Consider the following 72,089-nt stretch of genomic DNA (forward strand, 5'->3'; position numbering starts at 1 on the left):
TCAAAAATGTATCATCCCGATTCCAGTCCCTTGTAGGGAATTTCTTTTGGAGGCACAGATCGGACAATTGTCTTTCAAATGAACAGCATTATCATTCTTCTCTGCCTTTGTCAGTTCCCATGGAAACAAAACAAATGTTTAGAGCTTTCAGGAAAGCATCCACTGACGCAGCGGTCTGCCATCAGATTAAACACTTACTCACTGCAGACGCTTTCATCTCTCAGTTACTCTCCTTCTCTACGCTATATGTAACCAGCTTGTTCTATTTGTCTGACAGGCTTGTCTTTGTAAGTCTTGATGAGCTGAATCTATAAAACATTAACGCATTACAGATTTGTTCTACATATTGCAAAGCTTTAGTAAATTGATTGTGCGGTAGGGAGCATGCTGGTATGCTTTATGGAGTGGAATGCTAAATGAGGCATTGTTGTATTACACTGTGTAACAAATTTTTTTTTTTTTTGGTTCCTGGGTAGTAAGTGTCATTTCCTAATTGCTTATGCCTCAAAAGTATAGAAAACATATCTGCATTTTTCTGAGATGGCATCAAGAGGCTGCAATGGTCGCATTCCTGATGGGTCTCCAAGGCGGTTTTACCAAGTTTCCCTGCTATCTTTGCCTTTGGGACAGCAGGGACACCAAGGCGCACTACCACAGGCGGGACGGGCCACAGCGGACCAAGTTCTCTGTGGGGAGGAACAACGTCAAGTGGGAGCCACTGGTGGACCCCCGGAAGGTGCTGATGCCACCAATGTACATCAAATTGGGCCTTATGAAACAATTTGTCAGAGTTCTAGATAAGGAGTCGGCAGCCTTCAAATACCTTCAAGACTTCTTCCCTAAGCTGTCTGAGGCAAAGGTCAAAGCCGGTGTCTTCGTCGGACCACAGATAAAGAAGATCCTGGAGTGCAATGAATTCCCCAAGAAGCTCACTAGTAAGGAGAAAGCGGCTTGGAACAGCTTTGTCTCAGTGGTTCGGGGCTTCCTGGGCAATCACAAGGCTGAAAACTATGTGGAGCTGGTTGAGACTCTGGTGAAGAACTACGGCACAATGGTCTGTAGGATGTCCCTCAAAGTCCATATCCTTGATTCTCATCTTGATAAATTCAAGGAGAACATGGGAGTGTACTCGGAGGAGCAAGGCGAGCGCTTCCACCAGGATATACTGGACTTTGAACGCCGCTACCAAGGACAGTATAACGAGAACATAATGGGAGACTACATTTGGGGGCTGATTCTTGAAAGTGATTTACAGTATAATCGTAATTTTCGAAAAACTACAAACTTCTAAATCTTTTGTAGTCATTTTTGTATTACTTTAGTATAAATACATGTTAATTTGGATTCATATGTTGTTTTTTTCTGACTTTATGTGAATGAAAAGACACAAATTCACCCGTTTTCTCATTGGAAATAGGTAAATTTCAAAATATCACTGTCTTGGTCACAAAAAGCAAAGTCTGTGGGGAATAATAGCCATTTTCTATACTTTTGAGGCATAAGCAATTAGGAAATGACACTTACTACCCAGGAACAAAAATTGTGTTCCATAGTGTTATTATTGCAAATGCTGTGTATACAAGGTAAACTCCTGTTCTTTTGTCTTCCTACCTTCCCTCAGTGCATAGATTATGGACATACAGTTTTTAAAGATACCCATGGAACATTTCCCCTCATAATCCTGCAGTAACCGACCCCTGGAGGACAAAGTCCTGCTCTGCAAGTGTCCTCTTTGAGCTCATGGGGCGTCTGGCTGGGCCCCCTGTTCAGCTTCTTGCTATTTCTTACATTTACTGCAAAGGGCTTTGTTTTTTACACCATGTTGACAGATTTAAATGCTTTTTCAAATCAATTCACAGTGATCGCCCTGACCTGAGGCCTAGCACGAGGCCTGAGGCCTAGCACGAAACCTGAGTAAATCTTTGACGCACTGAGTGTTGGTGGATCTCTCTCAGTGCAAGCCAACATGGATTAGCAAGTGCCTGCAGCAGTCCACTTACTGACACTCCCCTAACGATAATTACAGTCATTCATGTCACATTTATGAGAACCATTGGAAGAGAGCTGCAACCTTGCCAAAGGGGCAACAACTGAAGCCTAATCACTTTTCCTAATCTTTGACCGCAAGTGCTCCCAATAGAGATTCATTTGTAAATGAGTACTGTAAATCTGCATCGATCTTTGCAAAGACATTTTAGCATAAATAGATGCTATGTACATTATAATCATTTATTGCACTGGAAATAACTGAGGCAGTGTGAGGTGGCAAACTCATTTTGTTGTGTATTGTGATGTGTGCATCCTTTGTTGTCTGTGAATATACAGGCATTCTTTCCTCCAGTCTGTGGTGGGGTTCCATGTCTAGCATGCTAAGAATCAGATATCCATGTTGGTAGATGGGTAACTGTTTGGTTGCTTTTCAGCTTGTACTTAGACTAGAAACTAAATATTGTGAAAAATATATTGGAGTGAAATGGGATGGTTCTATTTGGGGCTGCATTTTGTACAGTCTAAATAATTCACCAGACGTGTTCATTTCCATTGATTCCCAGTTTAAATGGTTTTCCTTCAAAGTTAAGCTCATGCTCTCTATTTGAAATTGCTACAGTGCCTACCAACACAGCCATTGAAATGTAAGCTCTCTTAACAAACCAGCTGGAGAGCAAACAATTCTGGCTTGGAAAAAGATCCTGGGCTTGCTTCTGATTTATGCTGTACAGATATTAAAGTAATGTTCTGCCAGCTATGCATTCTATATTTCGTTTCAGAGTATATGCCTAATTGGATGAGTTTACTGAGGGTGCAGAGTCAATCCAATAAAGGAAAAAGACATTCCAATGAGAATGTTCTTATACAATTACATCAGAACACATACATGCTTATACAATTACATCATCAGAATACATTCCAAAGCTTTACTGTTCAAGGTAAGCAATTGAGGACATGAGATAAGAACACAAGAGACAGTGAATGTGGCTGGCAACCGAAGCATAACTGCTTCTTTGCCTGCATGTATGTTCACATCCCAAGAAAGTTGAATGGGAACACCTTCTTCATTCATAGTAGTTCTCATTGCAAAAATATAGAAGCCATGAATCAGAGATACTAAATAACATCCTTCCCTCCTCCCTCCCTCAGAAAAAAGCAATGCAAAGAACATAATGCAACCCCTTGTTGCATTGCATCCAGCGTGTCCCACAATCAATTAAGGGGTCTGGAATTCAATCTTTTCATGCATTTTATTAAATGTTCCTATTTGATTTTTGAGAAAAAAAAAGAAATGATCTGCAAAGAGGCTCACCAATTTGATCAGTTTTTTTTTAAATTATTTTTTTTGCATTTCACAGCAGGATTAAATCTGTCAATGCTGGATAGTATTGGCATTAGCCACACTGTCACACACTCCTTCCCATAATGCCACGTTGCGGTTAGGGCCCAAGGCCAGTCTGTCATTAGGAAAGTCTGGGGCTTGTCAACATTACCAGAGGCATCTGTAATGGTCCATTGTTAGTACTATTAGTAGGGTTTGTGCTTGTAGCAAAACAAACCCTTCACTTAACTTGCCACCAGAAGGACAAAAGAATGACATTGGTGCTGATGTATATCACACTTGCTTTTGTAATGAGACAGGCAGTACTAACAATAATGTCCTATAAGATAAAAAAAAAAAAACCTATAAAAACAACGCATTGAAGTCATGACACATTCATCAGAACAACAAAGGACATCAAGAACAGTATTAAACCATGCACAGAACAGTAGAAAGAAATATGGCTTGAGATGCAAATGCTTTTGCTTAGTACAAGATGGATGTAACATCAAGACAGCAATAACAAATTACAATGATATGTAGTCAAACATAAAGAAAGCACTAATATATATGTATAATATATATATATATATATATATATATATATATATATATATATTATATATATACATATAAAAAGACTGAAAAGACTGACGTGTATAGAGTGACCAGTATCATTAAGGCTATTAAGAAGAGGATTCAATCCCTTCAATAGTGGTATGTGCACGCCATGAACCACGACCTTTCTGTCCACGCCATGAACCATGACCTTTCTGTCCACGCCATGAACCATGACCTTTCTGTCCACGCCATGAACCACGACCTTTCTGTCCACGCCATGAACCATGACCTTTCTGTCCACGCCATGAACCATGACCTTTCTGTCCACGCCATGAACCACAACCTTTCTGTCCACGCCATGAACCATGACCTTTCTGTCCACGCCATGAACCACGACCTTTCTGTGCACGCCATGAACCACGAGCTTTCTGTCCACGCCATGAACCACGACCTTTCTGTGCATGCCATGAACCACCACCTTTCTGTCCACGCCATGAACCACGACCTTTCTCTGCGCGCCACCTGCTTTTGAGTTCAGACTATTTTTGGATATTTATTTTTTTTGTTTTGAAAAAAAAAAAAAGGAACATTTGTTTACAAGCATCAGGCCTATTTTTTTATCTTTTTGAACACAGATTATCTGCCTCAGTCTTGTGCTTACCAACCCCCTGCTATGCCAAGCTGGATCACATTACTGCAGATTCACCCTGGGGTGCAGAATTGCAGAGGGGTCACAGCTCTTGCATGACAGCAAGCACAACAGCCCTGACAACATGCGATGAAGCAGCTAAAGGCCCAAACAAAGGAGGAAGATTCATGCCAGATTCTCACATATCAGCAAGAAGTTAGATTGAGAAATGTAAAATTGCAATTAAACTCCCTGAATGCATTAGGAATTAAGATTAAGTAATATATAAATATAAGATTAGCAAATTGTATTAACCCTTTCATGTATGACATATTGAAAATAGCTGTGGAAAATAGTTTTGGACATAAACTAAATATATTTTTCATGGAAAATGTTTTCCATTTTTTTCCCACTATTTTATATGGGAGAAAAAAATATATGAGGTCCTCATGGATTTGGGTCTTTGAGGTGTCCACATATAAAGACTAGAAGAGTTTTTTTTTTTTTAATTCATCTCCATATGAGGTTGTCACTTTGGCAAGTTCATTGTGGAGGTTGGGTAGTGGAGGATAAAGTTCAGAGCAGATGAGTTTCCTTGAGGATTAAATCATTTAAAGGAGGGATCAAAGGTATAAGCAATTTTTGTTTATGTTTTAAGTTTACGTTCTATAATATGTGAAACATGCAGAGTATGTGTAGCAACAGTTTAGATTATGAATGCATGGCAAATGGATTGAAGATTGTAATTAACAATCATATAATTTATTGATCCATGCAGTTCCATGCGAACAGTTTAATTGAATCCTCTCCAAGGATCATGCATTTATTTGTTAAAGGGAGAGATATCTCTCAGGGGCTGCACAGAGGTAAAACCAATCTGGAACAACAATATTTGTAACCTCATCTTGGGAGCTTAAACATGCAAACAAAGCTTCAACAGGGATGTGCAACTTCAAAGTCTTTTCAAATCGTGACATGGATCCAAATTACATATTACATATTACACCACGCCACTTCATCTGAATAGCATAATGCTTTAGGTATGGGGCTGGTATTGCCCACTGGCTCTATTTTCACAAGGCACCTTGGCTGTTAATAACTCTCCTAACCGCATAACGTATTCGAATTAAACTTGATAAAGCCAGACTTCTAAGCCTCCAAATTGGAGTTTGTAAATTGGGGTTAAACTTGAGCTCCTGAAAATTGTAAAAGATAAAGACTTGTGTGAGATCCATTGAGAGAATGTCTCTTGTGGGTGAGGGGTCACCTTCCCTTTCCCAGGGGCTGTGCTCATAGCACTGCAGCAGCGAACAAATTTACAGCCAGATGGTCTAAGGGGGTGACCTCTTTCAAAGCTCTCAGTGTTCCTCTCTCCATGACTTCCTTAACTGACACGTTGAATATATGATTGGCATATGCAGTTTAGATAATAAGAAATAGAACTGCATACAATGTATACACATGCAACATAACCCAGAAAATTTAAAAGGGGCTGATTTCATATGAGTTCCTAAAATGTCAAATACAGTACATTACATATGCAAACTATAAACTGTATATGTTTCTTCATCCCCAATGAAGAAAATGTCAACATATCTCGTTGAAGAGAGTCTAACACAAATAATTCTGCACATTTTTAGTATATATCCTTGAGCAGAACAACCAGTGCTGCCATACACAATGCTTCTGAAATTCACGCTCACGAAAAGCACGACCCATTCCCTTCACCTCCAGTCCCATTGCAATCAGCTGGAACTTTGGGGCTTCAGTTTTTTGGCGACAGCTCAACAACGTGGAATGCAAGAGCCGTACTTTTTAGACACAGAGGCTAGAACTAAATGACATTCGGGTTACCACCTTCCTACAAGCCCAGGGTTAAGACACTTCTGGATACGTGACAACAGTTGATCAAAGAGGCCGATATTTTTTTGAAAAAAAAATCCAAACAGGGATTGTGCGGCTCATTTCCTTTTTAATATTTATTTAATGTTGTATTTTAATAGCACTGCCTCTTCACTGCAATTTAATTAAATAAGGACAAGTGAAGACTCGGGGTGCAGGAAAACCGTAACTGAATTCACTGACACTCCCTCTCGACAGCGGCAGATGCAGGTGAATAGGGATTAAGCAAAGACACCTGTAGCCACCTTGGCAACCAGGTGGTTGAGTATAGGAAGCCAGCTTGGCAGGTGGAAAATACCTGTACTGTATTTGTTAGATGTGGGCAGGTAAGAAATAAACATGAAAAATATAATACAGTGACAAAGAAGAACAGCTGTATTCTATTCTGAAAATAGAAATAATAATGTAAAAAGTGGATTATCAAGAACATTAAACCTGTTTAGCTATTGTTAAGGTTTTTGGTAAAGAAAACCAATACAATAAAAGATATTTAAGTTAACTTTGTAACAACAAGTGATGGGGGGCCCCCCTTGCAAAGTAGGCATATTCAGATAATAGATTTAAATCAGCAAGCAGTATTTCAGATCTACACAATTGTCAGGGAGGAATATTTCAAGGGTGTGTGGGAGAGAGCCTGGTAGTCTATGTTGCTTTTTTTTTTCTTTCTAGTTTAATCCCTTGCTGTATGTCTTTAAATACTGTAGGCAGTGCTGCAGGCTTGTACAATGTGCTTGCTCTCCAAGTTCTTCACTCACTGAGATGCTGCTGTGTGCAAAGCTGCGGGTCTATCTGACAGCCACGCTGGAGAAGGGAGCAGTAGGCTGATCTTTTCCCCCGATCAGACACATCGCAAGTGTAGAGATCTGACCTGATTCGTAGAGGGAACTACGGACTACAAGATCGTATCACAAAAACGCTCTTTTGTCAACAGCGCTAGGACAGCAAACCATTTTCCTTTTCTCGCATTGCAATTTTTCTTTTGCTCTTCTGCAGCAAGAACCCCGTTTCTATACTGGACAGAGGGGGGCTGCTCAATATCGTACGAGGTTGTATGTAAACTGCAGAGACAGAGACAAACCGGCTGAAAAAAACAGTGATGTTTGTTATTTACTGAAGTACAAAATACTAAGCGTAATCGTTTACTAATAAAACGAAAATGCGACCCGGAGAGCGGATCAACCAGACCGTTTTACTATCTTTCCTTAAATAAAGAAAGATTAAAGGGGAACTAATATCTATGAGTTTCCACAGCAGTACTACTCAAGTCAATTGTTTGTCATCAACCAGGTTTTACGATAAGGAGCCCGGGACTAAGAGTGTGTGCTTTTTGGGTTTATTCCGTGTTCTCAGTGGAATAGCAGTTTTTCTATTTTGAGGTAAGTAATAATAATTACCTGACGCGGACCGCGTTCACCTGCCCATTTGTGTATGTTTTTGAGTAAAGTGAAAACAACAGTGCCCCTATTTGTGAAAATGTTTATTATCGCTATCCAAAGCAAACGATAACAAAAGATAACATATACTTAAGTGATAGTACAGTGATAATGCGTGACTCACATTTTAATAAATAAAGAGCCTGCACTCTCATTCCTGAAGTATCGATTTACCTTGGTTAGGTATCCTTACTACTTTAACTGCAGGTTTCATTTTAGCTGTGCTACTGCGTGTACCAAAAGAGCTGCTTGTTTTGCGTCTCGATGTGCTTTCCCCACTGATGAGCAATTTGACAAAATATTGTACAGGTTTGGCTTCAGAGTAAAAATAAAAAACACACACACACACACACACACACACACACACACACACACACACACACACACACACACATATATATATATATATATATATATATATATATATATATATATATATATATATATATATATATATATATATATATATATATCTGTAAACTGTGGAAACTATTGAAATATTTTCCTTGGTATTTCTGTAAAGTTGTTCAAAGTGTGAATTCAGAAGGACAGGGATTTCTTCTGTATTCTGCATTCTGCTGTACTCAGAACCTAATATTGATACATTTGATAGCTTTTGCAAAATTTATAAAGAGCATGCCATTGAACAAAGGTAGCTCTACCCAAACCCTTGTGCATTTTCTAGCACTGGGTGAGACATTTAATTAGATTAATTTTCTCCCAAAATGGGTGTCTGGAATGGTATGGTACATCTGCTCTGTATGTTAAAGAATATTTCCACTACAGTACAGTACAGTAGCTTGGATCAGGGATGACTGTGGCTTTGAATAATGCAAATCAGGATAGCTTTTTAATAATTACAATACAACAAATGTAAGAAATTGCAATATAGTTAACCACAGTTGTGGGACTTTTTATCCTCTTTAATTAGAACTATCCATGCACAATCATTCTAAATTCCATCTGTTCCCATCCAATCTGTGTGTGAGTGTGTGTGAGTGAGTGTGTGTGTGCATCTGCGTGTGTGTGAGTGTGTGTGTGTGTGTGTACTTAAGTGATAGTACAGTTAACGCTTAACAGAAATACAATGCTGCGCTTAAGATTGTGAGAAAAATAGTTCAGAACAAAATACTGGTCAGATCTCACAGTGGTGCGACGTACTTGTGGAAATGTGTATAGATTCTACACTACAGTACTTGACCCAGTAAATACCAGCTGTGCTACAGTGTGTTTCCATTTGGAATGGATCACTTCATATTCTGCTTCAGACCCTATTCAGTTGTAGTTTTCCACTCGTATGAATGAGATCTATGGAACGTGACAGCATTCTAGATTGGAATTTGTGAAATCTGATCTTCTTCACTGTGGTAATCACATTCGAGAACCACTTGATCCAGAACTTTACTGGAAAAACAATTCTAAACCTTTTTAGTCAGATCCATCTACTGTAGGAATAATGACTGTAATCTGGGGATTCAAATTTGCAGTACACCAAACCAGTCTTCTGTGGATCAGGGTCTCCTTATTGTAATCCTGGGAAATTCATCCACGTCAGAAAAATTCTACTTGCCTGTGGCAAAGTTTTGATTGCCAAAAAACAATCCTACATTTTCTTTTGACTAAGGAGCATGCAAATGGTTTTGACTTCTATGATAACTGCAAAATACTTTGGGTGCCATGCTACCATAAGAAATAACATAACATCCTGTATCACAGGCTGACACAAACATCATTGCATTTGAGCGACTTCTGTCTCGGGAAAGTGGATCCATAAAATCAGCTGTTCAGCAAAAACACAGCTATTACATAAGCAGCTGACATTTAGATGGCACAAGCTGCATGTGCAAGCACTGCAGTGCACCCACAGGTGTGCAAGTGCTTTATAATTACGAATCTGAGTGCCCTATATAATTAATGATCCTATTTTACTGCCCAGGATGTTTTTCAATAGAGCTAAGATTTTAAGTTTGTGAATGTTGATAATGCTTTATCATGCTATAAGCGACACAGTACTATACATGACGATCTGATGGATTAATTCGCATGATGTGCAATAAGAGAAAGCTTATCTTTAATGAGGAACTAAATGAGATACGGCTGTATTCATACCAGCAGTAAATCACCATTCATTCACCACTGAATATCCGTTCTGCACAAACAGGAATCTGTGTCCTGAGTGCTTTTGGGTATGCAGCTATGTAGTGCTCTTGGATATGTAGCTGTTTAGTGCATGTGAATGAACAAATATTAATGTAATCCCCATATCATGTGGAATTGTAGAAAACATTCAGTAAATACAAGTACACACACAACTGCTGCAGTGAATGCATTAAATAGGACAGAACAGTGTTGATGTTGGCACATTTTTAAGTGGCACAACATCGGACATGAAAATAGAGGGTATTGAATGATCGTTCGTGATGTGCGGTTTTTATTCACCACAGGAGGATGTCCCAGTGGTTTATGTAAGGACATCCTGTCAAGGCCAATCCAAAAACGTACACAGCATGTAAGCAAAGACCCATTTGAATTTGTGCCGGTAAGCATTTTATTCCACTTGAGCACAGTAACCAAAATGTATCCCACGCTGGATACTGTATACCCACACTTGTGGTATAAATGAAAATATACACGCTTTCCAGACCAGGTTAAATATTGTTTTGCAGAGCCTGAAAAGGTGATTGAAGTTCAGACGTTTTTGTATTTAGCAGACTTGTAAAAGCATTAGAAAACCCTAAGAGATCCAAAATTGCCTTTCACACTGCCTCCTAATGTTTTCACAGACGATTCACAAGCTCAGGTCTTATTTAAACATTAGCAATCAGAAGGCTCTGTACCTGTGGAGCTGTAGACACAGAACCTAGCCCTCAGCAGACAGCACTCAGGCAGGAAGCCAGGCTGTGAGCTGACAGGCTAGAGGTAGTGGGAGTTTGACGACGGCTCATTCTGGAGAATGTTTGTTCGCGGAGCCTGAGAAATGCATTGGGCTTCTTATGTTATACAGTATGTGACAAAAAGTAAAGGCTGAATTAAAGGCCAGTGACATTGATTACAGCAGTTTACAGTAATACTGTGTATTTACGTGGGAGTTAGCAAATACATGTGCATTTGCACTTAATTATAATGTTATTATTCATTGTTACTTGTGACATTTCTTTGCACGATATAACCCTAACCCTAACCATGACCCTATTCCTACCTTAACTCTAAACCTAACCCTAACCCCCTTAACCCAAATACTTTTCTGATACAATTGTGTACTTACATATATCATGCAACTATGCATAGTAATATTGTAATTATGTGTAATTACACATATATTTGCTAAGTAACTACTGTGTAAATACACAGTAATTAAAGTCACTTAATGTAAAGTGTTACCCAGCAGTTTTCTCCTTCCCTGTCAAATCTTTTTATTTAGTGCTTTAATTCCAACTAGGTTTTAGCATGGCCCATAGCATCACCCGGTGGACACATGGTGTAAGGAACAAAGAAAACTGAACAGCTGATTTCACAGACCCCAATTACCACTAATTGTGGACTACTTCATCTTAACCATAGATAGTCCAAGATGTTATTTAGGGTCTGTAAAACCATCCACAAAGCTGAGTGATATGTACTAATGTTATACTGAAAGTGAATATAAATAATTCAGTAAACAGTGATGATGGATGCATGATGTATAATACATTCACAATCAGAGGACAGGTACACTGAACAATGACAGATTGACAGACAGATGGATTGTTTGATAGTGGCAAAACAGAGGAATTGGTGATTTTGACAGCCAATAAAAAACCTGCCACGAGTCCTGACAAATAGAGATAGATAGATAAAGAGATAGCCAGACAGTTGGCATTGTTGGTTTAAGGGTATATAAATGAATAGATGATAGACTGGTGAGGGAAAAAAAATCAATGTGAGCAATAAATCACAGATAGTCTCCACAGGTAATTAAAATGGTGCAGTAATGTCAAACAGTTTGTAACGATTTATTATATTTGAGAGACAACATGAAATGTACGAGGGGCAGCATTCTTCTGAGACAAAGTCTGTGTAATATTAACAGCGGAGGCTGCACTATACATTCAATGAGTCCTCTAGTTATTATATGGCTAGTCTCTTTGTTTTATATATATAGTATCCTTTTACAAACTCAAAAAAATGCATGGAGGAAATGTGCTACTATACAGTGTGTGCCATACACAGTACAGTGCAAATCCATTCAGCTACTTAGAGACAGCATTGCCATCTATCCAAAGAAAGAAGAAATCTGTGTTTGTTTAGAAAAGCTTGTTCAGTAAAGATTTGCTTGCCAGCTTTTCAGCTACAGCTTATCATAAGAAAGGATACAGGCTCTACACAGTGTTTTATTTTTCACCTGTCTGCTTTTCAAAACAGTATATATATATATATATATATATACACACACACACACACACACACACACACACACACACACACACACACACACACACACACACACACAGTATACTGGGCCCTGACGCCCCCGATAAAACAAGGGAGTGGTTATACAGTATTTGTTATTAGCCTGTTTGTTTTTCTATGGGTCTCTCGCTATATCGCGGCCCTCGATATATAGTGGAATTGTACTGGACCCCGACACCCGCGATATAGCGAGCGGGTGGTGTATATATATAGTGTATATACTGTATCCACACCATCATGTCATGATACTGTAATTACAGAACATACCAAGATTTGGGTTTTCAGTTCCAGATTTGAAAGTGTGTTCCATAGGAGGGTGAAGGGTGTATCTGACTGCATATTCAAAACCTGCTTTTGTAGCGTACGTATGCAATGGAAATGCAAATGCGGTCACCCTTTGCATTGCAGCAGTGGCTTTAAGTACATTTGCAGATGTGTTCTCTTTATGCACACAGGCAAGCCAAGGGACCAGCTTCGGCGAGGCAGGTCTGCAGCCTTACTTTGCTGAGCACAGCTGCAGAGAATTACAAAGTGGCTTCTGAGTGCAGAGGCTGTCACGTCGTTTTGTCAACATCACAGGCAGCACAAACCCATTAGTGACTTTATACTGCAGGGAAGATGGATCAAGAGTGACCTGTTTGACTACTGGGATTGATCACTGAGTAAGACTGCTTTGGGTTGGAGGGAACTTTTTAAATGTATAACACACTGCTGCTGTTATTATTATTATTATTATTATTATTATTATTATTATTATTATTAAAGGCTACCTGTATGGAAAGGGCTGTAAGTATATAGTAATCACGCTACACTATTTTAAGATGTTTATGCAGCTGCTATGAGCTGTCTTGATCTCTTGCATCTAAGGAGAGGGGGCAGGTTTTCATATTTATTTATTTATTTATTTATTTATTTATATAAGCCATAGCCAGCACAGGTCAATCTAAATAATTATCCACCACTGGTACATTGGCAGATCTTAATTAAGATATATAAAGATACAGAACCGTGGTATAAAAAAATGCAATATTTATACAAGTGCTTAAAATGGATCAATCGGTTAACACTTATAGAAGAGAATTTGCTCTGCATACCTTTAGCAAGATCATCCCATTCTATAAAATGAGACAATGCAAACCATGAGAGACTTGACAGACACAAAGGCATCCAGGGGATCATATAATATAGTACAATACAATATAATCTAATGTAAATCAAGGCATTAGGAAAGCTGACACTACTGGAGACGATAGAAGATTCTCCAGCCAAGTCCAGGAACAGGGGTGGAACATATTATAGTAATGGGTGTGCACAAAGCCGAAGCCTGAATCATTGGACTCCAAGATGCAAAAAACCCATTGCTGTTAACAGAAATGCGGGTAATTTAGCTGATTTCTTTTGTGTATGTGCATACTGTGTTCGACATTGCTGCATTACAGATACTCTACAACCGTGTATCAGGCTAATGAATGCTTTGGCAATATTAGCGACCCTATGCCTCTTAGCCAGTTGCCTTATTGTTTAACCTTCAGAGCAGTGACTGGTCGCATATCACTCTCAGAGACCAGCTGAATTATAACAGCTACTGGGTTTAGTCGTAATTCAAAGATTATGCGGATACATCCAATGAAAGAGCTACCCACTGGCGTTCTCTATTAGGCAGCATCAGTGACTCACCAACACGCCTTGCCCACCTATTAGCAGACTCCTGGTTCACTGCTGCATTTAGACTCATTGGAGAGCCAGGTCGTAACATTTAGTTATGTGTGTGATTCAGTTTTTGTTTTCTTAAAACAGTGTAGTGAAACAAATCATTAGGATACTGACACCCACACTACCCCCCTGGAATTGACAGCTTGGGCAGGGGTGACTCTACTTGCTTTTGAGCAGTGAAGTGGGAAAGCTAGCTACATTTAAAGGCTGCTGACAGCTAACAACATTAATGGAGATTAAGATAGCAGCACATTGGGATTCATAATTGTGTACCTAGAATAGCAGATCGTTCTTGATCAGCCAAGGGATATACTAGGCAGAGGACAATGTGTAAGCTTTTTCTTGGTGTCCAGAGTTTTGATATATAGACACACTGTATGTATATTTTTAGCTGATAAAGCAGGTGAAATTCCTGGAATGTGTCAGAATGTTAGCACTGTGTTCTGTTTACACTGCTTCTAATTGAGGAGTCTGTATGGGTCACGGATCAGGGGTCCTTCTATCCCTTCATGACAATGCACAGGTCCCATGGCCGGCCATCCTTTTGACAAATCAAAGTGTATTTCTCAAGAGATCTTAGACAAATCTAACTGTTTTTCTTAGTACAGTTGCTGTGTGACCGAGAACCATTGCCTTCTATAATATTGCATGCAGCTAAAGGGTGTCCTTCAGTTCCAGCTAAATGTAAGTTGTCCACAATGACCAGTGCCATGTTTTAGATATTAAATGTGCGACAGATAAGCAGTACAGTTACGTAGAACATTTTCAGATTTTGTACAGCTATATCCGGTAAACTGGTGAGTATTTCTGGGTCCAGAAGCATCCTTCTGTGTTAAGATAACTGAAAAAGATATAAACCCCATTTGTAAAAGCAGTTTAATTGCAGCAAAGAGCTTTTAGAATGTCTCTGAATGGCCAGTTTGCTGAGCTGTCAGAACACATCACACTGGCTAGATTTGCAGGTTGACTTATTTTTCATTAGTTTCTGGTACCTGCCAAAAATATTTTCGTGACAGTTTTGACTTGGGGAGCTGTGGTTTGAATGAGATTTTTCTAATACCTCTGTAAACAAGGTACCTTGTTATTTCTCCTGTGTTTGTTTCTCCAATTAAAAAAAAAACAAAAAAAACAACACAAATAAATGAGTGACTGAGTGCTGTTCAGAAAAGGCAATTACGGGCTTGCGTTTAATGCCCTTCTAAACAAGACAACTTAAAGAGAACCTCTGCCTTGCAGCACCTTGCTTTTTTAATCAGTGGATTCTGAATCTGAACGCCAGTCTCTTTGCAGCGAGTGCCGGTAATTACTGTTTTCTGTCACTCTAAAACCTAGCATGGGGAAAGCACCTTTAAAAGCTCAGCGTGAAATAGGATACACTTGAATTAAGAAAGATTTAAGAAGCATTTTCCTATCTGCGGTCTTTTCTATCAGCTTTGGAGACATGAATCCGAGAATTAGACTCCCTCTCTCATTCTTTGTGTCTTTTTTTGTGCACGCAAAGAGTAGAAATATCATTTATTTACCGTTCTGTCTAATTCCACTATAATCCCCCAAAACAGGTCTATTGCCAGGTTCTTTCACCAAAAGTATCCTAGGAACATCTGCATCTGTCAATCAACTTGCCCCGATCTTCAGACAACCCCTACCTCTATTTTTATGTTCTAATGCCTTGGCAAATATTAGGGTTAGAAAATTCTGATCTGTCCAACAAGAAATATGTATGATCTTGGCACATTCTGTAAATGCAACAAATAAGGATTGTTATTATTTCACCATTGTTCTTAGACTCCATTGCATATTTGAATTTGACTGCATAGGCCTTATTTTTTGTTTGCTTCGTGAAAACACTGCTACCAACATCAATTCATATTTTTTATGTTTGCCGTCAGTGAATCTAATAAGTTTTATTGCTCCCAATTACCAGGTATTGTCCCTGTTACACAGTACTATCCCATAAATCGTGATTATTATATTTAGTCCTTTCTAAAGCCTGTATATGATGCTTCCCTCCCAGTTCAGGGGGATGCACTGTTCATACTTGCTATGTGACCTTCCATTACATATCAAATAGTTGCCTACATTTATAAGGAAGTCTAGATATGCAGTCTGTCTGTTGGATCTTGCTCAAGATGCACTAGATGGCGCTAACCCTTTTCTTTATAAATCCTTTATGTAGCCTTGGCCACTCCATTAGGTAAACAGAGGTCAAAGGTGGTTAGAACTTAACTGCCTAAAGCTACAAAAACAAAACAAAAAAACCCACAAGGTTGTACTTTAGGATTAGTTTAGTTTTTTTTTTTTTAAAGGCAACTGGGACAGCTACTGTTTTCCATGGAATTAGAATACATGTAAGAGAATGTCATTTGTTGAAATCAGTTCTTTGAAAACAGCAGACAGGTGGCAAGGCTGGCAGCACCAATGTTGCACAGAGGAAATCAGCCATTCTCTTTCACGTTGAGATATGGGGAGCTCCTCTAAATAACGATATATGAAAAAAAAAAAGCCCCTGGACAGAAGATGGTGAAGCAATGCAATCTGATGTAATTACTGGAACCACCATATAGCACAATGCTTGTCAGCATGTGGCAGTGTTTCTAAACCATGTTTAGTGCTGCGTTTCCAATGCGCTTACAGAACACACAGCTCCTCTAATATGTGAACCACGTCTGCATTAGCTGCTTTTCCCCCTGTCTATTACATTGGCTTATGATTTTGTGACAACGCTATACAATCTGACAGAACTGCAGTAAACTGACCATTGAAAGCAGTCTAGAAAGGTTGTTAGTACTGAGAAATGACAACTATCAACATGAAGGAAGCCAAAAGGAATAAGGAATACAGAAATGGCTGGGAGGGAGGAACAAAACCATTTAACAATATAAGGGAGAAGTTTTTCTGAAAGGAGTACAGGATTTGTGATGGCCATAGTTAACTGGGGAATCAGGGTCTGTTCACTTTAAGTGCAACAGTCTGGCGAACTGACAACAACTCCTGAAACACTTCCACATGTGTAAGAATCCCTGTGTGTAGGTGATGAGGAAACAACTGCAGGAAAAAGACACCAGAGTTTTGCTGCTGTGCGGTAACACTGGTTGCTATGCAACTAGGGGAAAAAAAATCAACCAAATCCCTGCTGAGTTAGATAATAGCATTTCTCATCTAATGTTTCCAGGATACAAGGGGGAAAAAAAAAATTGAGTTTCCAGAGTAGTTTCTTCAAATGTTGACATCCCACAGATGTCTTTACCAGTTAGCCCCCTGGCACGCAGAGGGTTACAAGGTGGTACAAGCCAGAGCAACATGACGTGTGACCTTCTTCACCTCTGCTTTAAGGTCTTTATAATCCTTTCTTGTAAAATGAGGGTAGAGGATTTGTTTACAGGACCTTAAAGGACAAGTTAATTCCAGACTCCTTATCCTTTTGCAAATAGGACAGACACATCAGACAGTAGGCTTACTAAGTGTACAAACACTTGTAGGGTAAAAAAAAACAAAGTTTTTTTATTTCTGTTTTGTATCCTGAGTTATAAAAAAAGAAGAGATTAAAAAGTAGGAATTAATAACCACTGGCTAGAGAAGGGGCTTGTGTCCCTGTTGCTACTGAAACTAACTTTGGTGGATATTTAACGAAGGCAGCTTTCTCAAGTTGAATGTGTAACACAATGGGTCATAAAGAGATGTGCCAGGTACAGCACAGTGCTTTCCCAAAAACGATCTAACTACATTGTAATAACGATGTAACTGGACTGTAAGTACACGTGTTGTTACATTGTAATTACATACCTATTACACAGATGTGTGTGTAAATACAGTGCAATTACAAATGATGCTAACTAGTCAACCTTTTTCATTTTACTATTGTTGCATTGTGGCTACATAACTGTAATGTGTAACTATAGTGTAGTATAGACACAATGTAAAGTGTCACCAATGTATACCAGACCTGCACATGAGAAAAAATGACCACTTTTAATTGCTAGGGCAGATCTACATAGAGGTGTGTGAGGTGCTTGCAGTGTTAGTTTCCCTCCACAGCGTTTAACCTGGCAGGTTCAATCAGTCCCCTGGCTAGTGTTTTTATCCCCAGGCTGCCTTGCATGGAAACGATTTCTTGCTGCTGACGACATGTTGCCAGTGAGAGACAGATTTGTATTACCTCTTATTTGACAGGTGTTTCCCAATTTTCCATCTTCCGCCTATCCAAAATTGTAACATGTATAGGGAAATCACATATTGAAAATGACTTGATGCCAGTAACATACAGTAATCATTTTTCCCATCACCACTACCACTGCTGCACTATTTCGAATTCTCTACAGAAGCACACTCAAGAAAAATTCTAAAAATGTGCAAAGAGAACATTCTACGGCCCCTCAACAATTAAAAAGCATTACACGTTATAAATGTATTTCCACTGAATCGACCCCCTGTTGTCTCTCTTTCTCTCCCTGGTAGCATGCCCCTGGCTCTTTGAAATGTTTCTCATGGTATATTTCCATGCTCATTTAGCACTTTCCTACATTTCTCTCTCAATCATAGCATGCATTTCCTTCTCTTTACCATGGTTCATCAGGTTCAGTACCAAAGTGCCCAGTCACTTAACTGTAGTTTATCAAGTTTACTACCCTTTGCTACGCTGCTACCACATTTACTGCAGTAAACAAACACATTGTTTAATACGTATTGCTAGTTTCTCATCGGTTCACAAACTGCGTTCTAGTCTAGCACACAGGAATAACGGACAGATATATTACATGCTTTAGCACAGCTAATCCCCACATTATTATGCAAAGAGTATAGTGAAGAAGCTTATGTTCAATTAGATTACCTGTATGAAACATGCCTGTGCTTGCAGTTTTCCTAGTTTAGTAGAAAAAGTGTGTAGCCATGGCATCACGATAGGGAACACAGCTCCTGAACGCACAGCGAGGAAACCAGGGAAGGCAGTGCTGACCTGGAGCGGGACTAGATTCACCAGACCCCATGCATGGACCTTGATGTTAATATGGTGATTTGAATTACTGTTTGAAACTAACTCAGTTCACTTTGTTTGTGTCTGCCAAAGATTAGAAGAGAAGGAGAATGCATTAACAAATAAAAACATAAAAAAAAGAACAATTGCCACTGACATAGCTGGTACTGTAGCTGTAATCATTAAGCAGGAGTAGATGCACATGTTCAAATGCACATGTTCAAACACGTGTAGGGCACTAAGAACCCTCTTTATCTGTCGTGAAAGATCACATTACTCCATTTTCTCGAATGCAGGCAACTGCTTTGTTGATTCAGGAGCTCCCAAATCATTATCGCAGTGTTGAGACTGAAGCCTCCACTTCAGACATGCACAACACATAGCTGAAACCATTGCTAAGCAGAAAATCCCACTGCTTTGGGCAGCCGCATTGATCCGCCCATTCAGGGGAGAGGCCTTTATCCTGTTGTACTATCCCCAGTGTTTCAGTAAGAAATTCTCTCCTGACACCATGGCTGCAGGGTGACTCGCTGTGCCATTCGGATAGCATATGTCTTTATGAATTATGTATTTGAAAAGCACAGGTCATAGGTTTTTTATATTAATGCGGAGAACATAAAATACGCTCTGTAACTGGTGTAGAATAATGACATTCAGGGACTCATAAATTCCACCTGCCCCCTGTTGGTCAAAATCAAACATGCTTATTGTCTTGGAGAGAATTCACATAATTCTGATTAAAGTACATGGGTTTGGTTTGAGGTAGATCCTGTCAACCAGTATTTGCTGTAGCAGTGTTCCTTATAAATAAGAAACCAAATGAAGGATTATAACAAGTCAAGCACTCGTATTTAACAATATGATATACTATATGGTAGTGCATTGCGTATATCATAGTACTGTGCTGTAGTTAGCGCTTGATATTGACACTGTTGAATGCTATTGTCTTTTCTAATGCACTATAGGTTACGCAGCATGCAGATAACTGGCAGAAACCTGTTTATGTCACCCCAGTGTAATTTGCAATGAGGCCCTGCAGTATTAATCCATTCTTAGGCCAAATAAACTGTACACCCAGGTGACAGCATTGCTTAAGCAGCTGTCTGTCTACTCAGTCAGGGGCAGCTCTGAAGAATTGCCAGCCTAGTGAATTAATTTGGAAGTTAAGTAAAGCTGGAGCAAGTTAAGCTAAGCTGTCAGGAGCTCAGCGGATGGTGACAGTGGATGGTGGAGGCTGGAGATTGCTAATGTGGGGTTCGGAACAGCATGACAGACCAATTTCAGGTGAATAAACTCCTTCAGTATTGGGATGTGACAGGGAAGAGGGGGAATAGCCTGGAGCCACGATGGCCACCTTTTGCACAGCCACATGGTGTCAACTTGGTGTCTTTCTGGGGCGGTTGGTTGTCTGATTGATCAGCCCGAGAATGATAGGCTGCAGTTCCTGGCTGATTGATTAATCAGTCAGTTAGCCACTGGAAGAAGTCACTACCAAGAACGATAAATGTTTGTTTGGGAAAGGAGAGGAGACTAGTTTAGGTAGGAGTCTGGGAGCAGAAGGTTGTGCTCCCTGTCTATGCGCTGGGATAGTTGTGCTTGGGTGCTGTTTTTGATGTAATCTGGATTTACTTCTTTGTTTAAACCTCATGTTTGTCCTGTTATTTTATAAAAGTGTGCTATTTCTGCTGCTGGTCAGCATTGTCCACGATGCAACCTTACCCCATGTGGCGATTTGGATCTGCGGCTGGAAACAGCACCATTTACAGAGTTAATGTTCAGAGCACAAGAAAGGATCAAAGATGGTTAATAGCGATAAAATGGTACAACTGTGGAGCAACAGGATTCTGAACAATCAGTGCTTGCTATAAACACAGGAGATTGTTCTTCTGAGATATATTTTTATGCTGTTGGACTCAAGTAACCAGTTTTGTTCTTGCCAGCAATTTGTGGTGGGCATATCGTTTGATATTACATTGACAGCCTTTCCCATTGGGGGCTTTGCAGATAATTACTTCTGTGAAGGAACCTTTGAAGCAGGCTGATTGTTTAAAATTTCTGTCAGTTACACAGACATAAGAGAGTGCTCAGTGGCAGGAGAAAGACTTACGGACCTGTCTGTCTAAACAGGGAATGAATGCACAATTGCAGATTGTTATACCAAAGCGTTCCCACAAAACCGGTGAGCAATTAATAGATCTATGAGTTTTGTTGACCAGGGACACAGACTGTGAAATCTCAGTTAATCCAATAACCCTTGCTCTGTATTTAATAATGCCCTAAATCCCTGGAGCAATCCTACTACAGTATGTACGTGCACTTGGTAGAGTACCTCTCTTGTCCCTTCTTTGAGCTAAAGAAAAAGAGAAGACTTGTTAATGGAGTAGTAAATAATGAAAAATGGCATCACATATTCAAACTTGCATTAAGAATGTGTGTGTGTGTGTGTGTCTGTGTGTGTGTGTGTGTGTGCGTGTGTGTGTGTGTGTGTGTGCGTGTGCGTGTGTGTGCGTGTGTGTGCGCGTGCGTGTGTGCGTGTGCGTGTGTGTATGTGTGTGTGTGTGTGTGTGTGTGTGTGCACGTGTGTGTGTGTGTGTGTGTGTGTATGGGTGTGTGTGTGTGTGTGTGTCTGTGTGTATGTGTGTGTGGGGAGGTATTGCTATCAATGTGTGGACATGTGTTGGACTCAGAGTATGCCTATTAATTCCTAACTTTGGATGAATGGGGATAAAAGCGGTAACAGAGGACACAACTGAGTATATCTTAATAAGTCTCTCTCTCTCTCTCCCCCTCTTTCTCTTTTCTCCTCTTTCTCACTCTATTCTCTCTCCTCTCTCTCCCTTCTCTCTCTTTTCTCTCTCCTCTCTCCTCTCTCTTCTCTCTCCCTTCTCTCTCTTTTCTCTCTCCTCTCTATTCTCTTCTCTCTCTTCTCTTTTCTCTCTCTCTCTCTCTCTCTCTCTGATTTTCCCTGCTGCTCAGCAGAATCAGACTAAGCAGGACTCCCGTGCAGTGTCTCTGCAGTGCCTGCCTGCTTCCTTTGATTAATCCAGACCCTTCTTGAATTTGTTTTTGTTAGTAGGATTTACCTACCTCTTAACAATAAATCATATTTGTATCATCTGGAAGGTTAAGATCTTCTTCGATGAATTGCCTCCCACTGATATGGTAATTGTGACAGTTAGAAAGCAATCTTCCGAGCAGGCTTTAGAGTAAAAAAAATACATAAACACTGATAAATCTGAACATAGCAAAAAGTAGGATAATACATTTCCAATGGCATCTATAACACAGTTATAGTTCCTTCATCATGTGCATATTTTCTTATGTCAAGGTGTGCAAGATCAGGTCATATTAGCATGTCTTTGACAAATAAGCTACTAACAACCAAACGAGCAAGATGGGCCAGATGGCCTCCTCTCGTTTGTAAACTTTCTTATGTTCTTATGTTCTTAAATATGAGAGAGCTAGATGCATGTGAGACCCGTCTGAACAAAATAATAGATTAGAAGAAATGGTTAAATACAGCGCTGCAATTGGCTGAACTACATTCCATGAGTTAATCAAAAAATTAGTTCTAACACATGATAAAAAGCGAAATGAATTTTTTTATTTACAAAGAAGCAAACTTTTGCTGCTCCTCAGATATCTTAAATTAACTTCCTTAGTGGTTTATTTTTAGTAGCATTACCAGGTGCAGATTTGGCAGTGCAGCAGAAACGCGCTTTGAAGATCTGCCTGCTAATCCAAAGCATTAATTAGATTTTGTTAACTTAGCACAGCACCGTGAATGTGAACCATCCCCCCATTGGGAACTGTACCTGTGCTCACAGCAGCAGCAGCAGCAGCTCCTCTGAGGCCAGGAGGAGAAATCACACATTCTCATGTATGGTGTGCTTGCAGATTTCTACAGCTGTCTGCATTGTGTGTGTGGAGGGAACACCATTTTGAGGGGCAAATATAATGAAGACAGGATTTTGACATCAATTAAAAAAAAAAAACATACTCCCCTGTGGAGAGGCGAGGAGACAGAAGAACGCTGACAGTGTGTCTGATAGTGAAGGCATGTCCTTGGAGGCTTTCTGACTTTTACTGGGGAGCAAAAATGGCACAGTGGAGCAGAAAATAATGCCTGAGAATTTGACCAAGTGCCAGCTTTTAATAATACCTGGCTCTGGATATAACTGCGCAAAACCAAACAGGTTTTTTTTTTTTTTTCTCTAATTAAAACGGCTGGCACACATCCAAATCCAGCTATGATACTCAAGCACAACATTTCAGAAAGTCAATGAGCGTCCACCAGAGTCAAAAAAACTACATCGGCTCCTTTTTAAGGGGGAAAGGCTTGGCAGCAACAATTATTGAAGCTTGGAGTGTGGAAATGTAAAAGTGTGGAAAAGTCTTTACAGAAATCATTTAAAATGCAGTCATTTGATTTGATGGTTACAGCAGTACCAGCAGACCTGCAATTGTAATGCTACTAGAGGCCAGAAAGGTCTCCCCAGTTAAATCATCAAACCCGTCACTCCATTCTGATTCTGTGCCAATTCCTATAGGTGCCACCAGTTAAATCCTATAGATAATATATTCATCATTCAACAAGCATGCCTGCTTAGAATTAATCATCTGTAACTTGTTCAAAGACTATATATATATTTATACATATGTGTGTGTGTGTGTGTGTGTGTGTGTGTGTGTGTGTGTGTGTGTGTGTGTGGAATATCAGCTGCCATTGAGCAGAGAAGAAGAGGGTTGAGTAAGGGGACCGCTCTTGGCTGTGGGGTGCTGACAGACACTCCGGCTTCTGTTGTGCCCAATAGGAGACACTACAGGAGCTTTTTAGTCACTTGCCAAGCAAAAGGATTAACCCTTTGCAGTCCTGTGTTGGACTGGGTACGACATTCCAATTGTCCCTTTCCAGTCCGATGTCAGATCCTGCACCACAGAGATAACACGGACACATAACAAAGGAGAGAGCTGCTTCCGCATCCAGCGCTCAAAGAATATCACGGACATTTGCAGAGCCTTTTGAGACATTATAGTAACAAAAGAATGACTTGGATTGCATTATTGAGGAGTTTTTTTGATAAAACGAATGATAAGCAGAGGATTTATCAGTATGCACGAAAAGTACAGCGAACAAGAGATGGGGCTTGGCTGAAGATGCAGTACTGTTGTAATTTTCCCATGCAGTGCCATTTAAACCTGTTTCACTCTGAAAAAAAAAAAACAAGTTAAACAGCATGTGTAAAATAAACAGCGTGTGTGAAAATAAATTGGACCCGACGTGCCTGACAAGCGCTGAATAAATGGACTGCAAAGGGTTAAGTATGTTATGTCGGTAATAATCATTCAAATGTCTTTAAATACAATTTAAGTACTTCCATATATCTTCCCAGGCTTTCTACCAAGGTGAAAAAAGACACAGTTGTTGTAGCAAAGGTAGTAGATTTGCTCTGCTACTTTTAATATTTTATCATAAAACTACAGTGTGATATCCTCCCATTCACAACACACAAGTGCCCTCTGACGGATTAAATTTATTTATGGGCTTCCTTTCTCTGTTTGGCGTAACATCTCCTGAAGTGTAGACTACACGATGATTAATTCTGACATTTTCTCCCGGAATCCACTCTGATTCAATATTTGCTGGCTCATTAAATATGAATCTAAATTAATGTCCAATCAGAGGTTTGTGGCTGTGGTTGCTGACTGGTGGTCTAACCGTGACTGGGCTGTTAAGAAATGTCCCCATTTTTATCATTTACATTTTTTTTTAAAACAATGTTGAAATCTCACAAGATGACTCAAAGCTCACACAAAGACAGCAAAACTTATGTGTTGGGTGTTTTCTGAATTTAACCTTCAATTTAGTTATTTGTTACAAGTCCATAGTTTCACCCAACACATTCTGGCTAGTTGATTTTACTGATTTGGTCGCATCAAAATGTAGTTCATAAGTTTTCTTTTTTATTCATTTTTTAATTAATGCTTCTAGCATCTTGGCTTGTGATCTGTATCAAACGATGGCCCTGAACGCAATCACCATCTGTCAGTATGCAGCCTAATCTTTTATTTTCTAGTATAAGATGTAAGACGAATGCACCCCATATACCATCAGCACTTGAATAGTTTTGTCAAATCCTTGTCCCTTACTAGTGGGAATAGAGGGATTCCCTGCTCATGGATCTCTATGCATCTGACCATGTAAAGGGATCAACCTCAAGGTGCACTGGGCAGAGCTCTGCAAATGGCATCTTCATGGGTGATATCTTTCTTATCCATCATATAGCTCCTCAAGATAACATCCAATCTACCACAGCACAACCAAACTAAATATTATTAAGCACCTGAGGGATGTACCAGACAGGAGGATGCAAAGTCGATCACCATCCTCAGCTACAGCACCTGAGATCGCGGAGCCACTACCATTCATATGACCCCTACATTTGTAATACCCTGTTCAAACTACCCTTGAGCTTCTTCTAAAAGTGTGATTGTAACCACTGTGCTTTCTGCATATGTAGATTGTGCATTGTCTATGTAGAGTGAATACAGTATAACACATGTGACAGCTGTTCTGAATGCAAGGGGCAGTACTTCAGATTTATTATTATATAAGCGTGGAGTGCCAATATATCCCTTTCAGTCATGACTTTTTATAAAATGTGTAGAAATTTTAAAACAGTTTGTGTGTATGGAGTTTGAGAAGTTGCCTTGCCAAAACTTTGAAAAAAACAACATATATGCATTATAAAATAAATACATAGACAGGAAACTGGTACAATTATGCACGCAGTGTCTGATATAGTGATCTAAATCGAAAGATATTTTAGAGAAGAAATATTTCAATACTGACCCAACACTGAATGCAAACTGTGATCTGTAACCTTGAATGGTATTCTTTGTTGAAGAGGTTGTTATTATGGGGGTGATATGAAGGATATGGCCCGAGGCCAGTGTCTGGCAAGACTGATCCTAGGCAGAGGAATGTAAACAGCAACCGTTAGTTATGCCTTTCTTGTCCGCTGTTCATTATTCATGACTCACAATAATGTACTTTATCCTCTATAAACCGCCACTATATCAGTATAAACATGGCTGCTGTGTAATAGGCACTGATTATTTAATGGAATGTACCTCTTGATGTCTGCGGTAAGAGACCATGGGACAAGGGGGACTCCCACACCTCAGGGGTCTGCAATGTAGTTTGCTTTGAGCTAGGGACCTGGCGCCAGTGATTCTGTTACAGCATGAAATATTGTGGACATTAAACATGAAACCCACTGCAGCGGATAATACTGAAAGCACGTTGATGGCAAATAAATTAGCTACACCTAATAACTTTTTACAAAGGTACATTTTGTTATCTGAAAGGCAGTTTGCTTGTGTGTCTCACTCTCTCTCTCTAATGTGGAGGCGATGTGATTACAGTTGCATGAAACAGGTGTGGGATTTGAGATCATAATGTTGTAGTTTTTTTTATTTAAATTTTTACTGCAATTCTGATATTCTGTAATTGAATACGCTCCACTCAAGCTAGGACCAGGGATTTTTTTAATGGATTTAAGTGCATTAGGCTGAGCATGGCGTGTCATGAGCAAGGAGGACATGAGTAAAGAAGCAGCGGGTGAATTCTGTGAATTAACTCTATTCGCAACACAAAGATACTGCTATTTTCAGAGGTTCGCAAACCTCTATATAAATAAATACAAGTAAAGGTGTTTTTTTTTCTCTCTCTTCTTTGTAATGAGGTCGTGTATCGAAATAATAGCTGACATTCATCAAGGTCTTTACATTTTACTAGACTACACACAGAAACACTTGGTTGCATAGTATCATAACACCTTAAGTTAAAACAGGCTGGCTCCTCAGTCCCCTTTGCAATAATGGAAATTAGCAATGAGGATCTGTGTATCAAGTAACAAGCATGCTTTGTTGGTCACACAAACACCACTGTTTCTGAACCAATTGGAAAATTCCATTCCTGTTGAAAGAATGCAACGTTAGTACTTTGCTAAATGACTTGACAGTTGTAGGAAGGACTGATGCAATTTCTGAAATTGCTAATGAGGCAGTGAGGCATAAACAGAATGGAAACTTAGAGATGAAACTTTATGACCGATTACATCATTAAACACGAATGTAACCCAATGGCATCTCATACAAGGCAGAGAGAGCCAATAGCCAAGCTAAAAGTAGGTACATTTCCAATTAGAGAAAGCTGCATTCTTTAATAGCAAAAAAACAAATAGGAATTATAAAGTAATTCTGACATAAGTTATTTGAAAATTCTTTACATGTTTAATGTAGCTGTTTAATCTAAAGGCCTGGATTACCACAGCATTGCATTGTTTCATCTCTCTGGCCAGGATTTATAGTACTTAAAAGTCTACCATCTTAGTTTACAGAGAAGAAAAAAACTTTAATTAAAAACAAACTTTTCTTTATGTCCACTGAGCAAGACAGCGCAAGGAGTGGGAATACAGGCTTCCACTCCAGATGAAAGGCAGGTGCATTATCCTGCCAGCCACCTTGCCATCCCAGCTGTCAAACAATCAAATAAAATGCACACAAACATTCCAGTGGGTTTCTGAAAAAAGCATTTGCACTGAAGGAAATAAGTAGGCCACACCAGCAGCGCATTCCTTACTCAAAAGCAGAAGCAAGTTGTGGTTTCCTCTTACTCAATAAGCCCTTTGGAATAATGCTGTGTTGTTTGATTTGAATGCCGTATGTGAGGGACATTGTATCTGTTCCTACTTGTGACACAATCAGTTGTGTAACCACAAGTCCTGTTGATCAGAAAGCAAATGCTTTGACTAGTTTATCTCGTGCACACACACACTGATTCCAAGCTGCTATAATGTGATCAATTTATCCTAACTGTGTTATGTTTTTTTCACAAAAGGGACAGGGTATTTTAATTGACAGGGTTACTTGCAGAAATGAGCAAAGAGAAAAGAGATAACAAAGTAATTAAAAAAAAAGGTCGATGCTAATGGCTGATGTTGTCTTAGACTAGAGGGGTCAGAAAACAAATAAGTGAGTTGGTTTATTTTACTTGCAGGTGCTGAATTTCCCCCCTGTGTCTGAGATTGCCTAAATGGTGGTTTGTTAAAAAGAAGGGTATTAGTCAGCACTTTGTACCGGAGAAGCGGCAGGCAGGGTTCTGGCTGGGAATCGGAGGCAGAGCCAATTCCATTAGGAAAAGAAAATGCTCCAAAGAGCCTGTGTTCCGGAAACAGACCTGGAGCTGCGTCAGCTGATCGTCTTTCAAACCACCGACGAGAGTTCGATTTACAAGCCATGAACCCTCCAAGAAATGAGTCTCCTGGGCATGCTGTGGGGTCTTAAATAAGGGGAGTGCTAAAACAGAATGAGACAGGATACATTTAACCCACTGGAATAGATACCATGCAAGTCTCCAACTGAAGGAAAAACTGAAAGTGGAATTTTTATTTTTTTACAGTATCAGTGTTTAGTTTTTTTTGTTTTTTAAACATATTTCTTTTCTTTTTTTCAAGCGTAGGTGTAAGGACCAAGCTCTGTATTCCACTGTTAAATTTTACTTTTTACATTTAAGAAAGGCTTTGGATATAGACAACCAGGCATCCAGCAGATTGCAGCAATACGGTGGCTTTATGTCCGGCTTCAGTGCCCAGAGTTTCAGTGAAGCAGGGCACTGGCAGCCAGGTAGAGAATGGCTAAGCTACTGCTCAAACTACAACGCTACTTCCGAAGGAAGCCTGTGCGGTTCTTTTCCTTCATCATCTTGTACCTGACAGCTGGGAGTCTTGCATTCCTGCATTCCAGCTTCACTGGGGGATCTACGGAGACCAGTAAGGAACCAATAGCTATTGAAACTATAAACGGAGCCCTGGACACTCAGAACCTGGGCCTGATCGGGAGGGTCTTCAAGGAAACCCCCAAACCATCGAGGCGCTACGGGCCGCCCTGGCTGAAACCCGCCTCCAAGAATCTGCCAGAAAGGGGAAGAGCGGGCAGCTGGAGCCGTGCTCTTAAAGGGAGGAGCACCAGGGACCAGGAAGAAAGCAGGGGTGAGTTGCGTTCTTGTTAGTTTTACTTTTAAAGAGCCTTACAGAGCTTATGAGGTAGTTGCAGTCTAAGTATAACATATGTTGAATGTAATTATGTTTCAGTTTTAATGCATATTATACCTGTAAGGTTTAGTGTAAGGATTAGATTAAGATCATGTAAAGACATAAAATCATAATAATGAGTTATTACATCATTGTTACTGTGTAATGTGTGTCTAGTAAACCGCCAAACTGCCCTTCATTAAGACTTGGCTTCTATTTCTGTATTATACAAACGGGGACATGAGGAGGATTGACATGTAGATAACACATTTCTGAAGCCAGTCCATCTCGGTTTTATTACCCTTTTATTACAACATTGGGTGGTGAGGCTAAACCCTGCACATTTTGTCAGTCTTTTGATTCTTTTGATATCTGCATATCAAAAATAGCTCACCATTAAAATGACGCTGTGAGTATTAACAGGAAGAGAATCTGAAGTCTCTTGTGACCAAGTCTCTATTAAAGCCATGTCACTATTCCCTTGTTCTGATAATAATAAGAGAATACCGTTGTACAATTTGAATATATGGATTTTAGGGTTCCAGGACTCATTTGGTAAAGGCACTACTGCACTGGATGCAGGGTGAGTCCTACAGGGTCCTGTAGGTTCCAATCCTGGACAATCCTTCAGCCCTCCTGATTGAGTGGTAACATTTGAATTTGAAAAAAAAAACGAGGGATTCTATTGATAATTGACAAAGATATATGGATTAAGTGGATTTCATTGTTAAATGCAGTAGAGTAGGATTCTTCTCAACAGCTTGTTCTGACCCTCTGGGACCATGAATGGGGTTGCAATTTGTTGTCATTAATAAAGTGGGTCAATGGTAAGAGGCAGCACGCAGTACCATTCTGCGTTAGTACATTGAATCGGGGACAGCAGCATAATGGATTGTGCTGATATTTAAGGAAATAGCTGCAGTGTTATCATTTATTTAGTGACAGGACGATGTAAGCAGCAGCATACTATATTTGCCCAGCCTTCCATTCCAACAACTCCAAGGGACTAGGGTGTAATAGGTTCTCATTGAAGGGTTTTGAAGCTTTAGATTCAATAATGATTTGTTAAAAGTGCTTCAGATCACTGTTTGCTTGTGACACCTTAGGAGAAGGGGGGAAAACCTGGACAGGTAGAGAATGGGTGAGATGCAAGCTAACGCTAGCTGAGACCAAGGAGGTTTTGCAAGGGGATGCAAACAAAATCAATAATGGAATATTCTGTGCTGGTGCCACATCATGGTTTATCTTAAAAACAAAAAGACGTCACCATGAAATAATCTTACGAAAAACTAATTTCAAGAGTGTACTGCATCACTCTCTGTTCATTAAGTTAATATGAGCTGACAATTTGAGAATTCCTAGCAGATGGTTTCTAAGTACAAATCTCCAGTCACTGTAAAAACACACAGCATTCCCTTTCCAGCCCATATGTAATGTGTCCATAGCAATTAACCTCTGACAAAACGACCTCGTCCTCCAAGTGATGGAAATTAATTGCGTCACTGTAACATTATCTAGGCATTAATATTGCAAAACAGTCACCCAGGTCCCGAAATTCACTTATTAGTGGATACGTTACAGGATGGATTCCTTGTGTACAGTAACCACATCCAGCTGCTGTCAAAGCTGCCCTTTCTACAAGCAATCTAAATCACTCGCAGCAAGAGATTACAACAGAACAAGGAAAAGTGAACGCAAATGATCTAAAACTGCTTATAAAGGTTTCTGGTATCCCTGTAGACCAAATAAACTTCTTAAATATTATTTATTCATACACTTTTATCTAAAGTGACTTACAGAGACTACGGGGATCAACAACCACTGCTGCTGCTGAGTCACTTATAATAGGACGGGAGAACCTCAAAGTTATAAACGTCACAGATATGAACTGAGTGGCCAAACAAACACACTAGAATCCAGAAGCAGGGCTCCTGCCCACTGTACGTAACATGCAGCTGAGACACAGAGAGTCTGGTAAGCATGGATCTCTGGTCTATTTTGTGTTTTCTGCAGTATTATTCCTCAGATTAAATATGCAAACCTATGAAGACACCACACATGAACTATGTCATTGGAAATTAAGAGTTATAGACTTAGGTACATTCTATAAGTACTACACTTCTATTGTTATGCCCATTCAGTTAAATAAAACAGCTCAGTAAGGTAAATGGAAGATGCATTTCTGATTGATCAATAGACAGGTACTATGTATGGTATGTATCCTGGGTATTAACATCCCTTGGTGCATAGTTTGTGTGTTTAACGTAGGACATCTGTTCCTGTCCTGTCATTGCAGTTTCTATCATTTAAAACCCTTAATGCTTATGCATAGCGGCTCCTTTTCTGCCCATAGACTGATCATCTCATTAAGAAGACATTATTTCCAAGCATTGGACATTTAAGCGCAAGAAATGGTCGCAGTGAAGCATGTTACATGCTCATCGCCAACGCTTGAAGACTAGTCACCACCAGTCGTGAAGCTGTGACTGATTCTAAACTTACAGAGTCATAGTTAGCCTCCATCTGTTCAAATGACATGATGTGGGTGGCATTTTCAGATTTTTATTGCTGGTGATCTGAAGTCAAATTTCTAATTTGCAAAGCCAAGGTGATTAGCGTTAAAAATGAAACGCTCGCAGGATAATACTGCTGAGGTTGGTAAGCTATCATCTTTTCTCCATTTCATTTTCAATGACTTAACCCCTAAGCCCAACCTAAATAATGCAGGTTTGGTTTAAAAGAGATTTTCCCACATAGACTCCAAGAACATGGCAACAGCACTGGACAGTTTTATGAACAGCAAAAGTGTTTAAATAACAAAATGAGTGAAAGCTTTGTGGAGTTGGTGATCGAAGACAAAAACCTGGCATGAATAAGGGTCTGAAATAAGCATGCATCCTGCAGGGGGACACACACAGCCAATGGCTTTAAAGAACTGGAGTGTGATTGGGTGAAGAGAGAAGGGATCTCTGAGGAAAGAAGCTAAGAGGCTGGTTAACTGTCAGGGGGCCCAAGCTTGGTATTAAACTTTTTGGGGGCCGTGTTAAGACAGGCATTTTTGGTACAGAAGCTTCTTGCCCTGTGAATGGTACATGGCCTGTCACTGACTCTTGGGGCCGTCAAACAGATTTTTCACATTGTAATGAGACGCGAAAACAGTGCCATCAGGAAGGCTTTGAAGAGGTGCATCATTCTGGAGGGGGGTTAAAGAAACCAAAACAAATTTGAAGTGTCAAAGTGGAGGTAATGTATGAGCTTTTGTTTAATTTAGGTTGCTGGATGGGGGTGTTGCAATGTGCAACTGGAGACCAGGGGGTAAATCTGGTGCAGTACATCACCTGCTAAATGCACTAAAGATTATCGGTACCTTTATTATTGCAGTGGAAATGATACATTATTCATTTCATATCTTCCAACTCTAACTCAGGAGTGTTGGCTGGTAAATCATATTCTTCCTCTCCTGCTGCCTTGCATTCCTGAACACTTTCACTGTCCTATTTCTCCAGGCAGGAGTGTCAAGCGTTGGTGTTTAATTAACTGATCAAGCAGGGTTTCTATTGCTCTCTCGCTCTCTCTTGTTGAGGAAACTGCGGCACTCTGACAAAGGGGGTTGGACTAATTCACTCTTTGCAAAGCTGACCTTTTCGCCTTGGCATCAAATGTTTCAAATCCAGGATGTTAAATTGGCTCCTCGTCAAATAGCAGTCTACCACAGGCACTTTAAGAGCCATCAGAAATGGCAGAGAGAGTCTACAGTCCACAGGGAAAAGAGATGCCTTCCCATTCTCAGCTCCTGCTAGCAAGCTGGGGGACTGAGCTTACAACTACACTATTCTCCTGGCACCAATGAAAACAATGTGGTCAAACTTTGGAAACATTACAAAAAAAAATTCTAGAATGAGCTTCAGTATGCAGTGAAATACCAGTAATGTGTGTGTGTGTGTGTGAATCACCTGTTGCGTAGTTACCATGGCATCAGAAGCCTGTTAGTGCCTCCACTGTTTTCAAACACTTATCTTTTGATGACGGTCAGTTAAACAAACCAAAACTTTGGGAAGTTGGCTCTTGAGCAACAACATATGTACTGTATATATGTATATATACAAACTATAGTTCCCTCGAAGTGCACTTTAGCATCAACAGCATGTTGAAAAGGCATTGCAGTGTGAGGGGGGTAAGTTGTTTTGGGACGAGCAATCTAGTAGTACTAAGATCTTTTTAATATTTGATCAGGGGCTCATGGGACAGAGAATATCTATACACAGAGCCAGTCTTGTAGTATTCCATTTTGAAGAGCTTTTCTGTGGCTGAACAGTGTGCAGTAGAAACCAGTGGGTGTTTTTCTTTTTTTTTTAAGATAATCAATTTGAATCAATATCAGCAAATAGGATTTGGAGATAATAGCTTTGCCTTAGGGAATTCACCTTTTATAGACCTCTGCTTTGTGTGCAGCACATAACACGATGTAAAGAACCCCACTGTACCCAAGAGACCCTGTGAAGAGGCCTAGTACCATAAACGTCAATGGGCGTGCCACATAGTTGGGAGGGGATGGGCACCAGAGAGAATGCCCGTGACACTGAAACTCTTTGTAATTTGTACCTTTTCCGCCTGCAAATAAGCTGATTCATTCAAGAATGTGTGAATAACTTTTATTTGAATTTGCTGGACAAGGAAGGTTAACCCCTGAAGACCCTTACATTGCACATAACAGCAGCCATGAATATCAACATTGAAATAATCACTGCCACTATGTTAACAGGGGTGTCAGATTGCATGTGCTTCTCTTTAGTGAAACAGGAAATAAGGAAGCACATAGCAGGAATTGGCTGTTTCCTGGACTCCCTGTCCTCACAGTACCCTTTCTAAATGGGCTCTTTCGTTTCTACAAAGGAGGCAGTCCAGGGCATGCCTGTGAATAAGATTAGAGTACAGCCCACAGTGTGGACACAATTACAGTCATGCAAAGGGACAGCTTTCTAGAAAGATAGGAATGATATTTTGCAGTAAGGGATATGTTTGCTAGGGCATGCAAGTCTAAACATTTGGAGATTGATTTCACTGCGAGTGTGTATAACTGCATTGCAGTTCCTCTGTGAAAGAGAAAAACCAGCTTCAGGCAAGATAAAAGGCTTCGGTCTCCCGGGCTCATTTTTATTTTATTATTTGCAACTGACAGTAGACAAATAATTGCACCAATCCACAAAACAAAGAAAACACAATGTAGTACAGTAAACCCAACTATTGATTAAAAAAACACACACACACACACACACACACACACACACACACACACACACACACACACACACACACACACACAGAAATGCACCCAGATTAATTCAGAAAGGAGACATCCACAAGATTTCAAATGAACAATTCTTTATTGCATTTTGACAAATGACCATGCACATAATGAAACGTAATATAATTTGGCCCATGGCCTTGTCTATTGGAGCTCGACAGCTGCCTCTATATGCTGGCCGAACTATAATGTAATGTATATTGATTGAATGATAATTAATTCTAGCGGTCAGGACAAGTGGCACCCTGGGCCACCTTCCCCCTAGACAAGGCGTGCTGCAAGGTGGAGGCAGGGGAGGAGGAGAACTGAGCACTCGTCTATTACAGTATTCAGCTTTCTAATTTTAAAACAAGAAAACTGTGCAATGCCTTCCACAGTGCAGGTTTGAAAAGGTACAGATACAACAAGAACGAGGGTTAATACTACAACAAGAAAATACTTTGTATCTGTGAAGCGTGTTGCAATTGAGTAGATGCAAGCAGCCTACATTAAGTCAACATGTTGTCAGCTACACTTGGTTTCATACATTAGTCGCGATAGCATGGTTTTTAGAAGGCAGCTCAAGAGAAGCTGTCTTAGTTAGTGGGGATTGAGAATCTACATGTGGAATCAGTACATAAAGACAGCATTGTCTTCCATGTGGCTGCTATCTCCTCTCTGTGATCTTTGTGTTGTCGATGCAGAGCACCTTTGATAATGTGCTCAGCCCTTATTGTGCCACATGGCTAAGTCCCAGCTACTTCAGTGTGGTTAAGCAATCCTTCACATCAGTTGGCAGCTTGTGATTAATAGCCCTTCCATGAAAGGAGCATTTCAGCACGAACAGTATTTTTCTGTTATTTTACTGATGATGCACAACCTCCTAAGACAACGGCTGTCTTCCCCACAAACCCGCAGGTTTGAAGTGCTAAACCGCCAGCCATGTGTGCTTCTTAGTGGGTGCACTAGGCCGTGTATAACAGGCAGTGAAATTGGCATCTCTTTCTACCCAATTGAAATGACATCTCACGCTGCAACCCACTCACCCATCAGGGAGATAGCGGGTGAGCGACAGTTTTCACTGGGCGAGCCTCAGCAGCAGATGTTGCCAAGTTTCAGAACCTTGGACTCGTTGGGTGCCTGACCAGGACTGGCTGAGGTGTGATGATGTGAACTGCTGTAGCCCTGTTTACTTTCCTCCCTAACTGAGCAAGATCCCCAGCAACGTAGGATTCAGACTAAACTTGCATGGCTTACCTGAACTCCTGCTTTTAATAGGTTAGCCACTGGGGACCCATTCATTTCCATCATAACCAAAGAGGAATCATGGGCAGTTTGCACTTTGATTACTGCCATTCTCTTGAACTAATGCTTCCCTACTCAAGTCAAATACTTTAAACTTTAATCACAGAATAAAGTGAACACAGAAAGGCTATTTTTGAAGGTGCTTGACTAATCTACTGTACCTACAGATCTAGGAATATGGAAATGGAAAATAGATTTAGTTAACTTGATAATTAATTTGATCATGCGTGCAACTGCATGATATAATACAATACACTGATTTGCTTACATGTATTAACAGTTGTACTGCATACATCTGTCTGCAGTGCCTGCTTGAAAGATCTGCTTTAAAGAACAAAGTCTTTCTGCCCAAATGGCCGATTCCCTGTACTTATTTGTTCTGTTTCCCCAGCCAAATACATCGGCTGTTACACTGACAACACCCAGCAGAGAGCTCTGAGAGGAGCGTCCTTTTTCGACTACAAAAAGATGACTGTGTTCCGTTGCCAAGACAACTGTGCAGAAAGGTAGGCTGGGAACTAAGAAGCTTTGTTTAACTTCTTTTTTCTTTCTTTCTTTCTGAAGCGCCAATCAGACATCTGTCAAATAAATGAACAAATAATGAAATAAAAAAAAAACCACATTAAAGCAGCTCCAGGTGTTTGTAAACGACCTGAAACAAAAGAGTCATTTCCATGACGGTGTGCATGTGATGAGGGGGACTGAAAATAGCTTCTCTTAAACTAGAGTCCTGTTCCGAGAATATTGAACACTGTATATACATTCAGCTACAGGGGAGTTCATGTACCAGTATTTTAAGGTGTACTGTACCTTCCCTTTGTTTATTTAGAAGCGTTTTCTTAGTTTACTTCAAGCTTTCCACCTGGGTGCCCCTCATTACACCCAATATTGGTTACCCCGGCAGAGTTTATTTTAACTATGACTGACTCCAATTTGATTGTGCTCACTTGTGTACTTCCCATACCAGCGGTTCTTCCCTGACTTATTATGTGGTGAGAGCCTGTCTTTGTGTTTAATTATTTTACCACAAACCACAACCAGCAAGCGATTACAAACACATTTTATGAGCTGTTGAGTTGAGGAGTGTTGCAGTTTAAAGAGAAAGCAGCTTCATATGTAATTGTTTTTTTAAACAAGCTCCCTCATTCAATTCCTGCAGTCTTCATTCTACTTTCCCATGGAAAGTGTTCACTACAGGGATTATGCCAAGTGCATAATCCCTGTACATCTTCTTTAACTGTTTTGGCCAAATCAGTTAAGGATGCATTAAAACAAAGATGTATAAACCAAACTGTCTTTAGTGATTAGTGGCAGGTAAAAATCATCCAGCACTGAGGTGGTCTATTTCCGGTTGTCTGTGGAAACAGGGGCTATATGTATGCGGGTCTGGAATTTGGAGCGGAGTGTTACTGCGGACACAGGATCCAAGCCCCCAACGCCAGCGAGTCGGACTGCAACATGGACTGCAAGGGGGAAAAGAATAATATCTGCGGAGGGGCAAACCGGCTCACCATCTTCAGACTGGAGCTGAGCCAGGAGTCAGCCAGGCGATGTGAGCACTCTATAGCTAGCCATGTAGAAAACCAATGCAAGTTGCACATGTGTTAAACAGTATGTGTTGCCTCACAGGCACGTTACATACTGTATTTGAAAGGGTTGTAATGAAACGTTTATGAAATGAAACGTGTGAATATGCAACATGCTGTGTTTCAGTAAGACCCAAGGTTAACGTTTTTAATCGTGTCTTTGGGGCTGATCTTAGACCTTTTCCATCTGTTCTGATAGACGGATGGCTCCCTAGGTGAGACATACTGGCAAAGCAGAGACCTGTTTATTTTATGGCTGTTCAAACTCAGCCATTATGGTTTGGGATAATAAAACTCCCCTCTCCCTAGACCTTTGTTTGCTTTACTGTAGTGTCAAGTTTATTTCAATTGTCTTATGTTTCAAGCACAGGTTTCCGATTCAGCGGCATGTCTAATGTTTTTTTGCTTTTTTGACGCCCATTTAGTTTTCAATGGGATCCTGGCAGAGTCAACAGGTGAAATATGCAACTCAACCTACACAGTTAAACAATTCAAAACACAAACAAGCAAGCAAATGTGTTCGCCCGTCCCAGATTTGTTTCTTAAGTCAACAAGCAGAGGACAGGAAAAGAACTGAATTGTAAAGGGAAACAATGAACTTATTTCATTACATGGAATCATAGTTCCTTTTTGTTCAGACTTAATCAAATTACCGGGAGAAACAAAAAAAACCTCCAGTCTTTGTTTGAACAGTGTGCCAATCAATATTAATGGATGTTCTTTGTAGCCCAGGCAGTCCTTATCGGGGTGAGGGATTCAGACGCGTGGCTTTGCTAATTGCACTTTCCATTGCCACTAATGGACTAAGAGACTAATTGTGTCTGTACTTAGGGTCCAATCGCTCATTGTCTCCACAGAGATGAATTAAAATGATAAAGTTCAGAGTTGTGGCTGTATTCTGATTAAACCTTGCCTTTCCATCACTTCTACACATTGGAGGGATTGAACTTGTAGTTTTCCTACTTCAAAATGATTTATAGAGAAGGTGAAGCAGAGTCTCATTGCTTAGGCTAGCAGTCAGAGGGGTGCATTTACATGGGTCAGGCTGTTAATATATTCACACAGGAGCGTGGAATGAGTGCTGGGTGTTCGGTACGTTGTGCTTTCTCTTAAGTGAAAAGTGAAACCTTTACAAATTAGGCTGTGCTGTTACTGGCTTTTGGAGTGTGATGTCATGCCATGCACACTGCATACGATGTTTCTACCCTATATTAAAGAGTAACTGTTTCAGATGACATTTCAGTCATTTCTCTTACCTCTTTATGATGTTTCCAGGCATTCTGAGTGGCTTTTTTGTTGCAATTACTCAAATGTTCTTATGTAGTATAATCTCTGTGGTAAGGTAGTTTGTTATGAATGCAAGAGCTCCTCTGCATGGAAGTCTTTCACCTAAACACACATGTACCACTGGCTAGATCAAGAAAAGTGTCTGTATAGCTAAAAGAGCTGGCGGTGTGTAGTGAACAGGTATTATCATCTAGCAAAGTGTCTGTATAGCTGAACTAGCTGGTGCTACATGTGTCATTGATGCAAAAGAATCTGGCAACAACAACTGCTCCTCAACTCAGGTCAAGGCACTTAAACACAAAAATATTAATAATATTGAAATACTGGGAATTGCTAAAAAATGTGATGAATTTGATGGATATGTTTAATGTTTGTAAGGTAATATACATAATCTATATATACATACCTAAATGCATACTATGCATGCATGCTGACACATTTACTGTATGTCAGATCTTTAAAGGGCACTTTATACAATGGAAAATTAATATATTATTTTTATTGAAAGAGAAAAGAATGGAAAAGGGAATGAAAAAAAGATTTCTATGTGTGTGTGACAGAATTAATGAATCAAGAACACCCCCCCCCCCCCCCCCCCCCCCCCCCCCCCCCCCCCCACCCCCCCCCCCCCCCAAAAACCACCCCCCCCCCCCCCCCCCCCCCCCACCAGCAGGCACTGGCGCCACACAGCCCTGTATTATCAGCCACCCAGCGAGGCACAGTAAAAGCATGCTCTTACAAGCACGATGAGGAGAGCAATGCAAGCACGGTTTTTGCGAGCAAACGTTTATATTCCGTATGGGATGAAGAGGGCTTCCAATAGCTGCTGCTGTCATGTCTCAAACATCACGCTAATCCCACTCGCAATGAGTAATTCTGTCGATTTTTCAATCACGGCAGCTGTACTTAGGAGGGCTGCAGTCTTAATTACTTTTGGGATTAGTGCACTATTAGATGTCTATTCACTCAATTCATTACTAACATCGTTCTCTCGTATTTACACTGTGTATTTATTCATAGAATGTATTACTGAGGGGCATCGGATAGTGATGTAAGGGGATTTAGAGATTAAAAATGAATAAAAACAGGAAATGATACAAAGTGGTAAGCAACAAGAAGAAAATCAATAGTTTAGATAACTCTGATGTTTCGCACACGTGGAGTGCAGCATGTCTCACTCCCCAGTGTTTAATCACTGTACAAAAGTTCAATATGGGTCTGCATAGCGCTGTTAGGGTTAGGGCTAGGGTTAGGGATAGGGTTAGGGTCACACTAATGTTGTTTATGCTTCAATTCCAGATGGGAGTGCAATCTTCAAAGGCTGTTTTAGAAAACCAGACAATGTCTCCTTCGCACTGCCAGTCAGTGCCCTAATACCGAACATGACTGTGGACAAGTGTGTGGATTTCTGCACAGAGAAGGTGAGGAAAGCTGCAGCATACAGTACGGAATATGTATAGTGTTCCACATAGCTGAGTGCCATGGGAGCCTTTTCCAGCTCTGCACTAGTCCTGAGCCTCTTGCAAGAACAGAAAGCTAACTGGACTTGTGCCAAATTGTGCTGAAACTCACAGGCCAGATTCTGTCTCTCTGTATGTAGATTCCAACTGGGCAAACACATGAGAGGCAAATGACTGTTAGCGCACAGCGCCACATAGATATTATCTCTAGTATTCTCTCTAAAGGAATGGATTTGCACAGCTCTGTTGTGTACCATTTTATTTTTGATGGAGCCGTTTGTAACGACATGCTGAATCCATGATAGCCTAGCAATGCGAGTTGCTGTTAACACACATATAAACTCTTTGTGTTTTTCTCACCACTGCCCCTGGACACTATTGATCTCTTTGATAAAAGATGCATTTGAGATGCACTGCCAGCGCATGGAGGTTTTTTGATCAGCATGTGCACATCAACAGTTTTTTTTTTTTTGTAGCTGACTTTATCTTTTTCTTGTGGGGCTTGTTGGTTATTGGGTGGGGGTGTTTTATTTATTTTCCTGTTCTCGTCAACTCAAAGCTCTTTGATAGAGGCTTGTTTGCCTCCAGGATTCTAGCTAGTGCAATGTTTGCTATTCCACTTACAATCCATGGGATTTAAGTTGTCAGAGAGATTTCTAAACATTTTTGTTTTCCATATTTGAAATGTTTTTGGCTTGGACCTTGGGGTTTGGGTTACTGTTTTTGTTGTGGCAGTGCAGCTGGCTTTGTTATCTAAAGACGAGCGTTTTCCCTCCTCCTCTTCAGGAGTACTCGCTGGCAGTTCTCGCGGGTCAAACCTGCCACTGTGGCTTCCCGACGCTTCGCTTCCCCCTCCACGAGCGCGAGGACGAGCAGCTCTGCTCACAGCGCTGCAGTGGAGAGGAGTTTGAGAGCTGTGGCAACGAGAACTACTTTGTGGTGTATCAAACACAGGTGCAAGGTAAGGCAGGTCAGAGAGTTCCTACAGTACGGCAGCACATTTACCTTTTAGTTACTCACTGCAAAGCATTGTAAAATGAGTAAATGTGCATGCTAAACTGCAAAATCACTAGACCTGAGCTAAGCATTTGTCAGAGATGCACCAACCTTATTGTAGTATTGTTTTAGAGCCTGTTTTGTAGTGTTATGGGCCCTGAAGGTCTTCTTTGTGAATTGAGCTTTCCTTCCTAATTTGCGGTTCTAAAGTCTTTCACAAGGCGCCACCACACAGCTGGCTCATTAACTTGATCTTGTGTTTCTGCTTCTAACGCTCCTGATAGATTCGATTGCTGTACTGTGTTTCTTGCATGGCACAATGACCCAGTTTTAATTCCCTTTCTCCAGCTTAGGACTGCTCAAACACCACCACTCCTTAGCACGAAACACCTTAAAATAACATATTCTACTTCTTTATTTGATAATGGACCTGAAAAAGCAGTGAGTAAGGTATATGTCGCAGAGATGCCCAAACACGGTTCTGTTTCGGTGGTACTATTTACCTTTGTTTAAGCTTTGTTTCTGTTCTTAACAGAATTTGAATATTTACAAGTGACATCTAAATCTGGATATTTAACAATGATGTCAAAATTAGATTAAAAAAAAAAACAAAAAAAAAACTCTTTTGGTTTCATTTGATTTTCCTCTTTTTAATTCTGCCTCCTGTATCTGTCCCCCTCTGAAATGTCCCCCACTGCTGAACGCACTGTCTCCAGATAACCGCTGCATGGACAGACGTTTCCTGCCCTCTCACTCCAAGCAGCTCATTGCTCTGGCCAGCTTCCCTGGGGCTGGTAACACATGGGCTCGGCACCTCATTGAGCTGGCCACGGGCTATTACACAGGGAGCTACTACTTCGACGGCTCCCTCTACAATAAGGGTGAGGAGGAACTTGCCCAAGGTCAGATCTTACCTTCAGTATATCCCCTTTAGTCATTGTGTGCATAATTGTACCATGATTCCTATCTGTGCATCTATTTTAAAATGCATATATGTTTTATAGGGCAACTTCTTGAACTCCATTGAGTTCACACAAACTGTTCTGAAATTTCTGAAAAATGTAAAAACCGTGGCTGATCTGGGTAACAAGCTGTGTCTCTTTGTTGGAAACTCATGGGGTAGGTGGGGGTGGGCAGGCCTTTTCTCCCTGTGAGATACCAGCAGAGTTTCAACGCACCTGACACTTGCCTCTTTATCTGAAGGTTTTAAAGGAGAGAGGGATCACTGGAGGAGTGGGAGGACAATCTGCATTAAAACCCATGAAAGCGGGAGGAAGGAGATCGAGTCCTATGACTCGGGGATTCTGATGATCCGTAACCCCTACAAAGCGCTGATGGCAGAGTTCAATAGGAAGTACGGGGGTCATATCGGGTTCGCTTCTCAAGCTCACTGGAAAGGGAAAGGTAGGCAAAGCCGGATTCTTCTTTGTTAATGTGGGAACAAGTTAGTGGGAAAGCACAGCTGGTTTTAGGTCATGCAATAGTTTTCTGTATCATATGGTGTAGAGCACTAAAGCACTGTAAAAGCATCGGCAAGCAAGGTCAGTCGCAGAGGATTATGGTAAAGCACGATAAAAAAAAAAAAAAATCATGAAAAATGAATAGTAAAAAGAATAAGTGCATGGTCAATTTCAACATATGAAATTAGGATTCTTAGCAGGTTTTCATAGCCATGTAGGTTCTGAGTTTCTCGTAAACGCTGCTCAGGGAGCGTGGATTAAGCTCCCTGTGATGAGGTATCCTGCACCTGCCTCAGGGCAGCAAGACTTGAGAGTTCACGAGAATATGGTGTGAAAAGAGTGAGGCTAAAATCGCAAAGGAAAATGATTTTTATGCTGTTTGTTTTAGGATTTGTTTCCACTCTCAGTAGCAGTTTATTGTAGTGGTAAAACCACAGAGTCACAGTTATTATTTAGGATTTAATAAACTGCAGGAGATGCGGCTCTCCAGAGGGCTGTTATACCACCTTAGAGTGGGTTATAAAATAACTGCTTCAAGAATTAACAGTTAAGAATCTACTCTCACACCTACACCCACCCATCATATCTGTATACATATCCCTTATCTGCTATTGAACATGATATACAGTTTGTACAGCATCATCCTCTCTTAAAAATACAGCATGTCACAAATATATCCATTTCAGGTGGCTGCGGGTATAATGTTTCAAAATGGAAATACGTGCGTTTCTTTCAAAACTGGCCACTTGAGACCTGTATGTAGCAAATAGAAGTGCATGACAAGTAAGATTTATGGAAAGATTTAGTTAACTATGACCACCTTAAAGCTGCATGGGGCTGTCACTATTAATTCAATTAAAATAAAGTGTATATTAATACCAGATTGAAGATCAGTGGCGCCACAAGCCTAGAATCATATAAATGAAAGTATGAATTATACACTGCAGTATATGCAATAAAAGAAATCTACATGTTAAACATTTTATAAACATTTTCCATAAAGAGAACCTGAGTGACAAACAGAGACACACACAAACATCCATGTGCTCTAAACATTGCTTTTGGGTGTTGCATAAAATTATGAAGCAGTTGACATAAATCACCTTCACGCTCGAATCTCCTCCCCTCCCACATTAAAAACACGCAGGGGAGAAAGGCAGGCAGTTGAAGAGCCGAAAACGTTGACTGTCACGTGAGAGAACCAAATAAGTGTTTTGTGGAAGCTGCAATTGGAAACAATGAAGCTTCAGCACTTTTGTGAGATACCTGTGAAGCTTCAGCACTTTTGTGAGATAGCTGTGAAGCTTCAGCACTTTTGTGAGATAGCAGTGAAGTTTCAGCACTTTTGTGAGATAGCTGTGAAGCTTCAGCACTTTTGTGAGATAGCAATGAAGTTTCAGCACTTTTGTGAGATAGCAGTGAAGTTTCAGCACTTTTGTGAGATAGCAGAAGTTTCAGCACTTTTGTGAGATAGCAGTGAAGTTTCAGCACTTTTGTGAGATAGCAGTGAAGTTTCAGCACTTTTGTGAGATAGCAGTGAAGTTTCAGCACTTTTGTGAGATAGCAGTGAAGTTTCAGCACTTTTGTGAGATAGCAGTGAAGTTTCAGCACTTTTGTGAGATAGCAGTGAAGTTTCAGCACTTTTGTAAGATAGCAGTAAAGTTTCAGCACTTTTGTGAGATAGCAGTGAAACTTCAGCACTTTGTCAGGTTTAGTTTTTATCACTTGTCGAAAACAAAAAGAAATCCTTAATAAGTTGTCAGTGTTGTTCTTCTGTAAGCATATTTGCCTCTTGGATCTTCTGATGAAATCTATTGTTAAATGTCTTGAAATGGCTGTTCTTTATTTTGTTACAATACAACTGTCATGTATAGTACAAGCTGAGATAAAACAAATTGCTCTAGCCTACAAGATGGTTCAAAACCTAAAGCATAGTTTCTTTATTAGATTGCATGTAGAAGTTCTGCAGAGGCTGGTTACACTCTGTAGCCTGGATTTCAATTTCAGAAAAAAAAAAAAAAAAATGATTCCACTACATTTTTAAGAATATGATACAAAAATATGTTTTAATCTACAACATTTTAAGTATTACTGTATGCAAGTAATCTGTCAGCAGTCTCCTTGTTTTGTTGGTCAAGGCATGCAACGCTCCAAGTCTGGCAACGCGACGCAGTGTGCACCTCACTTCCTGGTGGCAAGTGCGCTGGAAAACATAGGCAAGGCATGCGACTGTAGAATTGAATCTTCTCTGACTGAACACTGAGTGGCGTGAGAAATCCTGATGTCAAAACCTAAATGGAAAACTTTATTGACTAATCCGTTTAGTGCAAGAGACTTTGCAACAAAAACAGAAATGAGAAAAAAAACAGAAGGCCAAAACCAAAATTGCAAGTAGTAAGCACTTACAGAAAAGCAGCAAAGAGTTGATACGGTATTTCAGTGAAGAGGTGTACAATTGTAAATGGATCTGTGGGATTTGGTTTATTGAATCGCTATTAGTAGCCTACATTGTAAGAAAATGTTTTTTTTTATATCTGTCACCTAAAAGTTGTTGCATGCCACTGACAAAAAGTGAGAATTTGTTGATTTCCCACAATTGCTTGCTCAATGTGCTTGCTCAGTGTGATCTTACATAAACCCTGTACAGGAAAACCCAGGCAGCACAGACTCTAACACCAGTTGTTCAATGTGAGGAGGTGATGATGGGTGGCCTACCTAAGATATATGAGGGACTACAGTATTAGGCAGTACTGTTGCCCTAAGATGGGGAAGTGAAACAATAATTCTATTTACCGTTCTTTATCAAGACTGGACATTTATGTTAAGATCAGAACAAAATGTTACTGACATCTAGTAAGTATGACAAGCAACTTTCTATTCTCTTTTTAAAAGTCACCCAGATTGGCAATGCATATTACGCACTTTGTCTAAACAAGCTGATGTACAATGATCCATGGCTTCCCTCTTAATATGCATTCCCAGCTGTCTGCCTGGGTACCCTCCTCCCCACGCGTCCCCCTGCTTAATAAATTCCCAGCAATCAAGGCTGAGGTATCTGTGAAAATGTAACTTTGTTCAGTATCATTAATTTAATCATCCCTCGGGGTGGTTTCAAAGTAAAGCTTTATGTGCAGTGATTAGACAAGGTGAATTGCGCAGTATCTGTTTAATGAAATAAATTCTGTGTTTCATGATTCTTTGGGGATTCGGCTACAGTTAGTCACGTAACCAGGCATCTGCTCCTGGGTTTGAGAGGAGAGAGCCTCTCATACCGAGGAACAGGTGGGGAAACAGGTGTGTGGGACCTGTGCTTAATCGGAATCTGGCCTTTTTCAATTTGTATTTAACACAAAAATGGCAAATTCTATATTATATGAATCCTACTTTCTGCTTCCTCTTTGCATCTGATATTTGCAGCTGGGTGCAGCTGCACTTCAATGCATTTGGTTGTTAATCAGGTGGCAAAAGGAAACACTGGAACCTATTCAATATTCACTAAAAAACGTTTGATATTCATCACATTTTTGCTGACTGTTACTGTGTATATTTATTTTGTCACAGGGCTACAACTTATTGTTTTAAGAGTAATTAATGTCTTGTGCCTCCTTGTCCATCTGCAACGTTCTGCCTAAGGACCCTGGATAGCACACCTATATGATTAGGAGGTAGCCCTGTGACACACATAAATACATTATGTTGCTACAAAAGAAAGAGGTATTAAACATTTTTAAACAAACAAACAAACAAACAGAAACCTACCAGAATTTTGTCACTGTTCAGAAGATGGGACTGGTAAAACATTTCTCATGCCCTTAAATAAATACAAAAAAAACAAAAGGAAATAAAATAATTTTACTTTTTGTTAACATTAATAAAAAATAATCAAGTTCAGTCTTTTTCGTTTTTTTTGTTACAGAGTGGCCCGAATTTGTGAAAAACTATGCGCCATGGTGGGTGTCTCACACTCTGGACTGGCTGAAGCATGGGAAGAATGTGAAAGTCATCCACTTTGAGGACCTCAAGCACCACCTCTTCAGCCAGATGAAAAAGATAGTCTCCTACCTGGGCCTCGAGGTGTCCGAGGACAGGCTGCTGTGTGTCGAAGGGCAGAAGGACGGCAACTTCAAGCGCTCTGGACTTCGCAAGCTGGAGTATGACCCTTACACCCCCGAGATGAGGAGGATGATAGACGGCTTCATCAAGAAGGTGGATGAGGCTTTGAAGATGAAGAACCAGACTGGTGTCCCAGAGGACTACGTCCCGAGATGATGGCGCCCCTCTCAAAACTCTTTGATTTTATTTATTTTTTTAAAGTAATTATGGCTGATTTCTTTCAGCCAACTTGTTTTTGTTCACTTCCAGTAGGTGGAAAATAGCAAAGATATAAATATAGAAATAAATTTGTGCTGCTATTGGCTCACATCAAATTGAACAGGATCACCACACACTGAAGCCATATACTACTGTGAGGGGAGTAAAAAAAAAGCACTACCGTCTTGAGTTGAAAACAACGAAAGCGTTTGTTAAAAAACCCATCCTACTCATATTTTTCTCCACAGGAATATTACCTTCTCTTGCGCAGTTCAGCAAGGCCAGGCAAAATAAACTCTAATAAAAACATAAATACTCCCCCTTTCTAGTAACGGGCTCCTCGTTCCATCCTGTTTTTATGATCCTGCATCCCAAATTCGGTATTGTGTGACATTCAGGTTTCAGCTTTGTGCACATACCAATAACAATAACAATAACAATACCGTAATGTTAGAACAAGAAGGGTTTAGTTGATAACGTCACCTGGTAAACTATATCATGCATTTAATCATTGTTTGCCTAAAAATGGACTTCAGAACTTCTATTCGGGGTAAGAGGTGCCAGTCCCTGGTAACAATAGAGTATTCCTAAAAACACACAAATGACAAGAAGAAAAAAGTTAGGCAGGTGGATGTGAAGAACTGGAGAAATATTTTGCCTTGCCTTACGTAGAACAGTCATTTTTTGTTTTGTTTTAAATGAAGTTCATCTTTATTAATTGTGACGTTCTATAGTCCAATCTCCCCTAGCATCTGATCGATCAATTAGGAGCCCTGATCGTCAGCCATATTAACTTGCACAGTGCATGTTAAATTGATTGTGCAATTATCCAGCTTATCTATCTATCTATCTATCTATCTATCTATCTATCTATCTATCTATCTATCTATCTATATATATATATATATATATATATATATATATATATATATATATATATATTATATACATATTTATATATGTGTGTGTGTAATTCACATCTAAACCTCTTTGTCTTTAGACATACCATTAATTGGTCAATAGGATTATGACTGGCTGCTCATTTCAATATTTTAGCTTACAAATGGATGTACAGCCACTGTTAGAAAGAAAGACGATATTGACATGTAGTTCACAGTTTCCCAATTTAGTTAAAGAACAGGATGCTGCAAAAGCTAAAACAAAACAAAAACATCTTCTAGCACTTGCTTTGCTTTAAGACCAAGCATGCTATTATGATCCACAGACCCCTGTGTAATACTGTGTGCCTCAGCCATGCCTCCAGCTCATTGAACATGATCCACAGACCCCTGTATAATACTGTGTGCCTCAGCAATGCTTCCAGCTCATTGAACATGATCCATAGACCCCTGTATAATACTGTGTGTCTCAGCCATGCTTCCAGTTTACAGAGACCAGCATCTCCCAACCTCCCTGACTGTGTTACACAGATCCATACTGTACCTTTAAACCTTTTTCCCAGTCCATGATGAAAACCCTGCACTGGTTATTGCCCAGAACCCGACAGGTCAATGTGAAACTAAGACTTTAACAAATGTGGGAGATGTTACCAAAAGTGTTCTAATCAGTATCAGTAAAACCCATGCCTTCAGGTGGGTTATTGTGCTTATTAAACAGCCTGTGGTGTAAGGGACTGAGATTCTCCTGATTGAATTGAAATTAGATACTATTTTATCTACTTTGGGATTTGAATGTCGCCAGGCTTGTATTATAATTCATACAGTATTAGAAATCACATTGCCTGTTGTTCTAGTACCCCTAATCCCCAATCACCCCTGACTAGAGTAAAGAATTCCTATTGGCGACGATCAGTGCACTTCATTCTACATGCTCATTTTAAAGGTATCATCTCGTCCCTGCATATCTGTAAATACCACACATCTACAGTTAAGATCCTTTATTCAATAGACTCTTGAACAGCAATCAGATCTCACCGCTGTGAAGAAAGGAGTTTCAGTCTGAAGCAGAGTGGCTAGAGAGTCACCTGTATATTAAGGCGCTGTAGAGCAATGAAACATGGCTGGCAGCAATAGCACGGTATGGAAACAGAAGGATGTGAGGGCACTGTTTAGGGAACTCATTCGGCACCAATGCTCTCATGATGTCACCTGGTCAGCCTAGGGTATGACTCCATGTACACTAGAACAGTTTGGGATAGTTCAGGCTTTTCAACTCACACCACAGTGCATTCTGGTAAGTGTAGTTCTGCTGTGAAAGGTACCTGAGAGAGGTAAAGCACCCAGTGGCCAAGCTACTGTGGCATTCTGTCTGTCCCCTTGAATTTCAGTGAGTGTGAGAGGACAGAGAGCACTAACAAATGATTTCCAGCCACACAACTTATTATGGAAGAACTTTACTTTAAAAATTCTGGATCTAAAAACCTTATTTAAGCCTGGTCACACCATGCCTATTTTTTTTTTCTTAGTTACTGAAGCTGGCGCATTGCAAAGCATTGCAGACTGTAACACTGAGCTCTTAACAAAAATAACATACATTAAAAATATGTGCATTCTGCCTCCCCCGAAATAGAAAAGCCATAATAAAAGGCTGTTTCCGTATATATTTTTATAGTTCGTAGTGAAGGTCAAATTTATAATACCAAGAAATTAAAAAAAAAAAGCTCAACTATTTTTTTTTAAACGGGCTTGGCATGGAGTCTCTTCTTTGAATGTATTTTGTATGGAATCGATGTATTATATTTTTACCAAAAAATAAATACATTTTAAAAAAAGGGGAAGAACTGTAATGGTAGGAAGATGTTAATAGGATGTGATGATGTGCAATCTCTTGGATGACATTTCTGGCATGTTTAACCAAATGCACCTGTACATTTACTGGACAAAAGATTTGATCTCAAATCCCCCTTTTTATAATGTTAAACTATTGCACTTGCCTGAATTATCCTCAGGTTGTACCTGTAATTAAATGTTTCCTAATATTCTGAATGAGTGTTTCGTGTCTTTTTACATGCCCCTTCCACACATGCCCCAGCCTATATATACAGTATACTGTATATCAATACATGACTGTGTTGCCTAATTGCTGTGAACTAGTGGGCCAAGTTGGCTGAGATTTTTTTTTTTATGGTTGGAGTATCAACACAATTATTTTTGTTTTTAGTTAATCTTCAAAACTGGGGAATGTTCAATCGAATGAGTACTTTTGAGGTGATAGAATTGGTTTTCTATAAAACATGTCAACTCTACCAAAAAAAATGTAAACTGCAGTAACTGCACTGTGAAAATGGGCCGATCTTTCTTTGAAAATGCCTTGTTAATGGTCAGTGGTTAAAAGCTGTGAACAAAAATACACATTAAAAAAAAAACATAACACCATGACAAAGGAGCCCTTGCTTTCAGATAGATGAGCTGACTTGAGATGGAAACAGTTTCCACTGGCACTTTCTAATTGCACTCATGACACAGTCAGCCAGGCACAGAATGAGCGAGCATCTTACTCTGAGTTGCAGTGACTATGTCATTGTCACAGAGACGGCCGAAGTGGGCGGTGTCAGAACCAGGAAAAGGAATGAATGACAGAGAGGTGTGGTTTGGTGGAGCTGAGCGAATGTTTCGCTCAGCATTTAATAAACAGAACAGAAAATAAAAAGGTTGTACAAACAAACACAAACACAGGACACGGCACACATCGCCAAAACAAAAAGACAAACAAAACGGGCTAGACAGATAAACACGGTGAGCAGATACGTTACGTTGTTGTTATTATTATTATTAATTATTATTATTATTATACTTATTATTTCCTCCGTCTCCAATCCTGTTCTCCACTCACCGAACACACAACCGCGAGTGGGTGAAAACATGTTGTTTTTATGCAGCTGTACCGAGACTCGATTGCTAATCAATCATTAAATTGGAGTCTCGGTACAACTGTACGTGAATTAATAAAGTGCAATTCCCCGTGCTCACATATTGTTACTTTTTACTTGCACGTGAAGTGCTGTACAATCCTCGTGCCTAAATACAAATATACATTTTAAACACTTGTGTTACACAGACCCGTTTATATCCCGTGTACCAATGACTACACACCAACATTCATACACAACATAACAGAAAATATACACAGGGGCGGGCACTTCGGCACGGTCATGTATTACTTTAATGCTTCATTTCCCATCCAGTCTGAAACAGTAATCCAGCCGTGCCGTTCGGAGTACATCATTCAGTAAACCGAAATCTGATTCAGGGAGGAACAGCAGAAGGAATCATATGTTTTGGTTTTAAAGCAAATCTAATATGAATATGAATCAGCAGTCGTGTAGCTCATCTGTTTGGGCAGTTTTAATGGAAACAAACATGAAAAACCTTGATGACTCTTCTTGTGCAGAATCTGTTTTAACCTCTGAGTATATATTTAAGTATTTTCTACAGCAAGAAACTTCAACACTAAAACCATAAATAAATAGCTCCAAAATAAGAAATCTTTTCACTTAGAAGAGCGCTGGGGTATTTTTGTTTAATGTCAAATCACAATCCGCATTAAAGCAAATACACAAAATGCAAATACGTTTTATGTAAAGTAGTGCTCAGTTGAAAATCTGGTAACAGATCTGGTAACTTAACATGAAGTGTCTCTAATTACTATGTATTTACATAGTAGTTACTTAGTAAACATGTGTGCTTACACATAATTACAATGTTATTACCGGTATGCATAGTTGCAGTGTATTTAATGTGTAACTCTCTTTCTACATATATGTAAGTACACAATTGTATCAGAAAATTTGTATCAGAAAACTTAATGTAAAGTGTCACCGGAAACTGTCAGGGGGATTTAAAAAAAAAAAAAAAAGTGTTTCTGATTTTTTTGCATAAAGTGAAGGTCCACCTTCGTTTTCACATGCACTGTTGATCCAGTAAGCAATCAATCTGTCAGTAAGACTCAAACATCCACACATTCAATTTGCTTGTGCCCCTGTGCTGCAGTCCGCTGGAAGAAAAATATTAGTGCCATGTGTCTGAAACTATTTACTCTACATGTGTGAATTTGTTCTCATCTGTCAGAGCTGTGAATCGGCTTCCTGATTGAGAAGGTCAGGACCAGGTAAAGCATAGGCAGAGGTACAGTAATAGGCTGCTGTGTGTCCTTGAGGCTGGAGTGTGTCTGGAAGCTGAGGATTGAAACTGCTCCCCAGTACTGCCATTCATTACCTTAATGAAATCTACAGACCAGGGGGAAAAAAGTGCTGGTGATTGGCAACCCTTATTGTATCCTTCTGGTGCAGTACGTGGGCTGTATGTACAATAACATGGCATCAAATCAGAGTTTTCTATTTAGTTCTGATGTTGAACATAAATGCAAATTATATATATAAAACATACAATGGAAACATTTTACTGTAAAATCTCCATCTAATTTGTTAGATGCTGAGGAAAAGGTTGTATGACACTGCCCCTGCATCCCCATTCTTGCACAATTTAAAACTCTCATAAAACACATAACCACACCTTATCTTTTTTCTACTTTTTCTACAGTCTACTGCCAATCAGTAGTGTTTGTGGGTTTAAGCACTTAATAACAGGAAATCTCTCTCTCTCTCTCTCTCTCTCTCTCTCTCTCTCTCTCTCTCTCTCTCTCTCTCTCTCTCTCTCTCTCTATATATATATATATATATATATATATATTACACCTATATATTACACACCTCTTAAAAAGATCAGATAACATATACCTGGTACAGGAAAACCGTAGTTTTACAACCACACAAGATACATGAAAGCTGAAGTCACTATAATAGTAGTCTTGTCAGTTAAGTTCAGGCTGGTCGAAAAGTTTCTTCTTCATATGTTTCTTTTAATATTTCTAAATATAGAAGCTATAGATATAGATTAAAAGACCGACAAAGCTTTTGAACTCATTTGTGTTTGCGAATGATAGTATTGTCTGTGGTTTTAGCACTGCAACACTCCCTGTATTGGAGGGTATAAAGGTCGGTCGAAAGCAGATGTGCAGAAAGACAGGAAATCAGCTGCCCATTGAAATATCAAGGCTAGGAGGACTTTTATTTAACAAAAGCAAAACAAAATATTTTTAACTAATAACAATATACAGTCAAGCTATGGGCAGCAACTGCACATGCACCCTGGTTACAGCACCTGCAAATTCATTGATTGGACTGCCAACCAAAATGAACCCTGTCCTGAATGTTTATGAAGTAATACATTGAGCACAGTTAAATATAAATCTAAGATAACGCTGTTATTGATATTGTTGCTGGAATAATTATGCCTATTAAACTGTAGAACATGGGAGTGAAAACAAATACTGGTGCAAAATAAGTTAACACAAAACAAATCACAAAAATGTTTACAGGTGAGGGGTTTTCACCCTGTCACATTGGTGAATTAGTTCAATTCAACTCAAGTTTACTTCTGCTGTAGAGAAGATACTCATGCATTCTCTGCATGACTTCAGCCACGAGGAAGATAGTGCAGTTACTTGGAGCTCCAGTCTGTCTGTATACAGTATGTGTCACATTTGTATTTCAGTTTGGATACATAGGAATCCATGCCTGTTTATTCTTGTGGTTACATGCCTGTGTGTGATAATACATGTATCCATAGGGTGCCTGTGCATCTTGACGTGTAACCATGCATGCATTTGGATGTCCAATCTATTCCTTGCAGACTTGATAAATAAAACATCCAGCGAAACACGTGGACATCCGATGCAGACGATAATAAAATACATTTCTGATCTGCTCATTTAAAAGAAACAAAATTAAAGGCTTGAAAGAGAGTCTGGGTGTTCTACAATAGCTGCCAACCAGACAGTCAGTTATTAATGATGCATTTTACAAGACCAGCATTTCAACTGTGTGAACGTGTTTAATTAGCCCTTAATCTGTTCAGCCTGGAATCTTTTAAACACACATTAGTGACATGGGAGATGTATTTGCCTTTTTACTAGTGACGTCAAAACCTTTTTATTTTGCTGTCCTTCAGACATGGCATGCTCACAAAATCCAGGATCAATGCAAAACATTCCTTTGTGTCTCTTATAAAGTTTCCCATAGTAAAAGCACAGCAAAGTGTATTAAAGCATAGTTCATGCATGATAAAGGGTACTTAAACTTTTAGAAGAGGTGAGAAGTTTGAAATATTATTCCCTAACAAGTGATCCTATTGATCCCAGAGTATTTAATACCTGCAGTACTTTCAACAAATGTCATTATTTTGTGAGAATGCAGCTCTTACAGGCTTAGACCAGTAAAACCTGCCAGGGATCCAGAACTGTCATGAAAGCAAATCTTTTCTGCTGATTTAAGCATCTACCAGCATAGCCTGAAATGACAGTATCGATTGGCAGGCATTTTTAAGCACCACTCCTTGGCGGCAGAAGCACTTTCTTTGACAGATGAGGGACCTGTGATCCAGCCGCTGTGAACAGTGCTTCAGGTTATGCCTCAGGGCATCCCAAACAATATTGGAGACAATATGTAACACAACAAAATAAAAAAAAAAAATCCTTATGTACCCTTTAAGCAGGAGTCACACAAAATGAACACAAAATGATATTTCAAAGTGCTGGTCCACAATGGAAGGGTCAGGAGATTTAACACCCAGACACGACAGCCAGGCTAGAGAGCACAGGCATCTGATCTGCTTGAGCCCCAGGTTGAACTGAGCTTTAACTGAACAATTATCTAATTTAGCCTGAGCACACTCTCGCATGCTTCTTCCCTCAAGGTGGTATTTTAACACCTCACTGCCAAAATCACACTATTAAAATACTGACAGTGCTCAGCTTTCGCCTCTTCCCAGTAAGCGTTTTAAACTATTGTACTGTATATTACTGTAATCCACCAAGGAGTAAACAGTTTAAAACGAAGACAAAGACAAAGGGTGTAAAGCCTCCAAATGGTCCTTTCTTTTGTATTCTGTGCAGCCCAGGAGCTGCTATTAAAAAGTAGCTGCCAGTTTCCGAACCCTGCCCCCCTGTGCAAGCAATTAGATTTTAGGAGTTTTGTCAACTGCAAAAGCATTGATGGTGGGCTGTCTGAGTAGACAAAGGTCCAGCATTTGGCACTACAAATGAGTCTGCCATGGTTGTGACTTAGCAAATGAAGACATTTTTTGACAAAGGCCAGACAGCTGTGTGTGGAGAAACCCATGCTGTCAGTTTAATTAGGATTTCAGCAGAGAAAGCCAGGCACCCTGGCAGCTTCCTTCTCATTGGGGGGGGGGGGGTCTAAAGGTTGATTCATATTTTGCTGTTTCAGGTGATGGCAGATGCTTAAGAAAGAAAACAAAAGCTTGGGCTCAGCTGAATTAATTGAAATCATTAAACCAGCCTTACTGAGTGAACTGGCTGAAAGCACTCGGCACTGCCATTAGCCAGCACTGCTTATAATCACCTGTGCGCTCAACTGGACTGTGCAAGCAAGCACAGCTCACTTTTTTTGTTTGTTTTTCATACATAATTTAGTCTATTGCAAGCCAGTTTCTGGTAGCTAGCCACGAGGAAACACAATAGACAAAATGATTATATTCTCCAGAAGGTATGCTGCTTACACCATCAAACCTATATATATATATAAATTAGAACAATCATCTGTAGTATGGTCAGGGTTACAATTGTGAATTTCTTATGTGTCTTTGGCAGCTGAAGAAGGGCTTAGAAAAAAAAAAGTGTACAGATAAAATAAATGGAAAGCGCTGTTGTGGTGGTATGCTAGGCGTTGCAGGCTCTAGTACAGTGGGCTGCGATGCAGATAAAGTGGCTTTTGCAACAGGCAGAGCTTGCTAGTCATCTGTTGCATTTTTATTTTGCAGCACACATTTTTGAAAAGTTGGTGCAACCTTTGTTTAACAACATCATTTGCTAATGTATACTGGCCTTAGGAGGCAGTAATTACAAGGTGGTACTATGCAAAGTCAGTGAACTCTTAACTTACTGTACACACAGTAGTACCGATGTATAATTAAGGCCAGTTTACATTGGCAAATTATGTTGCTGAGCAAAAGTGGCACCAACGTTTTGCTTGAGTCGAGCCGTTGTCAGTGGTCAAGTTCCAGGAAAACTAGATAGTGCCATGTGTTATTTTCAAACTGCGCTGCAAAGTAAAAATGTCACAGATGAGGATGTGAAAAAACCTCAGCATTCCTATGATCATTCCTGATTCATTTTATATACAGCAACAAGTACAATGGTTAGCTAGGAAAGTATGTTTAAACTTCAAATAAACAGCTGAATTTGGAAAATGACAACCTAGCATCAACATCTGCTTAGTAACATGGCATCATTTGGAACTGTGTGATTTGCCTGGTCATTCTGTGAGTCTTATTGAATGCAAGAAAATGAATCCCAGTGTAAAAAAAAAAAAAACACAACATTAAAAAAAAAACCAAAAACAGTATTCACTTATAATTCACTTATAATTTACAATCGGAAAATGATTTCTGCCTTAAAAATAGTTTTTAGTGCATTTCTAATAAATGCTCTTTGGCAGCCATTCTAGCTTGGACCAAAGCAACACTAACATACCACTTCCCTTAAATAAAAAAAAAAAATTGTGTATATGATGCAGAATGAACTTATCTAATCAACTGTGGCTTTTAGGCTGATGGTTCAAACTGATAATGTTTCATCAACCGATTTCTTTCCTTGTGAGTTTCTTTTGCACTGCTTATCGCTTGGAGATTGTGCTCCAAAACATCTCATTGTATCACATGTATCCTGTTTTCAATTCAACTTCAATATCAGAAGTGGCTGCACACTGTAGCTTCACACCCTTGACCTCCAATTAGTTTTTATAACCTGTTGTATACTTTGAATCTCTTTGGGCTATCCACCACGCTGTTCAGGACAAGATGAGCAGTGTTGTGTTGGGGTGAAGAAAAGCAATTTAAATAAAACACCTGACCAATTATTTTATGCAAATGCATCTGCTCAAAATCATTCTCTTCACTGGCAATGCAACAGCACTGTTCCATAGTACCACATGGTCAACTACTATGCATTGATCTTCCTATTAGGTTTCGGGTCTATTTGACCCGACTTTAGTTTCCAATTAGCTTACATGCTATTTTTCTTTTCATTTTCTGTATAATATCCTATGTTGGGGTCATGAACTTATACACAGAAAACAGAACCTTTGAGGTGTTTATTTCTTTTTAGAACAGGTGTACAAATAAGATGTTTCGGGTCTCTGTGACCTGTGGCATTTACCTATGTAGATTTGTGCACAGAAATAAAACAAACTTATTTTATTATATTTATATTTTTATCTCTGGAAATGGCTGCACCTGTCTGAATATATTTATAAATAAAACAACAAACAATATATATCTACAAGGCAGAGCTTAATTTTTTCGGTCAGTATTGCAACAGCATCTCATTGGTAAGACATTCCAAAATGAGGAGCTCCCAGGTTGGCAGTCAAACAAGTTTCATCACAGCTCCTGAACTAAAAGAGCATAAAAGCGTAAAACCTTTGCAAATAAAAACATTTAATCAATTTAAGGCTGTTTAAATTAGTTTGAAATTGCATCGGGTCAATATGACCCAAAACATAACAGCTGTACCTAAATTCTGATCATAATAGGAGGGATAAAATGATTTGAGTCATTGGTAGAACGGTACCACAAAGATAAGATTTCCATGTTTGAAATAATAATAATGATGTTAACGTATATGCGCTGGTCTGGCAATCCATTGCAGGCTGACTTGCTGTCAGAGAAGGTGGCTTGTCAGTCTTGCACTGTTTTTGTCAGTGAAGAATTGGGAGACTCCATCAGCAAATTCAAACCAGCAATCTTTTCCTATGTATATACCCAGGGGAGATGCTTTTCCAGCAAGTTATGATTTCATTATGGTGAATAATAGAAGGTCTATTTAAAAAAAAATACCCATTTCGGAAGTCAGAGGCAATAAAAAAACACTGGACTAATGAAACATTATAGTACAACTCTGTTTATTAAATGTATGCCTTTACTGAAAATCAAGCCATCCATTTTAAAGTACTTAACAAGCCCTTGTAATGGCATAACCTGAACAGAATCATTACAGGAAAGTAAAACAAATATAGAAATACATATCTGTTTTATTAATGAGTCTCGCCTCTTCAGTTAACCTTAATAACTGAAATTGAAAACAAACAAAAAATGCTATTCAGCTATTTTACTCAAAGCGTTAGCAAACACATTGTGACTATTACATAAACCACATGACTAACAGTTGATTTAACATGACTTTCTGCAAAAACAAACAAGATTCTGGTACCAAGAATTCAAGTATTGAGTGCCCGGAGCCGAAACTCAACCCCCAAAACCAAAACTTCCCTAATTCATACTGAAATGGCGTCCGGTTGGCTGTCAAGTGCTGTTAAGATGTCAAAGTCTAAATGAGGAACAATGAGACCACTATAGAACAAGCACAATGTTTACTTTAAAAACACAAAAAACAGGAAAACCCACTTGGTAGCTCCAGTCAAATTCACACAAAAAGAAAAAAAAAAAGTATAATAATAATATTGCTATAAAAATTGCATGGGGAAAAAATACCAACCAAATGAGATAGCATGCACAGCCAAAAGAAATTGCACCTGGTGTGTTCTGGCCTGTTAAACGACCTGACGTTTTTCATTTTTACTGCAACTTTGGCGCTGAGCTTGCAAGTTTCAGAATAAGTACGGCATAATAAAAACACACACAACACAAAATCACTAAATATAGCAAGCAGCTGTGAAAAAGAAGCAGTGCTTGGGGAGCTGGGGACTGCACTCCAACACTAAGTGCACATGTCAAGCCAGCTGGACAAATTGGAAAGGCTGGAGCTGTTGCATGCTTCAGGACTTTTCATGTTGCTGAGAAATGTGTGGGCTTTAACCCTCATGTTGTGTTGTCACCACAGGAAGCAGAAACAGTGCTGTCATTGCGGGCAACTGTTTGAGTTCTGAAGTGAAAATCTCATCAAAAATCCAGGGTTCATGGGATTTTAAAAATAATAATGCGTGCAAAACATGGGTTATGTTGTAAAATATTTTTGAATGCATGCTACAAAACACTTTTACAGTAGGTGATCTATAATCCAAATCATTCCTTTTGGAACAGAACTATAGGGAACTTTTAATTCATAGTATTGCACATAGAGAGCGCTAGGGCCAGGGTTACATTTTGTGTTTTAGAAGTGTTCTTATATGATTTCTCCAACCCTTTATTGCTCTCCATGTTTATAAAAAACAAAAACAAAAAAACAATCACTAATAAGGGTCCCTGTGCAATAGGCTTCAGTCTCCAGCAAAAGCTATAGAGCAAAGGTGATTTCAGAAGGTAAAACACACATAGAACACCCAGTGCAGAAAAGAGAAAATACAAAATGAAAATAAATCAATCAATCAATAAATAAATAACATTAACAAAAACAAGCCAAGTTTTCTTATTGTCTACTGTAAGTGTGAAACAGTTAACAATAAGAGCAGCCAGAGGAATTGAAAGACAAGGGGAAACTTAGGGATGCATTTAACGAGGACATGAATAAAATCCCTACCAGTACAATGGACCTAGAGGGTGCCATCAGAAGACAAGCAATAAGAGCTATGATTTGAATACATCTAATTGTCAGTCTATGCCAGACTTGGTTGCTGGATCCAACCTCACATATTCGAAACCCCTCATCCATAACTATAAAACATTCAACAGCGCCTCATTTAGAAAGGGAAACTTGATCAATTCAATGAGAACCACTGCGACTAAAAGTCTTTCTCAATGGCTTTAATAATCCACTCTGCTCCACACTGAAGACAGCGAGAAAGACTTTTACAGAAATAGTTTGTCAATTTGCCAAGTTTATGTTAGTATGTATACAATTATAGCCATCATTCTTATAAATCCATCCTCCCCATCCTCACACACACCCGCCAAGCAGAGATGACAGGAGCCCACAGGAGTCTCAAGTAATAAACACAGTTAGGAGCTCAAATACCATAAACCACAACCAGGCTAACGCTGACAAGGGTGAGATGCTTTGTCTCTTTTATCCTAGTTAATGCACTGAACGTATTGTAGAGCTGTTAGGGGTTGACATCCTGTCAGCTTTTCTTTTCCTTTTTATTGTGTCAGATAGTTTGGGAATTTCTCCTCCTGGTGTATTTGTGAAGTGTTGGCAAGTCTCACACAAAGACAGCTCAGTTTTCTGTATTAATGTTGACACCCAACAACAAAAAGCGACACAATGAGTATTTATGTGTATATTCCACAGAAACATGCATGAGGATACATTGTGCTGATTTTGCAATGGTCTTTACTCCACCAGTTATCAAACAGAAGTTATGGCGTGGGTCCCCATGCCAGCACCCCTGAATGGAGGCATGTCACAGAGACTGCCGAAGTGGGCAGCGTCAGACCCAGGAAAAGGAATGAACACAAAGACAGATGTGAAATGATGATGACGCTTGCTTGCGCCGGTTTATTGTAAATAAAACGTTTAAACACGAAAACAGGAACAGGACACGGCACTGGTAGCCAAAATAAAACAGACAAACAAAAACGGACTAATACTTAACAAAAAACGGTGAGCAGCTAGACACACAAACAAGGTGAGTTTTAAATAAACAAGTAATAGCAATTGAACTATTTAATTTTCTTTCTCTCTCTCTCTCTCTCTCTCTCTCTCTCTCTCTCTCATCTATATATATTGTTGTGCTGGGATTCAATTACCAATTAATTATTCACTTGAATCCCAGCACGTGAATTAAAAAGTGCAATTCCCCGTGCTCACATATTACTACATTTTTCTTGCACGTGAAGTGCTGTGCAATCCTCCTGCCTAAATACACATATACATTTTTAAACACTCGTGTTACACAGACCCGTATATCCCGTGTACCAATGTCTATACACCAACATTTAAACACACCACACACAACACATAACAGATAATATACACAGGGGTGGGCACCTTGTCACAAGGCATCATACATCAAATTACCTTTCTCCTAATGTAATCATAAGACTGGATGTATCATGTCAATGAATGTAAACAGTTACATAGAATGACTTTACAAGCTACTGCTTTTAGATCAGCATCAAATAAGCTGCTTAGCAAACATTGTATGGTTTAACTTTTTTTTTAAAATACAAAACCTGTGAAGCATATAGGGGAATGCATACATTTACATAAAGCCTGTATATTAAGTAGGCATTAGAGAAGACCAGTGCTGCTCCTTTGCTGACCAGACATGTCATTATTGCAAGGAACTGACGTTTTTTTAATAGTTACTTCAGACTGTGGCTATTACGAGCAGAGCTGGAGTTTGTGACAACAAGGTATTTGGCTTTAACCTCATCAGACTGCTTTTGAGACAGGGCAGCTGGGCAGCTGTCTGAGGGAAAGAACTCAATACTTTATTTTCTGTGGTTTATTAGGCACAAAAGCAATTCACACCAATAATAACAGTATGGACCTGACAAGAATACAGCTTCTAACGAACATAAGAAGATAAGACCCATCTAAGCATGTCCAGTTCTTAGTAGCTGATTGATCTCAGTTGGGTTTTAAAGGATCCCAGTGATTCTAGGTTTGGCATCAGTGCACCACTGCTGTATACTGTACCAAAACAGTATTTTATATTTCACATTTTTTAAGCCTAAGGTACAAACCATACAAAAACTACAAGGGCCAAGCTATGTGTGGTGTGCTTGCTCGTCTTCCTTATTATGTCCAAGCTTTTAGTCCAATGTTTCTTGCTTATTATTTCTCATTGCATAAGCATGCAAAAATGCCACACCCGCAGTATGTGGTATGACATAGTTTATATCTCTTTTCATTCATTGGCTTGGGAAATCCATTTCTATAAACCTTATTTAAATGCTAACATACTGAAGGCATCTTTCATCCAGTTTGATGATTTCCCTAATGATCATCCTATCTTGTAAAAAAGAAAGAATTAAGGCTTATCCCTCATGCAGATGCTTGCATACTGTGACTGTCAGAACACACACTGTATATATGTTTAATGACAGATAAAGCCTTCAAAGGTGAGTCATAACTAGAACTGAGCCGTTGGTGCTCATTAAAGGCATTTGTAACACTTGTAACACTTGGACTTTTGCAAAAGACAATAGGAAGCACGCTGTCATAATGATGAAGATGCGGCTATATTCACCTTAGTGGCGAGACCTTTATTCTATTCACTTCACCACAGACAAGCAGATTGTGAATTAGAAAAGCAACACTTTATTTGGCACATGGAGAAAATAACCTCACAGAAGGTCACACCTAATGAATGTGTTTTAAGTTACATTCTTTACATTTGGACATTTAAAAAAACAAAACAACACATACAAAAGGGAAAAGGTTACTATGACAACATGAGCTATAAATCATTACGCCAACACAGCTTTCAAAATGTGACTCAGACATAATCTGCAGCTCATTTGAACAAAACAACTCAAAACAATTACACAATAAAGCTGCATTAAATTATTATCACTTCCCTTTAACCTAATTCATTCTAATCAAAAACTGATACAAAACCAACAAAGAAAAAAATAAGACTGAGGTCAGAATAGGTATAACACCATGTCCTCAGAACTGTAAGTGATCGTGTATTATACTTCAATAATCTTTGTGGTTTATAACCAGCTTTTCTTTCTGTCTTTCCAAACCTTTGATTGATGCTGCCATCACTACACTGTGCTCTAAAACACTAGTGCCACGCTCCCAAGATTTCAGTAAGCAGGCTTTTTCCTATTAAAATATTAGCTTTTTTTCATTGGCTGAATGACTGAGCTTGACCTTTCTTTGTCAGAGTAGATGAAGTGAGAAGTAAATGTTGGCACAGTGCATATTCTAACATTTAAACTACAAATGTGATTACAACAGTGTGGAGCCCTCCTGTGTAAAGACACACTGTTAACATGAGACTGTGGCAATCCCAATCAGCTACGGGCTGAAGGGATGTCACTTAGTTTGTTACTCTTAACTAATGACTAGTTAACAACAGTAAGTACCTAAGACTACTATTATAGTGACTTCAGCTTTCATGTATCTTGTGTGGTTGTAAAACCACCGTCTTCCTGTACCAGTTATATGTTATCTGATCTTTTTAAGAGGTGTAAAATATATATATATATATATATATATATATATATATATATATATATATATATATATATATATATATATATATATATAACACAGTTGTTTTTTTGTTTTCTTTTTAATTCATGTGCAATTACAAATTGATTTCCCCAGAGGTATTCATTTTATTAAACGCCAGGTGATTTTGAATGCATGCTTAAAAATGGACAAAGTGCAACCAAACAAAATAAAACATGTGACAATACAGAGCACAGAACTTTTGATAACAGGTGATTTGATAGTAGAGAACCCTATTGAGGTCACAGAACCTCACCAGAATGACACAAAGTGCATCTAACCCAGAGGAGCAATGCATTCGTAAAGATAGCTCTGATAAACAGTCAAGGAGAAAGTTCACCACGTTATATGTGGGTTGAGACTTTGTCATATGTTGAATTGGTCCTTGAGAATTGCCTGCTTGTCTGTACATCCTCACCCAGTGCATTTTCCATCCTGGAAAGAACAGAGAGCCTAAACTTCTGCTGAAAGTCTTTGCCCATGAATACATAGAGAATAGGGTTTAAGAAGCTGTTGGCAGAAGCGAGCATGTAGGCTATTTGCATCCCATAGTGGAGCACCTGTTTATTGTGCTGCTGGTGGCTGATCTCCATTATTATGAACACGTGATAGGGCAACCAGCAGACGAAGAATGCAACAATGATGCCCGCCATGATTCTGAATGGCTTGGAGGATTTTGCCATGTGGTTGTTTCTCACTTTTGCGACAATGAAGTAGTAACAAAAGACTATAACTGTAAAGGGAATCACAAAGCCGCAGATAAATCTTGTTAAAGAAACAGCTTTTTGTCTCTCAGCTGCAGACAGGTGTGATTGGTCACTAGCCAGTATATAGTTATTGTAGCAAGTGGTTTTCTCATCTGTGGAATGGATGTCACGGAACGCAAGGGAGGATGTGCTTAAGAGGGCAGAAGCCACCCATACAGCCAGGACCACTACAGAAGCCATTCTTGGAGTGCGGTAATTCTGAGACCAGACAGGGAAGATGACTGACACACAGCGGTCAATGCTGATGAGGGTCAGGAGGAAGATACTGACGAACATGTTGAGGAACATTATGAAGGACGTCAGTTTGCACATAACTAGTCCAAAGGGCCAGTGGTGGTCTAAGGCCAAATGGACAATACTGAAGGGAATAAAGACACAGAATATGAAGTCAGCGACGGCCAGACTGAGGAACCAGGTGGTGTTGACTGTCCTCTTCATCTTCAAGACCGTCATCCAGATGACCAGCCCATTCCCACACACACCCAGAAGAAATATTATGGCCATTAATACAATGATACATATTTTAAATGGGTCTTCAGGGTGTAATTGGGAGTGGTTTGATGATGTAGATGTAGAGGGATGCAAATCTTCATATATGTCATTGTAAGTGTAATTATAATCATATGCAACCTTGTAATCTAAATCCATTGTTATTGTTCTGCTTTCTTCCCTTTTCTGTGGAAATAAAATATTATTATTATTATTATTATTATTATTATTATTATTATTATTATTATTATTATTGGCTGAGCTTATTAAAACAATCTATTGGGATCACACTGAACTTTGTCATCTTTTCTGAAAAATGAATGTTGTTCTATGGGCTGTCATTTTATATAGTATAGTATTTTTTTTTTTAATCAAGAAACTGTTTTTAAATCTGAAACGCTCTACACAAGCATCTGCTAAAGTGGCTTATCTAATTATATATACATGTGGGCCCTACTGTGGATGCTATTCTGCTATCATGTTTTTTAAAAGCTGTTAAATTGATGTACAGCATATTACATGCAGCAAGTTGAAAAAAAGCTTTAAACTAATGTCTTAACCTAAAGTTACCCTTTCTCTAAAAACTGCCGATTACCATGTTGCACTGTGCTAGGGTGACCTGTACAGCAGATCAAAGTTAGCATTGCTGATTACCATGTTGCACTGTGCTAGGGTGACCTGTACAGCAGATCAAAGTTAACATTGCTGATTACCATGTTGCACTGTGCTAGGGTGACCTGTACAGCAGATCAAAGTTAACATTCAGTGCATTCGGCAACTCAATAGTGAAATATTCACACAAGAAAATATAATTAAAAAAAAAAACTAATATCCGACACCCACCCCCGCCATCCTATTTTTAAATCCGCAAAACTCAATACTAAAATATTCACAAAATATACATAATAAAAAAGCAAACACAAATGTCAATTAAAATATATGTTGTCTGCCAAATCCACCATTTTAAAAGTTTCTCATAGTAAAAGCATAGCAAAGTGTAATACAGCACAGTGAGAGCATGGTATAGCATAGGCAAGCATGGTAAAGATCAATGGGGGATGCTAAAGCATATTAATAAACATGGTAAACCGGGGTAAACTATGGTAAATGCAGAGTACAAGCATGTGAAAAGCAGGGAAAACAGTGCAGAAATACCGTGTGCAGCTTTAATAAGAACAGCCTTTACATAGGACTGATATTTTCAGATAGCAGCAATTTACTTAATTGCTGTCGCCAAACGTTGTCTTTTAGTACTTTTTCTGCTTTCAATACATCATTTATTGTCTTAACAAAACGGACTAGGGAATGTCTTTAAGGACGTCAAATTTCAAATTCTTACTTGTCCTTCCCCTTTCTTAATATAAAAGTAAATGTGTAATTGCAGAGTGTCCTGTGATTACAAAAAAAAACACTTTTTATCATCAGCAAAAACAGGTCCAATGTTGAATGTCCCATTATTTGTAATTAATGTTACCATCTATATCTAATCTATTGAATATTCGATACCTAATGGTACTTTATCCTATAAGCCTGTTTTAAATGCATTTTAATAAACATCATACAAGAATAAACAGTAATGGAAAATATACGGCTCTTATACTGTATCCAGCTATCAACAGCATTATAGTAGCCTATATAGAATATATAACAATAATAAATAATCAATTATAGCTGTCAGTGCAATATCTAATGGTACATTATCCCATAAATCAGTTTGAAATGCAAACAGTATGAGGAAATGGCTCCTTGACTGTATTGAGCTTTAAATAGTACTGTAGCATCCTATATATATTCTATCTTATTTATCTTGGTTTATAATTAAAGCCTTCAGTGCAAGTTCCACTTTTTTAAAACTAAGATAAATAATGCGGTGTTTTCTGCTAATGCAATAGAAACGAACATGTTCTTGCAGTTACTAATTCATCTGCACTTTCACCGCAGTTCATTATTGCAGGTACTGTGCACTATAGTAAATATTGAAAGGTGCATTTAGTGTACGAAAATGAAAATGAAGTTGATAGAAATTGTAAGCACCTACCGTCAGTGATGATAAATCCCTCAGTGCAAAAGATAGCTGCAAATTTACTCAAGTGAATTTACCCAAGTAGAGCAGTGTTTTTATATGCTTGTTTTTCACACTTCCCTAATTTGAGCACAGCCTCTTTTGAAAATGCAGTGTAAAATGTACAGTTTATATGGTGTGTGCTCTTTACCAGTATTTGGTTTACCTTACATATAAATGATAAACTCCCCCTGGTGTTTGATAAATGTAATGGCAAGTGTAGGCAACATCACTGATGCGAGACACGTCATATAATGTGTGTGTGTGTGTGTGTGTGTGTGTGTGTGTGTGTATATATATATATATATATATATATATATATATATATTAAATAATACCAGGTCTCTGGCAAGTAACATGCAACCCACAGACTTATTACGGCGGAAGAAAGAGTGTGTTAATCTCAGCCACACTGGGTCAATGCGCAGTGCAAGACCATACTGTAAAAAACAAATCAATATGATTAGTGGCAGTGTCATTAAATGCAAGTAAGATAAGACACATACACATATTTGTATGTTAATCAATATATTTTATATATAGACAAAAACATATATTACAATATAAAAGAAAATGCTATCCATGCTATCAAAGTCATTGATATTAACCCAGTACAATGCAATATTTAACCTTGATGATTAATGGACATTAATTTCACTCTGTGAAAAGCAATCATTTACAGCATATTAATCTGACAGTTTGGTCTGTCTCCATTTAAATTGGCAGGGCACAAATTAATGGATCATTGGAAATGAACATTATACATTTAAGACAGAACTCCTGCCAAGATAGGAACTGTTCAATTGTAAACGATCCCAAATGGATGAATTGCTTTTGCCAGGTGTCAATGGCTTGGTTCACGTGCACTTGAAAATGGACCCTACAGTCATGAGTGTGTGACGTTGTCATGCAGAAACAACGTGAAACAGCAAAAGAACGTTCTTTTGGCAGCGTGACTTTAAGGGCAGGGTCAATCGTTCAACACTAGAACTGCCAAAACATTTTAAACACCATCAAAAGCTTTATTCAAGCACATCATATCAAACATCTGCACAGCCGAAACGTTGTATTTAAATGAACAATTAAACATAAAAGGGTTTATTTTCTAATTTAGATAAGTATACTACTTTATTATAAAACTATAATAAAATAAACATTTCTAAAGAAACTAGTGTGTAAATAGGTATATGCACAAAACAAAAGCATGCTGCGCCTGTTGCTTTGTCGTTTTCTGTGGCTAGCTTCTTTGTAAAAAATGAAAGAATTGAAGGCTGCCAGGTTCAGTAGAGATAACATCAGGCTTGTTAATGAAATGTAACTTTTAGATGTTCCACAAACACACACACACACACGCAAATATTAATTCTAAGTAGTAAAACTTATATAGAAATTATATTTTATATAATTGTGTGTGTGTGTGTGTTGGAAAGGTAACCAGACAAACAAGTAGCTAATGTGCGCCATGTAATTCAAAATATGTGCGACAACATGTGAATTCATTTCTCGTGTTAAATGCTTTTATCTTCATGGCAACGCATATATTCACGATATTCAGAGTCGTTCTTGTCCTACTTAATAAGCAGGCACGGACATTTAAATATCCCCTCCCCTTAATGACTATGAATTGAGTAATCTGCATTGGTATGCTGCCACCCCCCCACCCCCCCACCTTTACCACTATGTGAAAGTATCAGGCTCATCTGTGGTTATAGAGCTTTTAACATTGTCTCACCAGCACTGCATCGCTCAACACTGACGAATACACTCATCCCTCTTTAGCCTCAGTGATCGACTGTGTTATGAGAATCCGGGTCACGGCACCAATGTAACAAAATTCATTTGTGATACAAAAATAGACCCCTAGAAGAGTAAATAGCTTACTTAAAACTACTAAAAAATATCAATACAGATAAACCATGTGAGGCACAGTTTAAAGATACCATAATACAAAACAGCATTATGAAAAGAAATGAAAAGCCTTCTGAAAGCAAGTTAGATTATCAATATATTTCTTTATACCAGAATGGCATATTTGTGAAAGTAAAGTGGCAACACTTTACATTAAGTATCTCTAATTACTGTGTATTTACATAGCAGTTACTTAGTAAAAACATGCGCACTTACACACTGTTACAGACTGTTAGACTGTTAGACTGTTATTATGCATAGTTACAATAAACTTCATGTGTACATTATTTTGCATGATATAACCCTAACCCTAACCCTAAACCCACCACTAACCTAAACCATAACAGTAACCCTAAACCTAACCCTAACCCTAACCCTAACCCTAACTTTAATCCCACTAACCTAAACTTATCTCTAACAATAGTCTAACTATTTTCTGATACAACAGAAATGTTCACTGACTTTCTGCAATCTCCAAGGCAATGGTTTCTGAGACTATCTCACGTTCAGGATTTATCCTTCTTAGCTGGGGACTTGTCTTAAATGACTTTCTGCTAAACGCATTCTCCATCCACGACATCTTGCAGTCCCGGCTCATGCAAATGTAGATGACAGGATTCATGCAACTATTTGCAGCAGCAAGCACGTTGACTATGGCCATGCCAATAACAAATACTTCTTTATTGAACTGCTCGGGGTATAACGCTAGAGCCATGAGCACATGGTAGGGCACCCAGCAGATAAAATAAGCAACAATTATGAAGCGGGTGATCTTATACGCCTTGGAGCGGCTCCTTTTAACAAATGAAACAGTGCATATAATTAAATAAGGAATCACTATACTGCACAAAATCCTGCTTGAGAGCACGACCTGATGATTCGTTCTCTGAGCTGAGGTATCGTTGAAAATGTCATATTTGTCAAAGCAAATCGTTTTCCCATCCTCGACAGAGGTATTGCGGATCACGAGTGATGGAATGCTTAAGATTGCAGAGACAAACCAGGTAAGCAAGGCCACATTTCGAGCTACGTTTGTGGTGCAGCAGTTCTGAGCACAGGCAAAGCCGGTGTAAATACCGTGGTTAATTCTGATGATGACCAAGAAGAAGGCACTGGAGAACATGTTGAAGAACATTATGTAGGAATTCATCTTGCACAGAAACAGTCCGAAGAACCAGTCGAAGTCATACAATGCATAGATGATAGTGAAGGGCAGAAAAAGACAGAATAGGAAGTCAGTGACCGCCAAGCAGAGGAACCAAATGGCACTTGGTGTCTTCTTCATCTTGCAACTCACCATGCAGATGACCAACCCATTCAGTGTGATGCCAAGAAGTAAAATGGCAGAGTATGACACAATAAACACATATTTGGATTGGTTTTCCAGTGGTATTATTTTTGCTGGAATTTGGTAACTATCATTGACAGGTTTGCCATCATCATAGCTAGGAAACGTATCCTGATAGATATAGTCAGGATTATCATATTCATATGTATTCCGAGTAGGATCAATATTGTTGGGATTTGACATTGGAAACCTTTGATGCTATGCTCTTCCTTTCCCTGTAGAAACAAATGCAGAAGGGCTGAGTAAATTTGATTTCCGTGGAAAAAAACCCCATATCATATTAAGCAGATGTGTAGATTGAGACTACTGTATAACAGTAGTCGGTATTCATTTTATTGAAGTGTTACGCAACACATTTTTTCATGTGCGTAACTTGAAATAAGTTTTATCTGGGCTTTTCTCCAAGGCTGATGGCTTCACACGAGATAGCATGAAAATAATTTCTAAGTGTGCAAGACATTTCTAAAACAGAAACACTTTTAAAGGTTACCTTTTAAATCCTTTTCAAACAGAAATGCCCCCAAATGCAGCTTCAGTTCAGAAAATCCCAAACTGTCTTCACTTCTCAAATTCAGTTTTCACTATTTAAAAGTCCAAGGCAACAGGAACACATTAAGTCTGACAGAAGCCAGCCTCTGCAATTCTTTGCTAGGCAGAATTTCACAAACTGCACGTTTTCCCACTCAGAAAAGCTAATATTATCTGCTTGAACGAGAACTTCAGCTTGAAAAACTGCTGGAAAAAAAGCACACACGTCTCTCAACTTTCAAGTGCAGAAAAGAACAGAGTAAATTAAGTTTGGAATATTTTGGCGCAATTCCTGTGATTCTGTCAGTCAGCCAGCTTGATCTCATTCACATGAATTCCCAGAAATCCCAATCTACTGCACGGAAAATTTGTTAAAACTGAAAGCAAAAACAGTTCAGGCTGTCTCTGTTCAACAAGCAGCCCCACCACTTTGCATTGTCTGGCATGCTTCAACAGGGATGTTTCAGCTCTATTTGAGGATCCATGCTGCCCAGACTCTCTTTACCTTTGTGTTTATTTCTGTCACCCTTCTCTGAAAACCATACATCTACATATGGAAACCATCATCTAATATTCTGTGTCAATTCAAACAATATGATGTCATTGTAGATATAACTTGTTGTAATCCAAACTTGTTGCAACCTACTTCATATTGTATTGTAGTAGTATTATTTGCACTTACTGTAAACTACATTGTATATGAATATTAGTCTTGCATTATAACCCTTTACTGTGCTGTAACACCTGTAAGTCACCTTGGATAAAGGCATCTGCCAAATAAATAAATAAATAATAATGTTTAATAATAATAAGCGACTGGTCACTTTATTAGGAACTATCAGGCAACTTAAGGTTTAGAGCAGTGAGCTTGTTAGTTCTTTCTGATCAATAGGAAAAAGCTCATTTATCAGAGTGTGAAAGAGGCATCCGAAAGATTATGATTTTTAACTAAGTTTATTTTCAGCGCTTTCAGAATAACTAGTATAACTACATGTATCCTTTGTGATCATTTTGAAAAGCAAACTGTTTATTGTAGCCATTTTAGCTAATACGTGCACTGAGTGGCAATTTTAAAACCAGAATATTCCTTGAGAGACACTTAACTTCCCTGCTTCTCCAGTCCTAAGTTTGGTATTCATGTGGCCCCAATTCATGTGCATTTTTGCATTATTGTTTTTGTTTTAAAATATGTATATTTTTTAATATATAAACATTTTCAGCATGCAAAAAATAACAATTGTATTATATCTTACCAAAACATTTCACATGTACAGGCACCTTCTGATAAAGGGACCCAGAAAACTTTAAATCAACAAAAAAAAAAAATAGATCAGCCTTAAAATGTGATATTTACTAATAAGCTGTGTTACTAATTATAGATCACTGACAGTGTACAGGTGACATCACATGCATGGAACATCAAACTCGTTTGATCCAGTACCTGGACACGTTGGCTTCCATTCAAGTCACTCGCTTACAAGACATGCACCGTGCTAGCACATTTTTGGGAATATTACAACACTTAATGTTTCTTTAACTCTTTCCTTGTGTGATCCATGTTTGCTGCTCATGGAATAAACTGGCAGTGAAATCAATCAACTTTTGAAAGTAAAGAGTCAGAAAAAAAAGGAAAGTATATTTTTGTAAAGCTTTCTACTTGCTGTGCAATTGTTGTGTTCTTTCAAGCAGCCATGTGAGCTTTCTATATCCTTCTTTTATTACCTAAAGCGAGTTTTTGTGAATGTTACTTTTCTTGTTTTCCAGGAGTCTGCTAATCCTCTCCAGTCATCTGTAGATGATCCAAACTGTTTGTTTTATTTAGTTTTTTTTTTTTTTTCGATCTTATTGTACCCCGACGCTGTCTCAAAGGAATGTTTTCTTGCGTAATAATCGTATTTTTATTTTTAGATAGTGTTTTGTGATTTGAATCCTCAACGTGTTGCTGCTTGTGAAGCAATGCTCTTTTCAGTTCAACTGTTTTTCTGAAACCTTTACATTCCATCCATTTAAACAGCACACCATTGTTTTATGATTTCTGCCCTGATAATGCTTACCCTGTGAAAGTGTTTACCTACAATAACCAGACAAGTGACTTTCCAGTGAGTTTC

General features: G+C 39.1%; 3 protein-coding genes across 5 annotated transcripts; 1 reads left to right on the forward strand and 2 right to left on the reverse strand.

Annotated features, from left to right (window-relative positions):
* The first annotated feature begins 7,171 nt into the window (after window positions 1–7,171).
* On the forward strand, window positions 7,172–47,615 carry LOC121299524 (WSC domain-containing protein 2-like). 3 transcript variants are annotated; one of them, XM_041227294.1, is made up of 10 exons: window positions 7,172–7,777; window positions 12,739–12,945; window positions 28,033–29,023; window positions 36,046–36,160; window positions 37,022–37,206; window positions 39,827–39,948; window positions 40,774–40,948; window positions 41,700–41,864; window positions 42,187–42,387; window positions 46,360–47,615. In XM_041227294.1, the coding sequence occupies exons 3-10, from the start codon at window positions 28,666–28,668 to the stop codon at window positions 46,710–46,712; spliced, it is 1,674 nt and encodes a 557-aa protein (XP_041083228.1). In that variant the 5' UTR covers window positions 7,172–7,777; window positions 12,739–12,945; window positions 28,033–28,665; the 3' UTR covers window positions 46,713–47,615. The 3 variants fall into 3 exon arrangements, with proteins under 3 accessions (XP_041083228.1, XP_041083229.1, XP_041083230.1); XM_041227295.1 differs by lacking the exon at window positions 12,739–12,945; XM_041227296.1 differs by lacking the exons at window positions 7,172–7,777; window positions 12,739–12,945 and having other exon boundaries at window positions 27,890–29,023.
* A 15,302-nt stretch (window positions 47,616–62,917) lies between these two features.
* LOC121299428 (chemokine-like receptor 1) lies at window positions 62,918–66,277 on the reverse strand. Its single transcript, XM_041227111.1, has 2 exons — window positions 66,174–66,277; window positions 62,918–64,321 (listed from the first exon to the last, which is right to left on the reverse strand). The coding sequence occupies exon 2, from the start codon at window positions 64,292–64,294 to the stop codon at window positions 63,224–63,226; it is 1,071 nt and encodes a 356-aa protein (XP_041083045.1). The 5' UTR covers window positions 64,295–64,321; window positions 66,174–66,277; the 3' UTR covers window positions 62,918–63,223.
* Window positions 66,278–68,539: 2,262 nt separating this feature from the next.
* Window positions 68,540–69,961, reverse strand: LOC121299436 (chemokine-like receptor 1). Its single transcript, XM_041227121.1, has one exon. The coding sequence runs from the start codon at window positions 69,634–69,636 to the stop codon at window positions 68,560–68,562; it is 1,077 nt and encodes a 358-aa protein (XP_041083055.1). The 5' UTR covers window positions 69,637–69,961; the 3' UTR covers window positions 68,540–68,559.
* Window positions 69,962–72,089: the final 2,128 nt, after the last annotated feature.

This window comes from Polyodon spathula, chromosome 25, assembly GCF_017654505.1.
Source record: "Polyodon spathula isolate WHYD16114869_AA chromosome 25, ASM1765450v1, whole genome shotgun sequence".
NCBI classification, from domain to species: Eukaryota; Metazoa; Chordata; class Actinopteri; order Acipenseriformes; family Polyodontidae; genus Polyodon; species Polyodon spathula.

What these genes read in the sequence shown, in the direction of transcription:
- LOC121299524 (XM_041227294.1), top strand. Translation starts at nt 28,666, where the DNA reads ATGGCTAAGCTACTGCTCAAACTACAACGCTACTTCCGAAGGAAGCCT. An exon ending in CGGCTCCCTCTACAATAAGG is followed by an intron (nt 41,865 to 42,186) that starts GTGAGGAGGAAC and finishes CTTTATCTGAAG; the next exon opens with GTTTTAAAGGAGAGAGGGAT. An exon ending in AGCTCACTGGAAAGGGAAAG is followed by an intron (nt 42,388 to 46,359) that starts GTAGGCAAAGCC and finishes TTTTTGTTACAG; the next exon opens with AGTGGCCCGAATTTGTGAAA.
- LOC121299428 (XM_041227111.1), bottom strand. Translation starts at nt 64,294, where the DNA reads ATGGATTTAGATTACAAGGTTGCATATGATTATAATTACACTTACAAT.
- LOC121299436 (XM_041227121.1), bottom strand. Translation starts at nt 69,636, where the DNA reads ATGTCAAATCCCAACAATATTGATCCTACTCGGAATACATATGAATAT.